Consider the following 52,423-nt stretch of genomic DNA (forward strand, 5'->3'; position numbering starts at 1 on the left):
CTTGTATACATGTCTGAAGTGCCTGGCTCATTGCTGGCACTATACAAATAAGGAATAATAATCATAGGTTATTCATGAACATGGGGTATTGAAGTTTGCTTAGCAAAAGCAAGCACGCACACCTAGTCCTCTTCCACATACACATTTAGACTCCAGAGTCCACTCCCCACAAGACTATATCAGTTTTACCATAGGTCATATTTGGATTGAACTTCTTAATTGTTTAGAAGACAAACAAAAGCGAGCCCACAAAAAGAGTAAGTAGACAAACCTAGCTTCAAATGATCCAGATGCAGTGTTTTTAAGGGTTCTTAGGTCCAGCCTGGAGGGTCATTCTTGAAATGCCACTCTTTGAGCATCTCTGGATTTTTTCTTCTGCTATTCCAGAACAATAAGCTTCTATGGTTTCCAGGCACACTTGTAGGCAAGGGTTAACATGAAACAGGAACAGGCAAGGGTAAAGAAGCAGTAAGATATGGCACTTGTAAGTGTGCTCTATTCATTTTAAAATGCTCTAACCCTTCTTTTTTGTGCACATATGTTTTAAGCTCTCTTGACTAGGTACCTATAATCTCATATGTTCGTAGAGCACCAAGCATATTTATAGGTCTATCATAGGCAAATGACTTACCTCTCACTGTCAGATGTGACCACTGCCTCACTTTCTCTTGTCTCCATGGGGTAGTTCCCCCTCTTGCTGTGTATAAATTAGCCCTCCTGCCAGACTAAAGAGTCCACATGAAACAAGAAGACAGTCCTTTACCTTCCCCAGCCCCAATTCTGTCTGTCAGATCCATACAATCTTCTTTGCTTGGTTGCAGGGGTCTAAAGTTATTTACCTTACCTAGACCACAATCCCATCTCTAGAGCCAGCATGATCTTTTCCCTTTGTTTGCATGGGTTCACACAACAAAGTCCTTCTTGCAGTCAGAGATATCACCAGCCCACCCCGAGTTACAGGAGACAGCCTTGTTCTTCCTCTACCACAAGTTCAAACCCTGGGGCTCTAGACTATGAAGCAGCTCTATACTCCAAATAAAAACCACCACTGCTTCCCTTCCCCCCACATAGCTCTCACATCTCTAGTCTCCTGCCTTCTATCAGTTTCCCTCCTAGGCTGTTCTCCACACTTATTCTTAGTCCCTGCTCACTTCCACTTCAAAGAGCCCCACCATCAGTTACTAATCTCTCCTCTTCATGATGGAAGGATGCTTATTTATATCCTACTTCCCCCTTCCCAGCAGCCTTCTCTTCCCATTGACACCTGGGAGCTATGAACGCTTGAATGCCTTGCTACTTGAACAGGGTTATACTGAGCCATAAGAAACACTATTATCATGAGCATTGGGGCCTACCAATTTTACCTCAGGCTACCACAGGGGCTAGTCTATAAGGCTCCTTATCTGCTTTTGCTACACAGAGGAACAAGTTAACTGCAGGTACTTTGCCACTGGGAGGGACTGAGCGAATAAAACCTGAAGCCTATATCACCGAAGGAAGTCTGAAAATCCAGGCTCATTCCATGTACTTCAATATTACCAACTCTCCTGATTTGACTGAGAGTCTTATGATAGTGGGTGTTTTGTTAAAAGCCTTAGTTCCTGGAGGCATGATATTTCATGAGAATGTCAGCTTTCATTTAAAAAAAAAGCAAGTTTCTTCATTGGTCCGTAGAAGAGCTTAAAACGGGAGCGGAGTTTAACCAAAGGCAAAGATAAAGGACCTACAAGACACTGATTTTTGTTTTTAATTTTTTAAAAAATCTCATGATTTTGGTGGTTTGGCTTAACTTTTGGACATTTGAGATTGGTAATACTAGTGTCTTCAGGGCTGAATTGCACTAGCTACAAAAAGTTTCCTAGCTACAAAAGTTTCCTAGCTACAAAAGCTGATCAGTGAGACAGTACACAATATAGGCCAAGTGCTACAGTGGACCACCCTGAACCAGCAAGGAACCTATCTATGCCGTGTGAACAAAAAGCTGGACAACAGTTGGAAAAATAGTAACTGTTGGAAAAACCTTGGGATGTATCTGCCACCTCCGTGCCAGGTGACAGTGCTGTGAAAGAAGTTCAGCATAGATCCATGACCCCCTGAAGTCTATTAATCATAGATCTAGAGTTCCATAAGGCCATCCAAGAACTGTGGTCCAACGGATGGTTAAACAGTTGTTCAGATGGGTAGGAGCACTGAAGAGAAAAAGTAATGCCAGAGAAGGCAGCAGGCAAATGTGTATGTATGGCCCCATTACTGTAGTATCTGACTGTCCCACCATCTAACACATTTGTCCTCACAACACCCCTGTGAGACAGGGAAGTGCTATTTTTCTCGTGGGGATCCACAGCAGAGAGATGAAGTGAACTGCCCAAGGTCACTCCCGAGGCCTGCAGAGCAAGGAACTGAACCCCTCTCTCTAAAGTCCTAGGCTGATGCCCTAACCATTAGACCATACTTGCTCTCACCCACACCCCTCTAAGCCTAGAGTAACACCATTGATTTAACATGCATCAGAAGAAGTGGGGTTTTTACCCACAAAAGCTTATGCCTAAATAAATCTGTTAGTCTTTAAGGTGCTACCGGACTCCTTGTTGTTACCATCGATTTAGGAAATACTGTTTCACTAGGAGGGTGGTGAAGCACTGGAATGGGTTACCTAAGGAGGTGGTGTAATCTCCATCCTTAGAGATTATTAAGGCCCGGCTTGACAATGCCTTGGCTGGGATGATTTAGTTGGTGTTGGTCCTGCTTTTAGCAGGGGGTTGGACTAGATGACCTCCTTAGGTCTCTTCCAACCCTAATATTCTATGATTCTATGATTCCCAATGTAACTGAGCAGAATTCTTGTCTCAGGGAAACCCAAGACAAAGCATGAGACAGGTCAAATGAGGGCATCCCTTATGGACAAAGAAAAGGGGTGGGAAAAAGGCCACAGACTTTCATATTCAAACAAAAAGCCCTGAACACACAAACCTGACTTCAGGTGAGCCAGATAAGGTTATCAGTGGATTAAGCCCTCAAACAAATAAAAACCAAAAGGCAAACAAAGTGATTTCACATTCTGTCAAGGCATCTAGGGCACACTACAGGACCCCATCATAGGAAATAGGGGGTGGGAAAAGATATCATAGCACCATTGTCTGGCTACAGAAGCTCAAGAAAAGCCCTGCAATAAACTGACTGCTCCCGGAAGTTCTACCAGTCCTCATAGAGAAGAAATAGACTGATTCAGACACATTCACAGGGCACATTCAGCCCCAGGTAAGAAAGCTTAACGCCATTGTAGTCAATAGAATTACACAAAGACTGAGCTGTCTTATGGAACTAATTTGAGTTTATTCTATAACTAAATTTCTTCTGCTGATTATTTTTTTTATTATTATTCATTACTACTAGCGACAGGAAAATGGCCAGAAGTCTTTTTGTTGGGTGTGCATTTTAGTGTTATCTGCCTTGGGCATGGGTCATATCAAATCAGCATATGACAAGCCTGAATGAGCTTGCAGGGCTTCTATTAGGTGGGAGGCAAGAAGTTCAGCAATGAGATCCATAAAAAGGCATGGAAAATAGGAAGACTCCTGAGCTAGGTTTGGATCATTTCACTGAACCCTTAATCCCAGCAATCCCCAGTTCCTTGCCTCCCACTACTCCTTCTGCTGTCTCTTTGCTACAGTTTACAGCAAGCTCACACCACCAGGAGGAAGTGCGTCTTATTCACAGCTAACTAATTTCCCCTCATAACAAAGGCAGGTCAAGAGCCTCTGCTTCTCCACCCTTCCAGGTCCAATCAGACACAATTCACAGGGCGACTGCCTTCCTTGACCTGGGTCTCACACATTGTAGTGCGTTAAGTAATAATGCAAGTCACTAGATTACTGCCATTTATTCATCCCCCCACTATACTGCAGAGAGGACAGATTAAAATTAGTTTCTGCACGTGTGCATGCATGCACACACTTTAGTTAGGTGTTAACATTGCATAAAACTTTTCATTTAAAATATAAAATGAAGTAAACTACAAAAATGCATGTTAACACTTCACATCAGGCACAGAGGTCAGGATGTTAATACATCCAATCAGCAGCCTTTAGAGCTGGTGTAGTCAATAGGCAGATCATGGGCCAAATCCAGACTGCCACACACTTTTGAAGGGACTGAAAAATCTTTTTATTTATGTATCATTATTATTGTATTATTTTCTCTGGAGTCTGGACCTTGACCGAGAAATTTAGACCTTGACAAAAAACAATTGATTACCCATTGTTTAGACTTTAGAAGCAGCTTTAAAGGAAGACTGTTGAGTACTCTTATCTCTGCATCGCATTACAAGGAATGTAATAAATCACTGACCATACCTTGAAAAAGTGTCAAATATAATTTTTAAGACAGAGCTGTCATTTTGCCATCCTGGGAACAGGAAATGCAGCCAGGGAATTGATTGCATGAAAGGAGGCAGCTTTCAAAATTGCTAGTTTCCTCCACATCTTTTGGTCAATTTAACAAAAGGCAAATCTCAAGCCCCCTTTTTTATATTCTGTAACTTTCTCCTGTTTTTCAACCACCATTCACTGTAGCTAACTACAGCATTGGCTCCAGGCCTTAGGCATACCAGGAAATATACATTCCTCCCAGCCTCCCAGCACTTGCATTTATATCTTTGTTAATGTTTTGAAAGATAGGATAAACAAACAGCACATGAAGTTCTCAAAGAACACTAAATTGGGAGGGGTGATTAACACCAAGAGTACAGAGAAACAACAGGAGGGATATACAGGCAAAAATAGAGAGAGTCAGCCTAGAAAAATGCAAACACACATCAGTGTAATAATTATTGAAGACAACACACAGTAGAAGGGTGACACCTGGAAAATAGTAAAGCGGAAAGTAAATCAGATAGCAAAGCAGGTTATTTTACAGCATAATATGGTAGCAAAATAAGGCAATGTAATTTTGGGCAGTACACATTAAGGCCTCACAGATCAGGGCTGTACTGACACTGCATATAGAATACTACAGTGTGAGACAGAAAGATGTTAATAAGTAGGAAAGAATTCAGAGAATGGGGTGTGTGTGTGTGTGTGTGTGGGGAAGTGGACTGGATTATTAATTAAAATAACTGAATATGTAGATCTTAGCTATATGGTGGAGGAGAGATGATAAAGTTGCCTTTTTTTGACCTGAGTAGCTAGTCACAATTCAGGGTTCTGCCTTCTGGGGATATTCCAGTTTTGAAGTAGAGATTGATGGAGTCTGATACTTTGATGAAATCTTGTTTATTTACAAGGAATGTACAAAGTCCTGCTTCTCTGAACACAGGAGGAAAAACCAAGAACAAAAGGAGCATTTTCTTAGTTTATAGCCCCAAGCCTCTTTAGCCAGATTTCTCACTAGCTTTTTTCCCGGGTTACATTGTGCTCACTGGTTACTGCTTGGTTTTCTTGCTTCTTGCCTCTGCCTGTCTCTTGGGCTGGCGCTGGTAGGGCTTGTTTTAGGAGTGGTCCCTTAACTGTCTCACAACTATCTTGAGAGAAAGGTACATTCACACATCAGTTTCAATGAGGTTTTCACTCAACCCACAATAAAATTTAACTCAGCTCCAAACACTAACTTTCTACAAGTATATCAACACCATGGAGGGAGAGGAATAGTTCAGGGCAGAACAAGGCACCTTTGTAATACAAATAATAACTAAATAAGTAAACAAACAACAAGGATTAGGAGTTCTAGAATGAACTTTGGCAACAAGAGACATATGTTGAGCATCAGGGAGAAGTTCCCTGCTTTATGCCATGGAATAGTCTCCTCAGGGAAGTAAGTGTGAGTTTAAGTCTTTTAAAGCTGGACTGAACATAGCACTTGAGCATGTATCATGGGAACAAACTGCATTAGCAGGGCGATGAGCTGAATGACATGCTAGGTCTTCCATCTCTAGTTGGTACAGTTCAGACATTAGACACTCAATATTTGCCAGCCTTTGGCAATTTCATGTACAAAAGTCTTTAAACTTGTTTAAAGTTTCTTTTCAAGTACATGGTGAGAGAGATAAATCCTAAGAGACATTTTAAAAATCTATAAACTCATCACCTGGAAATTAAACAGAGCCCATTATTTCTGTAACGTCTACAAAGAGCAATGGTTGTGCTTCAGCCACAGGAGTTCAGTAATAAGTACTACTCCCAGACCTGTATTAAAGATATGACACAGACAAAAGAGATTAGGTACTTTTGAATTTAACAAAATAGACACAGTAAAGTTCAACTCCATTTAAACGGTAAAAGAAAAATTTGCTAAACAGAAAAAGACAAGATTGAAAGGGAGAAGGTACATTAACATTGCTTAGTCACTCTTCTGACTACCAATGTCACCCCCCCCCCCCATGCTCTCAATGTCCCTTTTGACCTTTAATGTGCTTTGGTCAGTCTACTTTTTCCTCTAGTCTTCATATAAGAAAGGTGTGTATACTAGTGTGCTGTTTATAATCCCATACTAAGGGCCAGCTCAGATACCATGGTGATGGGAGTACTCTAAAAACCTAACTAGAACAGAAAGCTTAGTGAGATGCCTCATACAAGTAGTCAGTTTGGGAGCTAAAGAAGAAAGTAACAAAGCAACCTTTCTTTGCAGATTTTAAAAGTGGTGAAAGAATGGTCTTTGAATGATAGCTACAACTTGGTCTGTGGAAATAAAGGTTAAACTCTCTCATCACAACCCCATCCAGCCCAATTTGTTCCAATGTGTGTGGATTGGATTGCTTTACATCAAAAGCCAAATGCAACCTGTGTGTGTACATCTTACCACTATCTGCATGTTTATCCATCACCCTAATAGATGGATTGAGTTTTATTCAGATGCATGTGGTCATGTCACCCTCCAGTGGCTGCAGCCTGATGATACCTTTTTATTTCCTTTGTAAAGAGCTTTACTATATAAGAGCTAGGTATTATTATTATTACAAAGGAGTTAGGGCCTGATCCAACTCCCTCTGAAGTCAATGGACAGACACCTATTGATTTCAGTGGAAGCTTGGTCAGGCCCATGAGCACCAATATGTCTGCACAAATGCAAACATTTTACAGGATACTATTCATTATTTTTAAATCACGCCGTTGAGTATGTTCTGATCAGTTGGGAACACTATGTTGGTATGTCAGTGAACCTGCAATTTCAATTTTCCTATGTAGATCCTAAAGGCATGTCAGTAACCTGCAATTTCAATTTTCCTATGTAGATCCTAAAGGCTTTAAACAGGGGAACAACATTTTAAGAGAACAGGGGCAGTTTTTTCTTCTTGTACAAACAGAAAGGGAGTAAATCCCATCTTTTGTAGAATGGGAACTTTCTTATGGTTGTGCAAGTGATGCAGTGTCCAGCACTACAGTTCCATATAACCACATTCAGCTTATTGCTTAACCATGGATCAAATTGTTCCCGGTGTAACTCCGGTGAAGTTAATGGAGTTATGCTAGGATGGATTTTGATTCCTTGGGCCTAGCTGTAATGTTTGAAACAAACAATATCAGAGGTGTCATTCTGTTGCAAGAGGTCAGGGCAAGGTATTAGAACTGCTCCTTGAAAGTGTGAAACTAATGACTCTTTCCTTAATGAATTAGTTTTCCTCTATCATATAGTGGTACTGATTTGTTATTGTCAGGTTATTCATGAATGCTGAACTGCTGAGAATTAAATATTTGTTCTTTAAAGTGCTCACTGTTATTGAATATAATAGCACTAGTAAAATGCTGTAGCCCAAGGCAAAAGAGCAGTATCTTACTGAGGGAGTTTCTTCTCCTGCAAACTAACTAGTCATTCAGCAGCAAGATACTGTAATGGGTGGCTCAGAAGTGTTGAAACAAGTTATAACCCAGAACTACAATGGTCCCTTCTCTACCAAAGGTCATATATTTCCCTCTGCTACTTATAGGAGCTCTGGGTTGAGATTTTCAAAGCCAACTATGAAATCTGAACAGCCAATTCCCATTGAAGTTAATGGTAGTTGTATCTAAATCCCAGAGTCAGCTTTGAAAAATCTCAATCCTGATCTTTAAATATTACAGCTTGACTTAATATTCACAAATTCCTGGCTCCTTTTGGGGAATCTACATGGTGGGTTTTTTTTGTTTTTTAAAACCACATTTATCACAAACAGAAAACCATTGAGGGAGGATGAAATTGCTAATGGCAGAACTGGACTTTGTATGGAAAGCTGGCATATTCAAATTCACAGTATAATTCCCCACAAACTAGATAGAGCGGATGATTTAAATTCTAATTTTTAGTATACAGTAGCTTTCCACACACAATACTAGAAAGTTCTCCAGCTCATGCCGTTTGTGCCTGCAGAATGCTTAATCTCATTGCCACTGCCGACTGGACTTTGCCAACCGTGGAAGGCAGCAGTGTGGTCAGCAGAAAAAAACATCTTGCATCAACTCAGCATAATTCATCGTTAGGGGGCATTCCTCAGTCTCACAGGTGACATGTCAGAAACGGTAACTGGCCTCATCTCTGACTTGTTTCCCCACTCATTACTTCTGTCAGCACACAACACAGCAGACCCTGAGGGGCACAAACACAGTCAGAGTCTCTCACATAATAAACATTTATTTATAGATGTACAATTGTATAATTAATTCTAAATCAAGAAATACAGATTCTGTGAGTATCCTTTAGGATCTATGCTTTTTTGCACATAGCGCTTACCATCCATGGATATCTACTTGAGAAATCAAAAGGTTTGGTTGGATGGGCACTGGAGCAGGAGTGCCATTTTTACAAGATGTCAGCACCTTTTGCAAACATGAGTTGTCTCTCACATTTCCTCTCCAACATCTCTTAATGCTGGGTAGCTCTTGTGCCTCTGTAAACAGCATTTATTCCAAAATATTTTATTTCCACCATACCTCTCTCCAAAAATCTGGGGGATATCTTTTAAAACTTGAAATCAGATCAGATACACCATAGTCGTGGATAGTAAGGCTTGCAATGAACAGGAGGGCTCAGAACCTTTTTGCTACATAAATATCCAGTTAAAAAATAGAGCTGGTCAATTTCAAACAAAGAGAAATAAACCCATCTGGCCTTTCACTTTTCTCCCAGCCCTTTACCACCTTACTTGGCAGCCATTGCTATTTTGATAAATTCCACCATAAGGGAACTCTGAAAACTGTTCTTATAGGAAATGTCTTTAGGCAAAAATTAACAACAGGGTAGAGAAGAATCCAGTTTATGCCATTAATGGTAACTTAGCTCATTCAACTTTTGCCTCTCTCACTTCACGTGTCAAAGAGATACGCTGGGTTTAGAATAACCTTGAGCGCTATCCTGTTGCTCTAATCCAGGTCCTGCTTGCTAAAGCAAGTAAACCTAAGGCTTTTAGCAGCATAATTTCTTCTTCTAAAATGAATGATGGGCAAAACCATTGCTGTAAAATGGGTAAAATGTAGTGTGATCTACACTACACTGTCAGATAAGTCAAAGCCCAATTAAGTAACTGAAAATTAATCATCCCCCTTTCTGATCTCCCCACCAAAACTTCTTTCACAAGAATCAAAGACTCTGTTTTTTGGGATGTAAATACAGGTTGAAACATCGGAAGTGTTATGGCAAGGTAACAGCCATATTACAGTTAGCAGTCTGCTGGATGAGGAACTCTGAGTTCAGCAATGAGAAGAACAAAAGGATATAGCTCGTGGCAGGCCCTGTTTACAGAACTAATGCTGCACACTGATTACAAGGCAGAAATAAAGCAGACTCTGGAAAAAAAAGTTACACGCACACAAACCAAACTGAACACTGATGAGCTAAGACCATTTACGATAATCCTCTCCTTGCCGTACAAGAATCCAGCACTCAGTTGACTGCCACCAATTAAATTAATATAGCAAAAACAAATCAGAAGTCTGGTCAATTTTAAGAAATCTTCTTTCTATAGATTTTGAGATTCTTTTATAAAAAAAACTCAGTCACAAAATTATATTTTCCTCAACAACATAAAAAAAAATAAAATAAATGTAAAGTGTCATCAAATGACAACCTGAAATTGGATAGTTCTGCAGGGCTGGATGGCCCCCCAAAACAGGTTAGAGTTCACACTTTACAGTTTACTAAATTGGGCAGAAAACTAAATAATTTAATCCAATCCCTGCATAGTTTAAAAGTACAACATACATACAGCTATAAATTAATTCTAAATAGATAGATTCTTTTCTTATTAATTGGTTTTTAGTCCTAAAAAAATCTTCCAATTTCTCTCTCCGTTCGAAGTGACCAGTGCAATCATGGAAGGGTCTCCTTCTGCTTCATGGCTTGCTGCAGTTTGTTTTTTATATTCTACACTTGTTCTCATGGTTGCTGTATCCTAGGAGAGACTAGACTGTCGCACTCTAGTGGTGTTGGAAAGAAGGGGAGAAGACAGGCAGCTTTATTTCCTAACTGCTGCCTGCTGCATCTAATACTGGAGAGAGAGAGAGAGAGAGAGGAGAGAGGGCAGTTGTGCGTTGCTAATTCTCCAATTCCATTTTAATTTAAGGTTTGATTCTTTAAATATAAAGTCTGTCACCTTGGCTCAGTGCACTTCGCCAAAAGTCTTCAGGCATTTCAAGAGTCTGGGAATAAAAGTGGTAACTGTGTCAGTCTCCAATCCATGATAACCATTTAACAGAAAACACCTTCCCCACCCACCTCCCCAAATTACAGGTAACATGTCTAACTGAAAAATGCTAAAGTAGTTCTTTATTTTACAGCTACACTCTTCATTAGACCATGGATACACAGAGATATGCTGAGTTAGAGAGAGAGTGACAAAGTTAATTAAAATATTTCCATTTAATAAGAGGAAGAGTTATCAAAACAGGGTACAGGGCATATCAAAAAAAGAAAAATCCCAAATGCAAGACACACTCAAAAATGGCAGACACCTGAGCTCAGAACTGACTTTAAGGACCAAATTTTCAAATGTGCGCCACCTGTCGAAAAACAAAACAAAAAACCCAACCCTAGCCCTCCTAACTTACTTGGGTACACAACTTAGGTGACCAGATGTCTGACATACAAGATAACTAAGGTGTAATGGGTGTGCGTGCATCTGAAAATATGGTGCTAAGTGTCATTTTGTTCCCCAGTAACAAGCCCCTGCTTTTAATTAAATTTGTGAGAGATGGGGAAAGCCTGTGTGTTTTACATTCATCCTGTTAGTTGCTGATGGGTGAAGCCTCCTGCCTTTGCAAAAAATCAGACCTAATAATGACCGAGGGAAGAGACTCCACACCCTGGGCCAAATTTTAATTTATTTGCACACAGCGCTCCTGTGAGTAATCTAGTGCTACTTTCGTTTATGCCATTTGAACTGCCACCATACCACTCTGGTTCATCAGGTTTACCATGCTATTGTGCTGCGAAGACACCATGAGTCTCCAGCACTCTCAGCTGGCTTCTCCCTGACTCCCAGTTCAATGAAGTGAGTTACCTTTACAACCTGCTGCATAGAGTGAGAGTTTGGTTTGGTTTCACTGAGTGTCTAGGGAAGATGACAGCGGGACAAGAAACATCTATCTTACAGAAATCTCTTCCCTGTTATTGTATTTCTTCAAGTGCCATGGTACAATAAAATAGGGAATAGAGCAACAAAAACTGGCAATAGAAATGTGACTGCCAGTTGCCCAATCTGATAAATGCTTGATAAGGGGAACAACTTCTGACCAGCCAAAGCAAAAAGTGACACTGTCTCAAATGGATGCTTGACAAGAACTCAGCTGACTCACAAACATAGCTAGGCCTTTCACTTTGCTCCCAGAGAGCTGACACCAGCAATGCTAAGAAACAGATGTGAACTGGAAGAGCATTTGAGGTGCTGGCATGCAAATTAAACCAACCATCCCAGTGAAGGTGTATATGCTTGACAGGGGGTTATGCTTTTTCCTTGTTACACATGCACATTGAGAGGAGAGACACATGGAGATCTAGATCTCAATTAGACATTTAAATAAGTATGAAAATCATTGATGTGTCATGCTTCAGTGTCACAGGAAAATCACCAGCTCGTACTTAGACCTCCGCTGAGTGGTCTAGTAGTGACTATCCATGCATAGAGGCTTGAACTTCAGACAGTCTGCTACAGCTTGGGGTGCCCATCCTCTGTGCTCTTTGATACAGATCTGAATCTCCAAAGTAACGTGCTCGATAAAGCAAGCCTTCCTCTGAAAAGGAAAAATTCCAACATTAAAAACAATCATTCACCAAGATGTGAAGTGTGATGTCTCAACTCCTCAATATCCCATTGATTTCAATGGGAAAAGGATCTGTCCCCAAGTTCTTCAAGGCCAGATGAAGTACAGTGAGAGGATACGGAATACCTGATGTCCTTTGGAACAGAACAAAAGTGATCTTTGTCAGCAGGCCTTCAATGGCTCATCCTAAGGGAAGTTTTAGATATGTGCTGGGAACTGGAAGTAGCCCTAGTGTGAATTAAATGAGTAACATAAGGGGTAGCCTGGTAGTGTGGGAAAGAAGAAATATGGAGGATCAGAGTTTATCACTCTAGCTTGGTCCGTTGCATTGCTCTGCAGCAACAACTTTGGCTGACTCAGAATAGCAATGTCAGGGTGTCACATTCAGCACTTCTTGGTGAGAAAGATAATTCGCATGTTGTGGGGATCCAAGAAAGCTTTGGAATCTTTTTTATCCCATACAAACAACAATGCCAATGTATTTACACACAAATCCCAAACTGGGCATTAGTTCAAAGCAGCTGTAATCACCTATCATACAGGCATTTGAGAAAGGGGCCAATCGAGGGTGGAGTCAATAAAATGTTATCTTTGATGATAACTCTTTAGAGTTAAACAGTCATAAAAAAACCTTGAAAATGAAGAGGATTCCATTTTTCACTTTGTAGACTCTCTGATATGGCTTGTTAGACATAACGGGGCTGTAAAGATATACACTTTGTAAGCACTAAATCTCTTTATTCTAAAATGAAATGATAACCCCAGGGCAATAAGGAAACATCAGGAAACTCCTGAGATTCTCCTGGCCCTACCTTCCTGATCCATCAGGAAATCAGAGAATTCTGTTCATATCCCACTGACATGGCAAAGGAGCTCCACAGAATGGAGCTGCTACACTGATCATTTCTAGAATATTATTGTTTAAAAAAATTATACGGGACAGAGGTGACCGATTTGTCATCAAACCGTTGAAGACACAGGGCCGATGGGCTGCCTCAGGTCCTACACAGCAATGAAATTATGATTGAGCTATCGGAGATTTATGTATCTCAGTTCCTCTTTAAGGACTTTTTTCTAAAACAAATCAGACTTTTAAGAAAGTGTCCTCAAAAGGTTTCCATTCCTCCCACCATGCCACTCACTTTGTTGCTTTTCCTTCCAGCAGTTATTTCTAAGGTTTGCAATGTAATCGTCTTCCACGCTCCTCTCAACATTTTTCAGGTTTGTACCAGTGTACTCTTCTACAAAGTTCTCAGCTACATAGTAAGCTACTTTCAAGTGCTCCGTCACTCTCCTGTGTATGTGACCCACAGACCTAGTCCAGGGAGAAAAGCCAAAATAATAAATGTTATTCAAACACAGAGTAGAAATTTGTGGACAAGCAACAACTAATAAGCATTATTAATCTACTCAAAGGACATATCCCTCCTGTACACTTGCTGTTTTGGTAAGGAGAGTTTTATCTCTGGTGAAATGGACATAGTGGAACATTCTACCAGGTGGAAATAAAACCTACATACCCAACCAATCAATTCTTCCCTGAGCTACATGGGTGTGCTTCAGAACACTGGGGTATCTTGGGTGTTGACTGCCAGAGAACTCCATATATGTTTTAGAATTAAGTGCTCATTACAATCTTCAGCAGCTCCTCAGCAGCTAGTGTTTGAAATACTTTTTGCTACTTCCTTCCCAAACACACAGCCCTTCGCCTTCAGGATGTGCCCCAAAGATGCTGTGTGTGTCTGGTTATGAATCTCTGAAGCTGATGGATCTCGAGCTGAAGACTACGACAAACCAGTATTTCAGAAATATATTTGTACACAGCATGAAGTCAGAATGTAGGTCAAAGTAGAACAAAGACACTGCTGATAGCTAAGCTTGCTCAATAGGGCCGTCTGCTTGATGAATACAGACCCTCAGCTCCTCTCACTGCAGATTACTGTTAACCCCAAGAGTGACACGTTGCTCTACCTAGCAACATGCTGCAGTATCCACTATTGCTGCAGGAAAGGAGCTAGGTTCCCCTCTCCCCATACCCTCCTCCTCTCCAATTCCTTCCCTCTTTATTCAAGACAGAGCCAGGACAGAGAATACCTCCAAAAGGTATTTTCTTCTGATTCACTGACCAGACACTTCAGACAGTGCAGATGTACAAATACATCCCTCAGTAGGGTCACCCAGATATACTAAGCAAGGGCTTGTCTAAACATGAGATTGATCCTGATTAACTTAATGCGTTGGCACACTTATTTCAGAACAAGAGTGCCTTGTTCCTGTTTAGCTTAATGTAATTTGAAAAATGGGAAACCTAAGCATACCCTTCTTGCCACTCAAAACAGAGCCCTAGGTTCTTCACAAGCTTGAACCCCATCCCTGTGTGTTATGTCAAGAAAGGAGATGACATTTTGGGCACATGTGAAGAGAATCAAAGCATATATCATTTGACTGTAAAAACCAGAGGAGGAACATGACCTGAGGAGCCTATAACCGAGTTAGACAAGCAATACAATTCAGACACATGCCACCAGGCATTTCAGTCTCCTAACGTGGCTGTTCAAGGCCAAGAAGACAGCCGGGCATGAAGAACATCTCTTGAATCCCAGCTTCTTCTTTTTCTTCAGTCCCAACATAACCCGGAACTGGGCTACTAAATAACTAAACTATCTATATTTATCACTTAACTAAACTATCATGACAGCAAGAATGGAAAAAAACTGGATCTGAACGGACTGAAGTAGTTCACATCCATCTGGCACAGCAGTTGGAAGGAACTGAGGTGGTAGAGGGCACTGCACCTTCTCATATATCCTCAGAACATTCAGAGACACCGACAGCAGAGGTAGGAGGGGGTGCGTGAGTGCTCTAATGGCTGCTTCTTGGAGAAGGTTCTACTGTTAGGCACCATGAGGTGGCACAATATCCATAAGTGGGAATATGCACAGCCACTCAAAGAAGAAAAATGGGATTAAAGGGGTTTATTTTTGCTCATTGATAATGGGTGCTGGCAGATCTCCAAGTCACCCTTCTCAACAACTACAGGTGTTACATAATGTTATGGGGCATGTGAAAGCAAGAGGAACATTAGGAAAGGAAAGGCAACAAAACATACCAAAAAGTGAAAATAAAACACAAAGATCCCAACCACTAACATACCAATTCTTGTTTCCAATTGCTCCCCTTGGTCCCAGCCCACCCCCAAGCTAAATATATATGAGAGTTATGGGTACTAACGGCCTGTGGCTCAAACTGTAAGGTGGACTGGAGACCATCATCTGGCTGAGAGCTGAAACAATGATCAGGATGAGAATAGGCATCAGCTGGACAAACAACCCAAGGCCACCCTAAGGGGGAACAGAAATATACAATGGAATGTCATCAATAAGTTTACATGCATAAGACTATTTAGCATTTCACCCTCCCTTGCAAACCCAATCATACTGTGTCCTTGCTCCCACTGATGTGAGCGGGAAATGTGTTTTGCATTTTGCATTAGTCAAAGACGCAACAGGACTGACTGTTCAATGAGGTTTAAAAATAAAAATAAGAGTAAAGAGAACACTTCCAAAGCAGCTTGTGGGGATTTCGCTGCCCAGTGATTCCCTCCAACAGTGATGGCAGTCATGGGGTTAAATCCCTGAGCATTACTTTGAAAGCATACCTGAAAGTGCTGAAGCCATCCTACACATCCCAAACAACCATCACGTTTTTTGGGGGGTGGAAAAAAAAAAAGCCTCGAATGTGAGTTTGGAAGGACTCATGACATTGTTATATTTAAAGATTTCTAGGACAGTTGCTAATGTGTATTTCATATCCATGTCAGCCTGCAGAGACTAGTACCACAGCACTAGATAGATTCCTTAGAAAGTGCTCCTCCTTTACAATGATATGCAAGATGAGTTTGCCTCCCTTTCTGTCTCATCTCTTAAATTCCCTCCCCACTCTAGTGCAGAACATCTGGCCCCAAAGACCTAAGAAAAAACACCCAATACCATTTTTTAAAATATACTGTAGATCAGCCCAGAGATTAATGGTCTATACTGCTGCGAAAGAGATCTGGGTTAGCTCTATGGCCCCTCTGTCTCATTTCCCTAACCAGATGGGGCTGGGAGCATTGTAGAAGCAGTACATTTGGCCTCTGTGACAAAAGGAGGCACAGAAATGCTTCCTTTCACTATAAAAGTGTCTTCCTTGACTAATTAGAGAGAGGAACAGATTGGAAGTCCTGCCCTGTCCAGTGCTCAGTGGAAAGGTAGTGGCATGGTAATTTGAGATTCAGGAGCAAGAAATCTCAGAGTTCAGAGAGAGGTTGGGGACAGAAAAGAAAAATTGGTAGATGTTTAAATCTTTAAATTTTCTGTCTCTTGGTTTCATGAAGTCTGGAGGTCCCTTCTCTACCACTCTGGTTTTGTATTTTGTGAGAGTCCATGCGTTGAACAGGTCTGGTTCACAAAGTGTGCCTGAGACGATCTGGGTATAGGAAAGTCATTGAATAAGTCAGATGTTTTGACTAACCATCCCCCTCTAAGAAAATGATCACAACACCCCGGTTATTTTTCCGGCATTCTTAGATTATAACAGCTTCAAATGGGCCTGAAGTTAACACTGTGGTATCATGCAACAAGCAGCACATCCTGGGTAGCAAAATAAGGAGGAATGGGTGTAGATGTTATGAGGACTCACATATAAGGTGGGTAAACCCTCCACTATTCAGTTAATTTCTGCTCATTGTTTCAAGAGAAATCTGACTTTTGGAATTAAGTGTTTAGGTAAAAAAGAAACTTCAGTTCATGCTGCATTTGGCTGATGCTATAATTTTATTTCAATAGGACGCTATGCCAAAAAGAAAATGACATTTATTTTCCCACTGTGTAATCCAGTCTGATAAGCTGCATCTGCATATGTATGAAAGTCATGGGAATTCAACTGTAAGTAAGTTAAACAGGCAACTCTTCTAGAAAAAAAATAAACTCACTTGAGATTACAATAGAAAAGCACTCCACTTATCTAGGAAAATGGAAAACTAGGTGGCCAATTTCATACAATGGCTACAACAGCAACCTGTTTTTTGGGTTGCACACATTAAAGCCTTTTTACTTTCCCCTTGCTCTTGTCTCCACTTACATCACCCTGATGTTCTCGTCTGTCATGCCTCTGATGGTAGGTATATCGCATCCTGCCATTGCTGTATACATGAACATTACCTGTGGGCAACAGAAATCCATTAAAAAGAATCCAGAACACGGGGACTTTCCGACAGCTAGCCTGGCAGATGATGAGATCAGAAGAATTGTGCACACGCCACATCATCCTACCTGATTAAGAATGCAACACATGGGCAGATTAGGCATAGACATATCACAATTAAATTCAGAAATTTTCACCTAAGCCACCCTGTGATGTTGGTTGGAGTTTTAGCCAGGTGTCACCAAGTAATGACATTGCAGCATCACTCTAGAAAATAATAATGGAGGCATCTTTAAAAAGTGTATCTGACCAGGTGGGCTGTGAGGGTGAACGCCAACTCAGCAGGGATGATAAAAAGATTTTTTAAAGGAAGAATTTGGATTCACTGCCTGGTAAGCATTTAGGAAATGAGTGGTGAGCCCTAAAATGAACAATGTTACTACCAGAAAAGACTTAGTCCCAAGGTGGGAGAGTGCCAAGCAGACCTGCCTGAAGGGTAATTGGTGGATGGTCCATACTATTTGTGTAGCCAAACTGGACGACTTCAGGGTGGGTGGAGACATTGTGCAAGTCTCTTCAATACTGTGTAGTGTTGAATTTTAGATTATAGAACTAAGAAGTTTTTAATAAAATAATAATTTTGTCCTAGTTTCCTGATCAGAAAAAAACCTGCTCTCTTTTATAATTAAGTGTAGAGTTCCTACAGCTGTCATCTTTACTTAGCTGTAATTTTGAATAATAGGAATAACCTTACTATTAACCTGTTTATGAATTCACATGGTAATGGGGAAGAAGAAATTATAACCAACCCCAATAGTCATCTTTCTCAGTTGTCTCAGTGGTTTCTTCACTCAAACACCTAGTCCATTACAGCTAGCATAATGAATACTAGTAAAAGCCTTACCAATGCTTCTGCAAGTATTTAATGTTATTGTGCTATTCCTAGGTAATTCCTCTACTTAGGAGAGGGAATAACACAGTAACTTTACGTGCCTGTAAAAGGAAAACAGTAAATTTTTTAATGGTGACCACTAAAATGTGTACAAAGGAAATTAGGGAGACAACTTCTTGCCCTGATCAATTTATATAGACAAGATACAGATTTACTTTCAATCTGAACAAATTTAAATCATGTTCTACAGAAGTCCCTAAAAGTTCACTATGGTCAGATTTGGCTAGCGGGGGAGGCCATGACTACTCAACACCTCCTTGACATATATACAGAAATAAATATTTTTGATTGATTTTTCTGAAGGGAGAGATAGGAAAGTAGGGTGAAAGAACTGGAGACTGATACCTGCTACTTTTAGTGTCTTAGTTGTGCAGCACAGCAGATGTTGAAGACACAATGTGGGTAAGAGATCTCTTCTTGGTGTTTAGTGGCCTAGAAGTTAGTATATTTATTCTGATGAAGAGGGTTTTAATACTTCCTCAAAACAGGCTTGTAAAGCTAACGTAAAAAAGTGACTTAAAAATGTTCAAGACAAATTAAAAAAGGTGAATATGACCAGTATGCAAACATCCATTTGAGGGTCCTAAGAATTCCAGCTCTGATGACACTACCTGCTGGTTCAACAAGCTATTTGTCTTGTGGGTTGAGTTCTCAGAGCTCTAATTTTAACCATTTAGGAAACTGAGATGTTTACATCAGTAACGGACAGTCACTTGTGAAGGAGAACTCTCATGTACTTCAGCTGTTGAGAGGAACACAGCTTTCAGTATCACCACAGGCTGCCAAATAAACCATTACTGCATTATTGTTCTGTCACAAGAGTGGCAGCAAAGATAGCTGAATGGAATCACCCCTGCCCACAGAGAAGATTAAAACTTGACAGGCTTACTAGAAGGAAATCCACCACCAAAGAACATGTTGAAGAGATCCTCGGGTGAGATGTCTGCTTCGAATCCACGGTGGAAGTCTGTATGACTGTGTCCATGTCTTGAAGGGTTGAGTTTCTCATCTCCAAACTGGTCATATTGCTTCCGCTTCTCTGGGTTGCTCAATACTGCATATGCATTACCAATGGCTGAAATATTGGCAAAAAGGAAGCACAGTTAGCCTACTTCTCCTGGTAATACATTCCCCTCTTCTGAAGAAGTTTTGAACCTGCAAACTGACAGGTCCCATTACATAGATTCAATTGCCAACTACCCACCCTCTTTAAAAGGTTACTTAACATCCCTGATCATTAGAGGAATGCATCTCTCAGCTGGATGCAAATAGAAGAAGAGAACAAGGTCATTTGATGAAATGATTGAGACCTTGATTAACTCAAACCAGGATCAATACACACAGTGCTCCTTCGCTCAAATCCTGGGGTGACAGAGATATCCTTCCAGATGAATCAGAAACTCGAAATTCCTGGAAGGATACTGTCAAGGATACTGGCTCTACATTTTACTGAGTTTAAAAGTTGTTTTTTTACTTGAGACACAAGGTGGGTGAGGTAGTAATTTTTACTGGACCAACTACTGCTGGTGAAAGAGACAAGCTTTTGAGCGACACAGAGCTCCTCTTCAGGTCTCCCCTATCTACCTAGAAGTTTCTGTTCCTGACTCTGCTGAATACATTTTTTTTTTTAATGTGTAAGGATTAATTTTCAAATTAACTTCTTGAGCCATGCGAAAATATATACTGAAGCATGGCTTTACTTGGAAAATGTACTCTAAAAATGACATTATGCGATTCCAAGTTTATTGTCCAAAAACATAACTTCACAGAAGTCACAACATGGCTCAAATCACTGAAAGGCCAAAGCACATAAATAAAACATCTTAAAGAAATCCTGGGTAAAGGTTTTGTCCATGCAGGTTACAGGTCTCAGAAATTTCCACATGCCAGAGGGAAGGGGGACAATTAAGAGGAACAGCTTACACAGCATTGTGACAATGGAAAAGTACTGAAACTAAACCCTAGTCTCCTTTCGTCACGACTCCCTTCTTCCACTCTTGCCTCACTGTAACCAACCTGCAAGAATGCTTACTTGCAGCTTTACTGCTGCTAAATTTGCATTTGCTTCTACATTTGCATTTTCTTTTCTTTATACACCTCCATTTGTCAACTCCCTTATCTACCTACCCATCTACCTGAGAGTTTCTGTCCCTGACTCTCCAAGAGTCCATTTTCTCTCATCATCCTCAGCTACATAGTGTGATATGATAACTTATGAGTGAGGAGGATATATACAAGTTAATTGTACTGGAGTTGATGGAGGATTTTTCAATATAAGCCTTGCAAGGCTTTCTCCTTCAGACAGATTCATCTAACTCCTCCTTTCCTGTTGATGCACATGTAGCCAGAGCAGCAAGAGGGCTTATCTATATGGGAAAGTTATGCCAGTATAAGGTAAGGTGCAAGGAACATTGGCAGGCAATTCAAATGGAAGAATCTGAGGTCTAGGCTTTGTTTTCTGTATGCACTTTTATTGACATTAAAACTCAAGAGATATTAGCAGTCGCGTTCCCAATAAGTATTTGGCACTGTATTGCTGCTAGCTCACTCCAAACCAGAAGTTTAGCTAAAGTGGTCAGGTTTAAATTTTTTTCCCCAAAGTCTGCCAAATCTAGTGATAGGAACTCCAAGGGACAGTGTGGGCTATTGCAACACTGATTAAGACAAGGTCTCAAGGCAAAACATAGCACTTTATCAGATGTCACTGGGAAGATGAATGTTAAGGCATCAGCTAATACATCAATGTAAGAAAAAAAAACTAAAATTTGCACTACATATTTTCCCCTTCATCCTCTGGAACCAAACAGCTGGGCTTTAATGGGCATTATGAGAAAAGTGTTAACATCAGAGGCATAATGGAGTGGAGAATCAATGAGACATGGCTTTGAGGAGAGATAACCTGACAGTTGATAGCCCAGTAATGGAGGATAAAGTGCACCTTGCTTAATGCAGTTTTGACATGTAACTTGCGTCTAAGCCTTCAGTAAATATGATTATTTAAGATTACTGGTGAAGAAACCTGCCTTTTGCCACTGTTCAAGGATTGAAGAGTAAACTGTTGAAGAAGGATTTATGATAGCCACTATGTGGATGTCTGCATACACATGCAGATTTGACCTGAACCCAATGCATAAAAGGTCTCTCCCAGGTGGCTAGAGGCTCAGCCCACTATTTGCTAATGGCAATACACTTATCAGTCACAGACTTAAGAATTAATAGGCCTGAACAACCCCTGCCTCTGACTTTTGCTCCTCAATTTATGCCTATCTATTTTTTTAAAAAAAACATACCCTAATATCAAATAACATAGCAGTATACACTTGAAAATAGACTTTCCAACCCCCACCAGAACCTCATGTATTTCACTCACAAGCTAGCTAGTTGAAACTGGACATGATACTTTTTTCTCACCATTGCCCCTAGAAACTCATCCTAAACTCAGAATCAAGCTTGGTGGCTTTCTTCTTAGCCAACATCACCAGTATTAAACACTCTGCAGGTCAAATTATGCCTTCAGTGACACCTATACAATCCCACTGGCTTCACTCTGATTTGAACAGGTGCCACCAAGAACATATTTTGGCTTGCACAGTCTTTATTACTGGTGGTCATGAGTGAGAAGGATACCGAGGATGGAACTTGACTCTCAGGTCCCAATTCAAGGCAATGTTCTGGCACCTCTATGCAATTTTTGTGCTGTTAAAAGGACAGGAAAACAGCTGGAGGCCAACCCCAACCTCCCTGAAAATATTACCCTGGCAGGTGCGAGTTCCCTGGGTGGTACAGGGGAACAAGGGACGGTCAGAGTGCAGATGGCAATTCTGGGCTGCTGGACAGTCCTTTAGCAACTGCTGCAGCCCAGACACGAATTAGTAGCCTTTGGGGTTACTCTAGTTTACACTAGAGGCCAAAATGGCCCCCAGCAGCCTCAGAATCCTAAACGACCTTGGCCACACCCAGCTGTGCCTCTGGAATAGGAAAACTCAGGCCCTAAAAGGCTAGTCTACACTATAAGCGCTACATCAGTGCAGCTGTGCCACTGTAGCGTGTCTGGTGAAGACGCTTGATGCAGACAGGACAGAGCTCTCCCATTGGCATAACAAAACCACATCCAGAACCAGCAGTAGCTATGTTGGTAGGAGAAGCTCTCCTGCTGACATAGCACCGTCCACACTAGCGCTTAGGTCAGTGTAACGTACACTACTTGGGGGGTAGCTTATTCACATCCCTGAGCGACATAAGTGTTAGTGTGTACAAGCCCTAAGATAAGTTAGGAAGGTTGTCAGTTGGAAAAATCTTATTTTATTGGTAAACTATGTCATTTTGACATGGCATGAGTGAAACACCATGAACATAGAACCCCAGGAAACTTTTACTAGAGATGTTTTTCAGAGTAGACCTACACTTAAATTTAAGGCTTAATATTAGAGGGAATATTTTCTAGTAAATAGACTTTTAAGCCAGCGAGCCCACCTTTTCAAGCGTTTGTTTTATCAGGCTTGTCTAATTTGATATTATCAAGTATTTAATGTACACAAAAATAAACCTATTTTTCTTAGCACACTGCTTTTTTCTACAGACCTTAACATAATGAGCTAAACTCATTCCTCATGTAACGCTACTGATTTTTCCAAAGTGACACCAAGTATTTACCTGGGCCACAATCAATTGTTGAGTATTGATGTTCACTTTGCAAAATCCCCTGAAAGAAAATCGACAACGCAAGCTTTCTAGTTCTTTCTGCTCAGATAAAATTAAGATGCAACATTAACACAAAAGAAAATGTTAAGAATCATGGAAATTAGAGGTGAAAGTTCAGTAATTTAGCCTTTATCCCTAAAAATCAGGACTACACCCTATATTATGTTCTCTAGTGCTACATTTAAGTCTAGTTTTAAATATTCCAAGTGACAGGGCTTCTTTTGGTAAACTATTCCACAACCTAATAGATCTCATTACCAAGAAAATTTCCCTTTTCAGTGCCTACAATAGTTGACATAGGGTCTGAGAATCAGGATCTTTACATTTAGTTATGTTTTGTTTTAAGTTATTGGGGATAAAAAAAAAAAAAAAAATCTTGGCTGGCATTAGTTACATAATTGGTTCAGGTGCACAACTGAGTTTGTTATTTGGGGTTTATATATAGTAATTCCATTTATGATATTTTTGTTTAACTGCAATATTGATGTGTCTGCTGAGAAATCTGGAGTCTTATTAGAGGACTGCTTGGAAAGCTCATTGGGTGGGAGAATTTAAACTATGTAACTGGTTTCTCTGATGCCAGCTCAGAAGAGGGCAGTTTTCCGCCAGACACTTTTTTCCAACCTCCCCCCCACTTGTGATAAATTCAGTTAAACGGTGTGCCTTTTAGAGTTATACTAAGGCACTTTCTGATACCTGCAGTAATCAGAGACAAGGGTTACTGTCCCAACTGCTGACTCCTATGCTACATACCCTTATGAGTCTGTAACAGGTTGCTGGTCCTTAGGTGCAAGTGCACATCCCTGCCCTCCGTTCCAAGCCCTGGCCCTTTAAGACCGGGAAGGTTGAGGGGAGTTATTGTCTCCAGGAAGAATTCATGATGGAGAAGGGTCAGCTGACTAAGCATCATGTAACTGCTTGCTGAAAACTGTATAGGATTTCTTCTAGCTCAGTCTGCTGAACATGAAGGTTGAGGAAAGTTCCTTCCAGGAGGCCTAAGAGATAGCCAGGAAGGGCTACTTAGGGGGAAAGATGTGTCCTCTTGCTTTGCAGTTAGTTGGTGGAAAGTGGACCAGGCCTTTTTTCCCCAGTGTTTGTATTATTTTGAGCTTTGTTAATAAAATGAGCCCAGAGGAAAAGGACATGAACTCAGTTGTTTTGGGAGCTTTATTCTACTTCCCTGGCTGGCGAGTTTGTTCACTGGCTTACAGGGTCCCCTCTTTATTTTTGTTTAATACACACACAGAAATTAACAACCCATCAGACTTCATTTATCATTTTAGTATCTTTTAGCTGAGGTTGCACTTAGACTGTCACCCCAATACACGACCGTCAGCTTGTGAGGGAGTTGAGTTCAAGAAACAGGAAACACGTTTTTACCTTTGAATGCTTCTGTAGCACCTGGCGCGTGGTTCTTATCTGGGTGAAATTTCAGTGCTAGTTTCCGGTAAGCCTTTTTCAGGTCCTCGTCAGAGGCCTCTCTGTTCACTCCTAGAATTTCATAGTAATCTTTACATTGCTTTACCCTAGAAGTTAAGAGAAATTAGGTGACGGGGCAGTTAGTTTGAGGTAAGGAGGCTTCTTACCTTTGTATGCATCAACTTTTCAGCATCCCTACATCCCAGTTCTGGTTAATATTGTCCTCTGAACTTTGGTTTACTCAATTTTGATTCCTCGGTATGAACCAGTTTATTTCACATATCTGTTTGCCCTGTGCTTTTATTACCAGGTATCTACAGTCCTTAAAGAACAAATGACTCAACCCAGTAAAATGACTGTGCCCTCAAGTGGCCCAATGTCACCTTGCATTGGTGTGGATGCAATTTAAGAAAAGGTTTGACAGAACCAATAATCACCACACCATGCTTTGAAACTCAATAAATTCAGGTTCTAGGGGCTTGTTAAGGGAAGCTGAGTCCATGGTTTGAGAGCTCCCCCCAACAACAGGGACAGATAGCAAGAGTGATCCCTCAAACGCTGGGACAGGATCTGGGGAAAACAGTTCTCTCGGATTCAATTAATTCACAGACCAAACTGACTTTTGAAATAGTCTGTTGAAGATTTCCACAGGAAGGAAAAAAGCCTGTTCAGGGCATGCAGCCCTGTGTTACAGTGGTCTGGTTCATACTACTGTTGTTCAAGGTACATTAGCAGTTCCACAAGGAGTTCTCTTTTTCCCCCCAACCTATACACCAAAAATTCAGAGCTAAAATATGATATAGGTCACAGAATGGACTCTTAAAAAATGGATTAAGTAGTAAAAATATCCAGAAGCTAATCAGCTCAAGATGATGAGTGTTCTTGTGCAATTCAAACATACCATAGCTTTAAAAAGAGTTTAGCAACTGATTATGCCTAGTTAGGTCTATCTGCTCTTAGTATTTACAGGGTGCGGGATAAATGCCAGCTGAAAACCTGTTTTCAAACAGTATACTGCACATACCAGGTAAACTTGTTCCAGGCAATTTTAGCAGGAGTTTTACTAAGCATATCACAACATGAAAGTGTGATAGAATGGGAAACCACCACACAATACCACTATCAGGCTCTCATCAAGAGAGACTCAGGACTGGAATATCAGCAGGCACTACAGGTCAGGCCTGATGTGCACTGGCAGAATTTACTTAATATTAATTATCTGTATTAAGGTGCCTAGAAATTTGAGCCTCACTGTACTAGGCATACATATTGGCGGGGGGGGGGGGGGGGAACCTTATGCACAGGACATCCAATTCCAGCCAGGGCTATTAAATCCCTCTAACACTTTTATGTTATAAGCCCATTAACAACTCTCCAATTACCCAAAATTCTCAGATAATTCAAAGTCAGTCATTACAGCAGCACACATCACACACAGTTTCTCCAGGTATTCAAAAATCTGTGTTTCTGCATGTTTTAAATGTCTTTGAAACACTCTGGAGAACAGACTGATACCATGCAATAAAACCAAACACCATTGGGGTAGATCATTAACGTCACCGGACAACAAACTATTCTGTCCTATGAAAAATGAAGCAGTGACTGCCTACCTCTTAACTGCATCCACCTGATCTTGGGTGTAACCTTTGCTAGTTTCCCCACCTGCCTCCCCATTGGCTGATGGGAAGTCTCCACTCATTTTCCTAAAGTGGGCATTTGTGGACTCTCTGGATTTGGACTGGCCATTGGCTGATTGTTCATTCTTGGTGAGGGATTCGATCAGCACTAAAATTAAAAACAATTGAAAAAGAGAAAAGTTTAGAGATCATCCAAATCACAGAAGCTGCATTGCCCCTTTACCCACTGAGAAAGAGGGAGCCCACTTCATCTCTGTCACAACCATAAGGATCCTCCATTTGTTCTTCCCCCTTCATCAGAGATGCCATCTTTTCAGCCCAGGAATGCCAGTGTTCCCACTGCTTCTCAACCAAAAATAGGGGGGCACTGCTTACTGATTCCAGATACTACTACTTCAGCACGGGCAAAGCACACATCCTCCACAGCAATCCCAGGCCCTACCAACCTGGGACAGAAGAGTCTGGAAGTCACACCAGGGTCCCCAAATTACTAGACATTTGTTTTCTCATTTTCACGTTTTCCTGCCTTTCTTTTAGGAACAAATATTTCCCAGTTTGTATTCCATCTTCATGGAATGAATAACCTTTAGAGAATGGTACCCTTGGAACAAGTTCACCTCCATCCATTTAACTCATCTAACCTCCTGACTTTCAGTCCCACAACGCTCGATAAGTTACAATACCACATTGCTACCTACGAGGTTTAGAAAACAATCCCATGGGATAGTCACAAATTTGTTAAAAGGGGGAAACAAATAAAGCTTCCTTCTAATTTTCCTCTGTTCTAGAGACACTGTAATGATTCAAATACAGTATGTGCTGAATAACTTCCTTTGAGCACAGACAGCCACAGTACACAGCAACGGTGGTGGGGTTGTGACTATAAAGTCTAACAACATCAGATCCAGAGCACTTTGGTTTAGGGTACTGTGTCTCATTTATTTGCAGGAAAGCTATGAGATATAGAGAGGTTTTTCAAATTCACATTTTAAGTGGGATGTGCAAGTATTTTCTGTATATTGCTCTAAGGCTCTTCTGCTTTAAAACCTCTCCTTCCATCCTCAGGACTCCATGCTATGGCTACCACCTTTCAGACTGGGGCATGGCAGACATAATAATTTAGACCACAGCCCAACAATGCAGCTCCGTAATTGGCCAGAGCAGGAAGCTGAAGATCATTGTGCTCTGCAGACATAAAACCACCACCCAAATTCACTTTTTCATCTAATTTTGCAACGTTCACCTTTTTGCAAAGTATCTTTTTACTAAATTTCAGACAACTCTTCAAATCTGTAGTTTCCGTATTTCATAAGGCTTGTCCCTACTGTATAAAAAGTATACACACTTAATAAAACTAGAAATGGAAAATAGTATTTACAGACATATCAGTAACTTGAAGAGGTTGCAATCCTTTATCCAGAATCTGTACCAGAGAAGGACATTCCATCTATTGCAGTGCCCAAGAGTCTACTTGAATGCACATTTAAGACCTTCTACCACAGGGATATTGCTTTCTTTATGTAACAGCAAACAACATATGCAAGCCAGCAGCTGAACCAAGATATCATATCTGCTACACAGAGTTTATGTTTGGGCAAGAAGAAACAGATCAATAATCCTACAACCAATAAAGAGAATCATCACAGAATGAAGGATAAAAAAGCAAAGAACACTGAAGGCTAAGTACCTTGCTGAATTGCCTGTTGAGATTCTGAACCTTAAAATATTTCTTCTTTCAGAAAATGTTGTTAAATAGATCTGGCTGTTACAAAACTCCCCATAGATTGTAGTTTACAGGCTGCCTCTCTCGACCTTATAGGTGACACCAGATAGGCTGCCTCGTTCTTTTTCACATTTCCCATACCAGTTAAATGCAGAAAATCTCAATTAGATTAGACAGTCCCCCTCTCTACAAAAGCAGGAGTGTTTCTTATATTACATTTTCAGATATGTTGTTCAGTTTAGTTTTTAAAGTCCCAAGCAAGAGGGCTACCAAAATGTATTTTGTGAAAACTATTCTAGTCTAATACACCTCATTGAATATCTGGAGAAATTTCTTCACAGTCTAAATTCTCTCTCAACTTCATCTCACTATTCTTATACCTAGAATTCTACTTGATATTAAATTTATCTTCCTCCTTAGTATTTACACTACTCAAATATTTGTAGATCTATGGTCCTCTGCTACTCCTTAGCTAAACTATACCTATTTAGCTCTTTAAATATTGTCTCAAAAGGCAATCCCTCCATCCCCCTTATTTTTTGTTGTTGTTCTCTGAATTCCCTTTAATTTGTCAATATATTTCCAGTAATGTGGGTTCCAAAGCTGAATGTTAAATTCCAGGCTCAGCTGCAGCAGAGTCACATGCTGGGACTACTACTTCTCTGCTTCATGATATGGCTCCTTTCCATATGCATCCCAAAAATCACAATGGCCTTTTATGCAGCCATAGCACATTGCAAACTCGTGTCAAACTTGCTGTCCATTATTATCCCTGTAGTTCGGTCAGCATTACTTCCCAGCTTTCTCCCTCCCCATTAGCATGTGTGTTTAGATTACTTTTCCTCAGACGTATTAGCTTGCATTTTTCCAAATTAAGTTGTTTTAGCAAAGGCAACTAACAGTTGTAAAACTACCATAAGCCACTGACACTTTGTCTATGCCAGGGCTTCCATCATGGGTGGTGTTTTTTTGTAAAATTCCCTATTGTAGACATTAATTTATATAGTGATAGCACATAGAGAACCAAGTCAGAATCTGAGCTATATAAGAGCTAGGTAGTGTTATTATTGTGCTAGGCAGTGTACACACATGGTCTACACAAATGACTTTTTGATCTTTGCTAGCACTGATTTCACTAACAGAGTTGTAAGTGAGATTTTTAGGAATCAGATTAACCATACGAAGTCTAAATTAACATCATGTAATTACAAAGACTTCAAGATTTCTCCCCAGCAGCATATTACTAGGCATGTCACAGAATGTAAAGAAATAGAGCTTACACTCAGATATGGGCTGTGGGAAGGTGAGAGACAGAATAATAGAATGGTTGGGGTTATGGTAGGAACTTTTAAGCGGCACATTAAAAAAAAAAAAATTAATGGACCCCTCTTTCCTTGCATCCTAGGACTCTAATCTGCCCATTTCCACTGACCCATCCATTATTCCACATTAAATAAGTCTTCTGTCTATTCTGCCCTACCCAAGCCAGATATTTAGGCCTGAGTATGACTGCTCCAGGTGCAGGTAAGGATGCCCACACATGATGAGCAAACTGGTATCTATTCACCCTTCGGCATCTGTTTTCCTGATCAGCACCATAGCAAAACTCTTCAAGAAAGCCAAGGCATCTCTGAGGGTGATCCATTCTTGCTGGAACAGAGCTTCTCAGTTTCTAGGACGAGTTTTTCCACAAAAAGATTACACTTTTTCCTGGGTAATTAGATAAGAAAGGTTAAACACCAACCTTAAGGCAAAAATCACATCTGAAACAGAACAAGCCTATTCATCATGTCTGCAGTTGTGGGAGGAAACCAGACAGGACCAGAGAGAGGCATACAAACAGCCTAGAGCTCCCCACTGGGAAAGAGTTCCCAAAACAAATGATCCCCCCAAGATTTTCCCCTCCCCCGCAAAAAAAAGTTGAGAAATCAAAGCCAATTTTGGTTCTGTCTAAAAAATTTAGAGCAGGAATTCACACAAGTGACAATAAATATATACCAATAAAATAATTTCTTTCCTCTTTTCTTTTTTCTTTTTTTTTTTTTTTTAACTATTCACTTCCTGGTCACTTTTGATAAATGTCAAAGGCATGTGTTTACTCTTTATTTCTAAAGCTTACACAGACACACATCTGGGATGCTGCATAGTTCAAAATAGTTAAACAAACCCAGTTCATAGAATCATAGAATATCAGGGTTGAAAGGGACCTCAGGCGGTCATCTAGTCCAACCCCCTGCTCAGAAAAAAAAAAAAAAACACAAAAAAGCAGGACCAATCCCCAAATAAATCAGTTCAATGGGCCAGATAGTCACTTGCAAAATAAAGCAGGTGAGAAGGAAGAGCTGTTTAAAAACAAAACAAATTAAACCCAACAATGTAGAAATGAGATGAATAGACTTTGCAGAGAATCCTAAAGATAGCTACAGAGGAACGGACTCTGGTGCATATGCTCAATGAGGGAATTCTGTAGCTTGGGTCTGTAAACCAAGGAAGTTCTACTTGCAACACAGCTAATGGAATCTCAGGATAATAATAAAGGCAATTATGTCTATTGCAACTTCCCCAGAGAGACATTAGGGGACAGACCATCACTTGTATATAGCACCCTCAGGCCTAGATCACAGAGGACTTTATGGAATCTTAGCAGTGCAGACTAGGAAGGGCAAGTAGCGTGAGACTGTTTTCTCCCACCTACCCAGGCTTCATCACCTTATTCCTGATATCATAATGCAGAATGCATCATCAGTCATCTTCATGACCACAATATCATAAACACAGGGAGATGACCTCACAGCCAGAAGAGATGCCAGGAGAAAGAAAGCAATGGGAGTTGGGAAAGTTAGTTGCAAAATACAGAGCTGAGTAATGTCATTTATCCCACCTTCTCCCTGCATGCAAATCCCTCTCCATAACTCTCAAAGCCCACCCTGGCCACTGAAATAACAGGCATGTTACTAATAACTTGCTCCCAGTGAATGATAAAGTGCACTTCCATAGCACCTTCCAAGCGCTCTATAAACAGTAAGTCCCGTGTAACCTCTGTGAAGTGTATTATCCTGGTTTTACAGATCGGGAAGCTGGAGCAGAGAAAAAAACATCTTGTTCAGTGCCATTCACTGTGAGTCACTGAAAGGGCCAGAAATAGAACCCAGTAATTCTCATTCCTGACTCTAACCATTACATAACACTCTCTCTTAAGTAGTCTATGCCATCTTCAGGCATGTCTATACTACAGACATTACAGAGCCATAGTGTAGATGCTTCCTACATCAACAGATAGGATTTTTCCCATTGACGTAGGTAATCTACCTCCCCGAGCAGCGGTAGGTAGGTCAGCTGAAGACATGGTGTAGACATGACTAGACCAGGGATCAGTTTGGTTTAACCACAGCACTCTGGGGTGTCAATTTTTCACACATCTGAGTGACAAGGCTGGTTTGATATACATTTTAAGAGTAGATTAGGGTTCAGTCTCCCTCATCAATTAAAGAGCATCCTCAGCCTTAGGATAGGGTGTAAAGCAGGTGTGAAATGTGGCCACACTCGGCTGTCAAAGGCACAAGGACTCCTCTCGGGGAAAAATACGTAGGCTCTGTCTGCTGCTGGGTTTCAGTACTTCTAGGTACATGTCTACCCAGCTCAGGTAGACATACACTCACTAGCTCTGCTTGAGCTAGCACACTGCCAAGTGGCTATGGTAGCAGGAGCTAGCTGCCCAAGTACAACCCCATCTGAGGTCCTTGATATGTATTCAGGCAGCTGTGGCTGCACTGCTATTTTTAGTGCACTGGCTCAAGTGCATATGTCTACCTGAGCTGCGAATCACACCTCGCAGCTCTGGTGGAAAACAAGTACGGAACCAGACGGGGCAGGTAGAATTTTTGTTTTAGTGTGTGTTAAACCTAAGAATTTATTCCAAGCATCTACCCTGATTGGGTGAAAGGTCTGGTAATGCAGGAATTGGATTCCAGTTTACCCATGTATGCTGATTATGATGGAGGCAGCTGTACTAAAAGTTTTCCTCCTCCACCCTACCAAAGATTTCAACATGAACTTGTTCCGTCATACTCCGGATGTAATCATGCCTCTAATTTGGGTGAGGAGCAGGGGATACTTTATCAAACCTTTCATTTAACACTCTGCTTCTGTCCTAGTCATCTACTTTCGGGGGGGGGGGGGAGGGGGCTGAAAATGAGCTCCCTGAAGACCACAAAACCTCTAAATTGTGTGTGTTTGAGGGGGAGAGGGGGACCGACTAGATATTGCAATGAAACACTGGCAGGACAGATGGATTTTTAAAAGATTGGGGTATTTTGTTCTGAGTTGCTTAAAAAAAAATAAAATAAAACCAGACAAAACTTACAACCTGGTTACACTACCTCCATCAAAAAAAAAAAGCATTGTTTACAAGTTTATTATGTTTCATTGGCATGACAAACTATGCAAGCGTTACTTAGGTCTTGTCTACATGGGGAAGTCACAGCAAAGTTCATAAGAAATAGCTAGGGTGTGAATTCAAAGCACAATAGCTGTTCAGTACTAGCTCCCTGTGTGGACACTCTTATTCTGCACTAAGAATGTCTTCTTGTGGATTTGGTTAATCCAATTCCAAAGTATGTACACAAGGAGCTAGTCTGCAATAGCTGTTCAGCAATAGTTTTTCTGCACTAGTTATTCCGGGCTTTTTCCCTATGTAAAAAGCTGTAAAAGTAGAAGGGACAAGATCCCCCGGGTAACTGTCAGTGATAGATAGCATCTACTTGGGACAGAACTTCACAGTGTCTGGTGTTTTTATTTCCAGTAATTATTTAACACTACTGCCTATTCCTGAAACAGTGGAGAACAGTCCATTCCTGAGTGAAGCTTCTATGAAACATGATGCCATTTCTGCTCTTTCTTTCCCTTCTTTCACAGTTTTTCTCTCAGCACTTTTCAGGAAGAGTTTCATTATTCATTATTTAAATCCTCAGTTCTCAAGTGAGAGCTTGATGGGAAGCAATTCTAGGCCCTATATATTGCCAAATAACACGCCACCAGTGCTACACCCTCAAAACCTACAACTTCATGTCCACATGTAATCTGCCTAACATCACAATATTTAAGACAATAATTTTCCAAGCACAATTTCACTCAGAAGCTTATCAAGTGTCTGTCTTCATACTTCACCAAACTGAATTAATTAGACTTTTTCAGCAGAAATATTGTCTTTTCACTGTTAAGAAAGGGACGAAGCTTAAGCACGTAACATTTTTTACAATAAAGTCTATTATATTGAGCAAAGATGCTCATCCTAAAGAAGTCTGAATCATCTCAACAGGAGTTGACCTTTACACATAGGAAGGACTCTTCCCTATTTCTCTATTATACCTCATTATGTGAAACATCACCTCGTTCTAGACTCAAACTTCTGCACACCCAAATCTGGTGTTATTTCACTGTCCAGCTTTAAAAGTTTACACATTTTGTAGGTCCATAGTAAACCCACATTTTCAGAACACTTTACATAGAGGAAAGGACCCTAATAGAATGCCTTGTTTCCTCCTTCACTTCTGATTGAGAAGTTCAGTTTTGGTCTGTCACACCTTTGGCAGTTAGAGGACATCATCACCCCAAAAGTGTGCAGCAAAATAATACGTACAGGATTGGGAAACATGTACTGACATAGGATGAGCTGCCCCATGCCTGGGTGCAAAGGCCTAGGGCAACACAGACAGGGCTAGGACAGCAGCTTTCCCCCCGACCCCATTAGCCAGGCTGGCCTTTTCCCCGGCAGGCTGGGGTGGGAGGAGCTGCGAGGGTTTAGGGGCACTTCCAGAGGGAGGGGCAGCGATGGGGACCTGTCTGTTGACGGGTGAGATGGGTCTGCAGGATGGTTGGGGGGAGGGGGAGAGCTAGGGGGGTGGAGGAAGTTGAGCAGGTGGGGGCTCCCTAGGGGCAGGGGAGCGACGGGGTCTCTGGGGGCGGGTCAGGCAGACGGGGGGGGGTTCTGCCGGGGGGCTGTGTCTCGCTGGGAGGGGGGCTATTGCCCCCCCAGCCTGACGACGCGGTGCCCTCTGGGAGCTGTAGTCCTTCAAGCCCCAGTAGTGTGGGGTTCCGCCTCCTGTCCCAGCGCAGAGGGTCTCGCTTCCGCCCCAGCTCCCCCATGACTCCCCGCGGTCACAACCTAGCTTTACCCACGGGAGGGCCTCACACTGGAACCCCCACCACCCTTCCTGCCGGGCCAGCGAGGACTCCATGTCCCATGAGTCCCAGCGCGGCGGGGCTCAGTGCGCAGGCGCAGTGCAGGTGAGAGGTCAGTAGCGCCGCCGTTCGCGCCGCAGGCCCTGGCTCCCCCGCGCCCCGGACCCCGCTCACCGCGGACTCGCTGGGAGGGGTAGAGGCGCTGGGCCTTCTCCAGGAAGCGGAGCGCCTTGTCGGGCTGGCTGGCCTTGATGGCGGCCACGGCGATGGCAATACAGCGCTCCGCCTCGTCCCTGTTGGACTCCATGGCGGCGGCAGTGGCCGAGACGGGAGGAGGGGCCGGCGCGCGGCGATGGCGTCACCCACCGAGTGCGTGCAGCAGCCCCCTGCCGGAAGTTCTAAGAGCGACCGGAGACCTACGTCCTCAGAGCTACCGTGTGGGAAGGAGTAGCGGCTGAGTTACCGTATTGGCCGGTATATCAGCGCAGACTCTTAAGCTAGGTCATCCCATAGGCGCTACTGAAGAGACGCATTGTCTCCAATGACAGGTTTCAGAGTAGCAGCCGTGTTAGTCTGTATTCGCAAAAAGAAAAGGAGTACTTGTGGCACCTTAGAGACTAACCAGTTTATTGAGCTGTAGCTCACAAAAGCTTATGCTCAAATAAATTGGTTAGTCTCTAAGGTGCCACAAGTACTCCTTTTCTTTTGTTGTCTCCAATGTCTAGCGAAGGGCTAGGAGTCAGGAGGCTGCAGGGCCTGAGCCGCCCTGTGCGTTGCAATGGGACCCTACCCATATCCTTGCCCTGCCTTATGCCTTGGGTCCCCCTGGCCGCAGAGGAACAGAAAAGTAATGAACATTCTTGGCAAAACTTATTTCTGGTTTTGTCAAAATTTAATTCTCATCAACACATTGGGGCAGCGCTAACCCTGCTGCTGCCCTCACTGTTCAGGGGCCATGCCCTGAGTGCTATTTTGTTATTAATGCTGGGGGCGAGAGACACACACACTCGCGCCCCCCCCCCCCCAATACGTTATTGTCATGAAGACCCTGCTGTCGCTGACATGCTGTACTTTGCATTGCTGTGTAATATCAGCATCTGATGAAGTGGGTTCTAGCCCATGAAAGCTTATGCCCAAATAAATTTGTTAGTCTCTAAGGTGCCACAAGGACTCCTCATTGTTTTTGCTGATACAGACTAACATGGCTACCACTCTGAAACCTGTGTAATATCAGTCACTGTCCTCTCTCTCCAGAGCTCTGCAGAGACTGGGCTAAGACCCGCACAATGCGTCACTGATAGAGCAAGGCTCAGAACCTAACCATCCTGACTCCCGGGGCCAGGGCTTATGGCTGAACAGCTCCCACCATTGCACTTCTAACAATGCCTGTTAATCAGACTAAATGCAATCATATTTTTCTAAAAATAAGTGTTTTGCTCTTCTTCTTATCCTTCACTGAGATAAGAACACTGTAGAAAAGCTTCTGTAGAAGCCCATCAACTGTTTTCTGCTGTCCCTTAAAATCTTGTGTAGCAGGCTGTAAACACCGTTCTAGCGATTCTCCATTCATAGTCCTGACTTCCCTCTCAACTGCCCATCCTTTTATATAAGCGCAGATTTACTGATGTGTTATCAGACACTAATAAAATTACCTGTTCTAATAGCTAATCTACTAAGACTGTCTGCTGTGCCAGATCCTTTCCCCTTATTTGAAATTTAGGTTCCTCAAACATACGCTTAATTTAAATCAATGGGACTATTCACATGCATAAAGTTAAGCATGGGCACTAGCACTTGCAGGAGCAGGGCCTTATAAGAAATTCTCTTTTTTGTTTTGCTGTATGCCATTACCCTACATTCCTACAAATTTAGGACTTCAAGTTAACCTAACATTTAGCATCATATTATTCCCACTAAAATGTATTGAAGCATGAAGATAAGAAAAATATTTGTGCCAGCTGCAGGTGAGACATGTCAGCATTGGCAGCCAGGTCACATTAGGAGAAAGAAAACTCTGATTTCGAGCCAAAGGTGTCAGATATGTTCATATGTCCATGCCAAGTGTTCCCGAGAGGGCGAGGGCATTCCCTGCAGGTGATGTACAATAGCCTTGCCTGACTGTTGTACTTGGGCCAGGGCTGCTACAGTTAAAGGGGTGAATAAGTTGAGAAGTGTGTGTTGGAATGTAAGAACACTAACTGGAAGAAGTCTGAAGCTAGGCAAGGACTTAAAGAGACGAGTAAATGTGGCATGGGTATAAGAGACCAAATGGAAAGGTTGCACAGCCATGATACTGGTGGAAGGTTACAAAATCTACAACTTATGGAGTTCAACTTCTCCAGATGGTGTTGGAGTTATTCTGGATGAAACCATGCCAAGCCATGTGGTAGAAGTTACCAGAAGGTTGGACCAACTGATGGGGGTTAAATTGCGTTGGCAAGAGGTAACTATCTACATAGTAAATAGGTATGCATTACAGTTAGGAGAGGATCAAAAGGTAAGAGTTTTTTTAATTAGTTGTTTTGCCTTATTGGAAACATACCCTTCAACAAGGAGACAATTATTGGAGCAGATTGAAATGCACAAGTTTAACTGTGAAGACTGGATCTGAAACAGTCCATGGAGGGTATGGCATTGGAACCAGAAACTCCAAGGGGGAAGTGGTCCTACAGACTTGTCTAGTACTGGACTTTGTGATTGCAAACTCACACGTTCAGACGAAGGGAAGCCTTCTCAAGTCCCAAATTGATTTATTTTTTAATAAGAGGAAGAGAGAGATCATGAATAATCAGCTGTAAGGTAATACCTGGCAAGTGCCTTGTAAGACAGCACAGACTTCTCCTTATGAACTTCAGAATGCAGAGACCTCAGAAGCAGCAGAACCTCTGGACACTGGTGGAAAATCTTTAAACAAGCAGTAATGCACAGACTTTGTGATTACACAGGGATGTGTAGAGACTGGCTAGTTCAAAATAAAGTCAACTTTGCTGGAAACGGCACATGAAGTCGTCAAAGTGATGAAACCATTGCTGAACAGGATAAGAAGGGAGGCTTGGGGCTTGAATCCTGAAGTTAAAGAATTTGTTGAGCAAAATAAAAGGTAACCTTAAAAAAAAGAGGGGGCAGGTAAATGGCTTCAGCAGTGATAAGATGGAGACATGGAGGCAAAAAAAGAGGCCAAAAGATGCGTTGTGACAGCTAAAAGTATGGCCTGTGTCAAGCTGTATAACTGAGTAGGAGGATATAAGGGAGAGGAGACCATCTATAGCAGGGGTCGGCAACCTTTCAGAAGTGGTGTGCTGAGTCTTCATTTATACACTCTAATTTAAGGCTTCGCGTGCCAGTAATACATTTTAACGTTTTTTAGAAGGTCTCTCTATAAGTCTATATATTAATTATATAACCAAACTACTGTTATATGTAAACTGTTAAATGTAAAGTAAACAAGGTTTTCAAAGTGTTTCAGAAGCTTTATTTAAAATTAAATTAAAATGCAGATCTTATCAGTTTGCCTTATCTGATCCTTGCCCTTGTTTTTCCTTGCTGAGTTTTCCAGCGTCTGGCACGTATTTGGATACTTTAAGCTGCACACAGGCTTCTGAGTGATCAGTTGTTAACCGGCTCTGAGAGGGACAGAGGACAGATTTCATGTGTGAAAATACCTGTTCACACAGGTCTGTAGATCCAAATGCTGAAAGCATTGCAAATGCAATTTTCTTCAAACAGTTAAATTTCACTGGCAGGGACGTCCAGCAGGTCAGAATAGAGGCCCCATGATCTCTCTCGGTAGCTTCAAGTGCATTCCGCAGATCCACAAACTTTGATGTCCACAATTCTGAGCTTTTTAACTGAATGAGTTGCATTTCAAAATCTTCAGCACCCATCCACTGAAATACAGACACATCCAAGTTGCTTTTGTTGACATTTTCAGGTTTAATTAGAAAAGAAAGCACTGGGCCAAATCGCTGGAAACCTTGAAATATGTCAGAAAATTCTGATTCCAGTTCTTGCATGTACTTTTCAATCTCATCGACGTTGACAGTGCAACATGTTGATAGCTCTTTTATGAGTTGGAAGTAGCGGAAAGTAGAAGTTTGAATATCCCTGAAAAAAACTGCTAGTTTTACAACAAATGCGTTCCAGGCTTCATAAAGATCCAGAACTGTTTGCCCTGTACCCTGGAGACAGAGGTTGAGTTTGTTTAGGTGAGTGGTGATATCATTTAGAAACATGAGCTTACACAGCCATTTGTCATCATCCAGTTCAGGGTAGTTTTGTCTTTTTTCCGACAAAAAGGCCTTGATTGCATCAAAACAGTTTACAAAGTGCACCAAAACCTTGCCACGACTTAGCCACCGAATGTTGCTGTGAAGTGGGATGTCGTTATAAGCACTGTCCATCTCTTCTAGCAGTGCTTGAAACTATCTGTGAGTCAAAGCAGATCGAGCAACAAGGAAATTTACAATTCGCACCACTGTATTCATCACATTATTAAGCTCTGAATTAGAAATTTTAGCACACAGGTTTTCTTGATGGATGATACAGTGAAATTTGGCTGTTGGGGGGCCAGTTTGATCTTCAAGTAACTTTACAAATCCCTTGTTTTCCGACCACGGCAGGAGCACCATCTGTTGTCACACAAAATATTTTTCTGATGTCAACTCCTCGTTCTTCAAAATGGTTTACAAAATTTTCCACTATATCTTCCCCTTTTGTTGTGCCATGCAGGGGTTTTAGGCAACAAAGTTCCTCCTGGATTTCATCGGAAGCACAATATCTTGCAACAACTGCCAAACGTGGAACATCGTTTATATCCACGCTCTCATCAACTGCAACACTAAACACTGCTGTGTCTTTCAATGCAGTCGTCTGCTTTTCCTTAATGTTTTCTGCCATTTCACTTATGCATCTCTCAACTGTTCTGGCAGAGATGGGCAGTTCTTTTATTCTAGATATGATTGTATCTTTATTTGGCAAATCATTGAACAAAAACTCCAAACTGCAGAGAAAAACTTTTTATATATTCCCCATCTGTAAATGGCTTTCCGTTTTTTGCAATGCACTGTGCAATCTTGTAACTTCCTTCTGTAGCTTGATTTTTACTTACACTTAAGCTTTTAAAAACACTGCTTTGCTTCTCATATCCTGCTCCTGCCTTTTTGATCTATTCAGTCTTGTCTGCTTAGTCAAGAAGGGTTTTCTCATGCTTCGTTTCAAAATGTCGTCGAACGCTTGATGTACGACAAACAACACTTTCGTAACAGAAAGCACAAACAGCACGGTCCTTCTTTTCAATAAATCCAAATGCATCTGTCCAAGCAGGCTGAAATGATCGGACATCTAGCTTCGCTTTCTTAGGAGCTGCCATTTTGTCAAGTGTTCCCTTCAACTCTCAGTGGGAAAAAAAATGGTGATACAAGGCAGGCACGAGGTCAAAACACAGTATGGTCTGATATAAGCAATTTTAAGATGGGGGTGCTGAGCTGCACCCTCTCTTGCCTTGTGTGCAACTCGTGGGCCACAGCAGGGAGGCTGCAGAGCACTGATCCAAGGCTAGGAGCAGAGCCCAGGGTGGCTTGCTGGGACTTCAGGCTGGAAAGCAGGCTGAGCAAGGCTGGAGATCCAGACCCCTGCTGGCAGGAGGTCAGTGGCTGGAACCCCACATTGGCAGCTGAGGTGAGTGGAGCTGGCCGCTGGTACCCCAGACCAGCAGCAGGCTGAGCAGGGCCGGAGACCTGGACCCTCTCTGGGAGGGGGCCTGAACTCCAACCGGAAGCAAGGTGAGTGGGGCTGCAGCTGGGGACCCCTGCTGGCAAGGGGCCAGCAGCCGGAACCCCCAGAGCTGCGACTGAGCAGCTCAGCTCATCCCTGCTCTGGGGTTCCAGCCCCCGGCTCCTGCCAGCTGGGATCTCAGCCCGCTGCCAGCCTGGGGTTTCTTCACCCAGGCCAGCAATGGGCACTGAGTGGGACCTGCGGGGGACCCCGGCTGGCAGGAGCAGGTGGCGGAAACCCCAGAGCGGCAAGAGGGAAAATTATGAGGAATGTGAATGAATATGCTTACATTAGAAATGAATATGGTCTATTGCAAAGAAAAGGTGAATCAATCAAAGTTTATAGTAATTATTTTGAAAGAGTGATGAATGAGTAGAATGCAAGGGCAGAATTAAGAACATGTATGCCAAAGCTGGGTGTGATAGATTACGTGCAGGAGGAAGAGGTTGTAGCAGATGTACTTAGGAAAATGAAAAGAAAGCACCTGGCCAGATGAAGTACTCGTGGATGCGTTGAAGTCTTTGAGAAGGGAAGGCATCAAGTATCTAACAAGTTTTTTCACTTATATTCTTAAGAAAGGGAAAATGCTAGATGAAAGGTATAAAAGCTTTGTGGTGTCTATTTTTAAACATAAACAAAATATTACACTGTGTGATTGTTGCCCAATTAAGTTGACATCACATGATGAAAGTATGGGAAAAGTTCATTGAAAAACATCCGTGTGGAATAGGTGTGGAATAGGGCAGGGAAGGGGAATGTGGGAGTGAGGGGAGGGGAATGGAGAAGAAAAGGGGAATCGTGGGGGGAAGCAGGAGCCCAGCATGTGGCGTCCCCTCAGCAACAGCTAGGGCTCCCCTGTTAAGCAGGCCCATTGAACCCTCACCCTGACAAGCCCTACCTCCCTACACCCAGAGCTCTCTGCTGAGTACCAACCACCTTCATCTGGATCCTCTGCAAAGTCCCATCGCCCCTGCACCCAGAACCCCCCAATGAGCCCTTGTGCATCCACTGAGCCACCCGTATCCAGACTGCTCCACACAGAAACCTCTCACCCCACACCCGGATCCCCCCACAGTAAGCTCCTCCGCTCTTGGATCCTGCCGGGCTGAGCCTGCCCACCCACACTGGTTCACCTGGTGCAGAAGGGCAGGACCCCAGGGTGTTTCTGGGACAGGCCCAGTCCTTGCACTGTGTCAGGGTCAGGTACAGCCTCACTGCCGAGTCCCTGTACAGGGGGAGGTGCGGGCTTCAGGGTGATCTCCCACCTCAATGCAAACTGTGGCCTGTGCTCCCCACTGCCATGCTGGAGCCACATTTATTTATTGACAAATAAAATTTGCAGAATTTTAAAATATTGTGCGCATAATTTTTATTTTTTTGGTGCAGAATTCCCTCGGGAGTACAGAATGCAGCTTTTGGCAGTCACTCTCATGTATTCCCTCTTAGAGACTTTGCTTACCCATTGGCTCTTTATTTAAGGGCAGGTTTGTTGATTCCCTTTGCAGTATATTAAGCCTGTTAGCTACTCAAGTATTGACTGTTGACCCCTGACCTGATCTTGGAGGCTCTATACTTTTGAGTAAAATATAATCTATCTGCTAAGCGTACTTATAGAAATAATAAGGGAAGTTATTGAAGCAGTAACAGCAATCAGAAGAACCAAAATATATGTATTAAAAATAGGCTTGGGTTTAAGCATAAAGGCCTTAGAGTGAGGCCCAGTAGAAGTTGGCAGTTGGCATAAGCTATCATGAGTATTATGTACTCATCTGAAGGCTATGAAAAGGTAGGTGTTTGACCTAAAGTTATATCATTTAGCAATATATATCTCGTGATTGTTTAGTAATGCATCTTGTGATAAACAGGTAAACCACAAACGAACATATGGTAGTATATTATGGGCTTTTTGCAATACGAGCTAATCACATGGACATATCAGAACTATTTGGAAAGGGACTGATACAAATGAGTGGGTTAACTGTTGGAAATGTAATTATGGTCAACCGGAATACTATATGGAGAGTTAGAACCCTAAAATTGGTCTCCTGCAATACCAAATATGAACAGGGGTGAGACTTAATCAGATACAGTCCCAGAGGTATGTGGGTGGAATGGAAAAAGTTTCCAAAAAGTATAGAAAGGTTGTCAGACCCATCCCTAGTTGGGACAGTGGGATGATAACATACAGCAGCCGGTCCAGCACCTTCCTCTTGTGGCATGCTGCACTGACTGTTTTTCCCTGCTTGCGTCAAATGGTCTCCATAAGGTTGTAAGTATGTACAATGTAAAAATGTAAGTATGAACAATGCAGGAAACCTCTCTACTGTTCTTATCTTATTATTTATATTTTTTCCTAATACAGTAGTCTGTATTAACTAAAACTCAAAGTTTCTGTGTGTGCTTCACCACTCTGATCTTCTTAATTAACTCTAAGTAGCTGCCTAAATAAAGAACCTGTTATGTGTGATAGGTGCACTTTGCACTCTCGACTAATCCCTGGCTACACAGCCTACTCTGGTTATTTCTAGGGGAAACCAGAGTAGGAGGCGTGTGATGGGGCCCCACACTAGCAGCAATGGAGTCGATGGATGACGCAGAGAAGCTCCACACTGGTGACAAGAGGCTTAAGGAGATAGACTAGGTAGGCCAAAGGTGCTAGCATAACCCAGTTACAGTTCAACATTTAACAGAGTTAAACAAGGTTTGGCATACGGAGACCTTAGCCTGCTGAGTACTATGGCAAACACACCATAAGAAATACCTTTAACCTTTTATTAAAGATACAGGAAAGAAAAACAATTAAAGCATTTGAAATGTAAAGTATTAAGTAAGGCTTTTATTTTAACAACATTGCATATTCCCTTTCCCTTTAGCTGGAGAGAGTTTTAGAAGGAAAACCTCCCTTGTTTGACAGTCTCTTAGATGGTATCAAAGATGGTAATAACCGTCCTTTTGGGTAAAAGAGAAGAAGTTAGTTGGTATGAGCTGGAACTGTTGCTGCTGCTGTTAAAGTCTGATCCCTTTTCATTCCAGGTGGTGGTTGGGATTTAGCTGGAGCTGGTGCAGATGGCAGTGTCATTTGGATCCTTCTCTCTGACCTGATTCGGTCAGGACATCTCTCAGGATCAGGATGATGAGGGCGCAAGGTCCCAGGAGTTGGTGTGGGTGGCAGATATGATATTGAAGCTTGCTTCAGTAGCCTCTTTCTGTTATTCCTCTCCATCTCTTTTTTTAAGAACCCATAAAAGGGAATGATGGGGTGGAATAGCCAGTCACCTCATTATTTTGTCCACCAATTAGTCCTAATATCTGACACACCAATTTTAGGTAATTAATTTCCGGTTCCATGACTTCTGTTTTTACCAAGAATGATTTCAACATTGTCCTTGGAATATATCGATACAGCTTTTTGTCTGGACTAATTTAGTGTCTCTGTCTGGTTCTCTTGTACAGGGTGACCAGGTGTCCGGTTTTCAACCAGAACATCTGGTCGAAAAGGGACCCTGGTGGCTCTGGTCAGCACCGCCAAGCGGGCCATTAAAAGTCCAGTTGGCAGTGCTGTGGAGCTAAGACAGGCTAGTCCCTACCTATCCTGGCTCCACGCTGTGCTCTGGAAAAGGCCAGCAAGTCCAGTTCCTAGGCAGGGGGGCTACGGGGCTCCGCGCACTGCCCCCGCCCTGAACACCGGCTCCAGACTCCCATTGGCTGGGAACTATGGCCAATGGGAGCTGTAGGGCCACCTGCTGTGCCTCTGCCTAGGAGCCGGACCTGCTGGCCGCTTCTGGGGTGCAGCGTGGAGTCAGGACAGGCAGGAAGCCTGCCTTAGCTCCCGCGCTGTGCTGCTGACCGGGAGCCGCTGGAGGTAAGCCCACACCCTAACCCCCTGCCTCAGCCCTGAGCCCCCCAAAATTTAGAGCCTCCTCCTGCACCCCAAACCCCTCATCCCCGGCCCCATCCCAGAGCCTGCACCCCTAGAAGGAGCCCTCACCCCCCTGCACCCCAACCCCCTGCCCCAGCCCAGAAACCCCTCCCACACCCTGAACCCCTCTGCTCCACCCCCCAGCTTGGAGCCCCTACCTGCATCCCAAACCCCTCATCTCTGGCCCCACCCTAGAGCTCGCACCCCCAGCTGGAGCCCTCACCCCCTCCCGCACCCCAACCCTCAGCCCAGAGCCCCCTCCTGCACCCTGAACCCGTCATTTCTGGCCCCACCCCAGAGCCTGCAGCCCCAGTTAGAGCCCTCACCCACTCCTGCACCCCAGCCTACTGTAGTGAGCAGGGGCCAGGACCTTGGGGAAGGGGCAGGGCCAGGGTGTTCAGTTTTGTGTGATTAGAAAGTTGGCAACCCTACTCTTGTACCTGTTGATAACATTTCTTTATTGAAATTAACTTGACCGACCTTCCATGATAAATTCCAAAGTGGGTAACAGCTATAGACCAATTGTCACAACAGATCTTGTGGTACCAACTGATTCTGTCCTGCTATAGCTGCAGCCAGTGTCAGGTATGCAGAGGGGGAAATAAAAGAAGGCCTAGCCCAGTTCAGCGCTGACCAGGAAGGAAGACAGAATTCTGCCTCTCTTGGTGGGAGAGAAGCCTGAGGGCAGCCCTGAGATGGAGCGTGCAGATCAACCTTTCTGGACGGGATGACTAGACCTTGAGAAGGGAATTGGCAGAAGCACAAATTGTTTGGAAAACCAGGCCTGAATAGAAGGGCAGTGCCCAACAAAGTTTATGGGACAACCCTGTTTTTGACTCATTTGTTTTGTTCCTGATTGCCTGAGAACCTTACTGCCCTGAAAGGGGTAGGACTGAATGGTGCTTTGGCCAGAAGGCCCAAACCACCACTACACAAGCCATCTTAGGGACAGAGACATGCCAGTGGAGACCTGCAGCTGGGTGAGTTGTTCCCAAAAGGGCCCCAAGGGAGTGCCGCCACCCTGGCAACACGGATTTCTTCTCATTTCCAGCTCTCAGGCTAGTGTAACTCCATTGATTTCAGTTGAGTTGTTTGGATATGGGTAACTGGCTCAAAGGAGTTTCTATACTCCTTTTTTTACGGTTAGAGAATTAAATGGGTAATTATAGTTCATGGGTACTTGTAATTCAGAAGTTAAATCATTATTCATCTTGGAGAAGTTCCCCATTTTTCTCTTCTACATTCAGTGAAGTCCTTCAAAGGGAATCACTGCTTTAAAAGTCTCTTGCAGATACTGAAAGTCTCTCTCTGCGGGTGGAGGGAGGGAGGGAAGTGAGAGCCCACTGTACTGGACCTTGTCCAATCTGCTGGATTTTGGTTCAACAGTTATTGTTGCTGCTCTTCAGACAGGAGGGGATGAGAAGTTAGAAAAGAAAGAGAAACTTCTGTCACCCAGATGTTTGCTTCATTCCCATGCTGCAGACAGGATATTGAATTGTACAGACAGCTGCAGTTTAGAATCTAGATTCCAGCTCACGTCTCTGGTGTAGGATGACATCCCCTCCCATCAGTTCTCCTTGACTCATGGTCAAGGGTGCTTAGGCTCTCAGCCTGTTGTGCTAATTATGGCAATTATATCATAGAATTAAATTAATTTCAAAGCTGATCAAGCTTGGAATGTATTAGACAAAAGAAAAAAGGGGTAGGAAACAGGAAAAAAAAAGGTATGGTGAAGTGACAAGCAAGGACGGGGATGTAGTAGGAATCTTAAATCTTATTATCTATTCCTGGGGGAATTCTGTGCCATTTCCTGCGCATAATTAGTGAGCTGCACATACTTTTAAATTTTTGCGCAGAAAAAAGCTTCTGCTGAAATAATGTTGCAGTTTCACCTTTTGCCTACCGGAAGGTGCTGTGGCAATAGAACACAACAGCAGCTCTTGGCCAGCGGGGAAAGAGAAAGAGCCCGCAGAACCTTCTTCACAGTGGGCCAGGTCAGGAGACAGGGGCTATGGGGAGACAGACAGCATGGGGTGCTGGGGGGTCAGACAGGAACTCATAAGGGCTAGTGGGAGAGGACAGACTAGGGCAGGGACTGAATAGGAGTGGAGGCACAGGGCCACACAGGGGAGGAAGGTGCAGGGACACATAGGGACAGGGAGTGTATGGGTGGGGGCACAGAGACACATGGGGACAGGGGGAGGGGTACAGGGACACATAGGGATGGAGGAGTTGCTGGGGGGCACAGAGACACGGGGATGGGGAAGGGGGTACAGAGCCAGATGGGGAGGGGTGCAGGGCCACATGGGGATGGGGGGAGTGGGTGTCTGAGTGGGGGGGTGAATCTTTTTTGTTGCCTGTATTGTTACAGACATACTTGGTATTTTGAAATAAATTACCAAAATAATTGAAATGGATATGATTATACTGTGTTGTTTTGACAAATAAAATATGCAGAATTTTAAAATACTGCGCAGAATGTTTAATTTTATGGTGCCGAATTTTTTAATTTTTTGGAGCAGAATTCCCCCAGGAGTATATTATCCTAGGAGTTGCTTAGAATCCAATAAATCTGATGGTTTGTGGCCTGGACATATCAGAGAATTTCTCCCAGAATTGTCCCACAGGAAAAGTGGGTCTCTTCAGTAAGAGCCTGAATCTGAGGATCTTGAGGCCCCCTTCATTGTGCCTACATATTTATCTCAGAAGAATGTCCAGCATGGTCATCCTTCACTGTCTCATCAACATGTACAATCAAGACCACATCTAGTGCTCCCCAACAGTTCCCTATCTATCCTGGAATTTCTGATCTGTGGCAACTTGTGACCTGATCAGAGTTCCTGGAGGTCACTTTTTAGGCTAAACAGAAATTCAGTCATTTCTTTTGAATCCATTTTGTGCTTATTTTTGGCAACAATTTTACGACATGTTTGCAGATTGAGAGGGCCCTTTGCTGCCTTTTTTGGCCACTTTGGCTCAGCAAAACTCCTTAAAATCCAGCAGATCTAAAATCCCCAAGATACAGGTTTCCACACAAGAGTTATTCCTGACTTACCTTGATATAAGTGAGAAGATTCAGGCCTTCATCACCTACCAGAACTCATCTCTATCACTGGATCAGTTATCAGTAGTCAACATCTCAGTGTTGGCTTGAGAGTAAGTTTTGATCCATTCAGAAATATCAGGAACTGGCATGTTGTCTAGAAATAGACCCAGATAATTAGCAATTGTTGCAAGGCAAACACAGAATCCCTAATTCACATTCTGGCAGGTCACCAAAGGAAGAACTGATTTTGAGATATTTGTTGTGAAATATGGTTGGATTTGTAATGTTTAACTCTGTACATATATTTGGTTAATAACTTAGAATCAATTTTTTTTGTTATAACTAAGTTTTGCAATTCACTTTCAGTGATGCTGTGTGTTTTAATGTGTTATCCCCCCCATCAATTATTGTTGCAGTTGTCAATATTTTTTTAAATACACAAATTATTACTATCTCATTCACTTCACATAAGCCACTGCAGGTGATGCTCCCTGTGAATGAAATTCATCTTTGTGCCAAGGGCTTAAGTGGAAGTTGGGTGATGCATAGGCCTTGGGCTGGCCTTCTGCACAGTGGGGCATTTCACCCTGTATGAATGAGACCTACTAATTCAGTCAGGTGCCTTCTTTGGTGCTTTGCGTTTAAATCTGTAAAAGATTTTGATCTGCAAGATAAGCGTGGTTAACTAGCAGGAGAGTGGGATGAACTTGTGTGTGTATTTGTTCTAATGCTCTTGTATGAGATAGGAGAGCTACTACAAGAGCCTTGCAAACATCTATTCATTCTGGGCAAGTAACTCAGTGAGTCAGTAAAATGTTATTTTCATTAACTTCATAATCATGGTAAAAGGCAAGTGTGCAGATTTGATTCCTGGGAGTTGCCAAATTTTCATGATGACTATGTAATGCTGATATAGAGTTTTCTCTCCTGGATGAACTAGTCAGGCTACTGCTTTAGTTCACGGCATAGAGTTGGTGCACATCTTGAGTTCAGATTGTATTGATAATTGTTCAAAATGCTTAAGAGGTCTGGAATTTGTGTGAGTAATGAGTAAGCGAGTAATGATTGGGTAATTCTAAGGTCAGATTAAATTACCTAGACACTGAAGATTGTTGACATTATGAACACTGACTATGTTGGGAGATTTCAAGGGCATGGGTAGGGTTGCCAGAGAAGAATAGTTTTGTGAAACATAAAGTGGATGCAGCAATATCGCTGAAAACCAGGTGGGGAACAACTCAGCCTCCTACCTCCACCCCTCTGGGAGACAGTGTTGCAGAGATGGATAGTGCTCCTCCAGTCATACTGGGCAGGCAGTCACTTGCAGCCTTCCAGTACCACTTCATAGTCAGCCGCAGCAGGTCACTTCCAAGAGCACAGCAAAGTAAGAGGAAATTGTTGACAGAGGCAGGAGCACTTAGCAGCAGATTTTAAGCACTGATGGATCCATAATGTCTATCATCTGTAATTAGAAAGTAATGACTGCACCTGGCACCTTGGCAGTGCAAACCCAGCTCCTAATGCCCTTTACCAAGGGCTTTGTTAGAAGGGCATCTCTAGCACAAAGCCAATTTTTATTGCCTACTAACGTTCCATATGTGGCAAGGGTTCTACTCATCTGCCCTCTTTAAAGCATTGACCTCTAGAGCAGGTGACTCGAAGATGCAGAGCTAGCACGTTATATAATGATAGTAATATGCAAAATGTTAATGCCTTCCTACCCAATCCACACTCCAACAGTGTTTCTTCACAGTACCACTGGTCTTTTGGAATGTCAGCAATCTGGCAGTGAAGAATTTGGGCCACAAATAGGACTGAAGTTGCATTCTCCCAGATATGTGAGGCAACAAAGAACTGGTTAAATGTTCTTGGTGCCTCTTTACAACAAATAGAAAATCATGAGATGGTAGCAGCATAAATCAGGCCATCTTCTCCTGGGGTCTGTAGTGTTGGAATGTGCAGTGCCACAGGAATTTTATTTTCCTCTCAGATCAGTTATTCTTTTATTAGTGAGATTATTTGAACTCCTCATTAGTTTAACAGTTTTCTTCCTCGCAGGTCACTATATTGGTAGATGTACTCCACACAAATGTCTCCCTTTCCTACTCTGACCTGTGCAATTCATAGGGTGACCCTTTGTTGTAATGAGCAGTTATTCTGAAATACAAGTCATCCTGGCCCTCAGTCTGGTGACTCTGGAAAAGAGGTAACTGACAGAAGACAGGGTCAAAGGAGAAGAGCTTTTATGATTCAGTTCTGGTTTTACTACAGTGCTAGTATACAGCAGTTAAAAGTAATGGGAGTAGGTGAAAGGAATCCAAAGCACAGAAAGAGAGGGGGTCCTCCCTCTTCCTTCTAAACTCAAAACCAGCGTTCTGTGTACACAGACAGACGCACACACTCTCTTTCCCTCATTATAGGCAGGGCTGGTAGCACTGCCTGTTAATGCCACTCAACACTTCCCATAAGACCCTGTGTTCAGTTGCTTACAAAACTCTGCTAGACATGAACTGTCTAGGCTGAAGTTTTCCATACTGGATGTCGGCTGTAGGCTAATTTTTTTCTGGAAAATTTCAGCCATTTCAAAAAACAAGGATGGGGGAAAAAAGGTGGTTTTGCCCAGAGTTAAGCGATCTTTCTTCTGAAAAGCCCTAGCATCCCTATACTTTGAAGCAGAGACTTGAAATTTGGCTGTGGGACGGAGTGGCCTTTGTATCAGGGATGTGCCTTTCACCATCCATGTGAAAATCCACCTAAATTAGGCCAAATTATAAGCCTTTGAAAAATTGCAGTTTGCATATATGCTCAGTATGGACTACTTAGCTTTTTAACAACTAAATTCCCCAAAGACTTTGTCCCCACTGAGCATGCTCCATGCCCGCACAGTTTCTAGAGCTGACCAAATTGTGGATGCTCCCCACAGTGCATCTGAGCATGCTCCCTGTTCTGACAGTTCCTACCTGTAACTGGGCTGTGCATTCTCCAGCCCAGGACTATGGGGCAAAGCTGGACTTTCCTTGTAGTTGCTGTTCCCAGCTGCTGCAGGCCAGGGTAGGACCAGGCACTATAACAGAGCAGGAAGTCTGTCTTTCCTAGGTTATGTCTATATTGCAATTAAAAACCCATAGCTGGCCTGTGCCAGCTGACTGGAGCTCGGGCTAAGGGGCTGTTTAATTGTTTTGTAGATGTTTGAGCTTGAGTTGGAGCCTGGGCTCTAGGACCCTGCAAGGTGGGAGGGTCCCAGCCTTGGGTTTTTAATTGCAGTGTAGACATACCCTCAGTGACAACCTCTCCTCCCACCTCACAGGGCCCAGGCAGTATGGAGGAGGAAGCTGTCTGATCTGAATGCAGAAGGGACAAAAGCCAAACAAGGGAAAGGGAAAGGAGTAGATTAGGAGAAGAAGTTGGAAACTGGGACTGGAGTTGCAGGGGTTGGGGAGAGAGAAACAGACTGGGAGATTGAGTGGGAGAGGGAAGGCTGCAACTGGGAAACGGGGAGAGGGAGGCTGAGACTTCGAGCTGGTGAGAGAAATGGGAGTGGGGGGAAGAATAGAGCCTGTTGGTTGAGCAGGTTAGAAATGAAATCAGATGAGGAGCTGTGGGGCGAGACGGGGACTAGGAATCAGTGTGGGAAGGAATGGGAGCAGGGGAGACAGATCTGATGAGCTAGGTTCAGGGTGAAAATGGGGACTGGCTGGGCAAAGAGACTGGGAGAAGGACCCAGGGAGTGGAGAGACTGGGACAAGGAGCTGGGGAGCAGATGGGGAGAGACAGACTGGATGAGGAGCCTAGGGAGGGAGACAGATTGGATTAGGATCCAGGAGTGGGGAACTGGGATAGGCGAGGCAAAGAGACAGGGGATGAGGAATTGGGATGGGAGAAGAGAGTCTGGCTGGGCAAGGAAATTGACTACCCCCACTGCAAATTAGATCAATAGTCATACAGGAAATTCTAACAACTCAATATACAATAATGGCTCCTCACTGACCAAATCACATACAGCGTTGATAAAATTATGGCATCCCATTATACTTAAATAGCAGTCCTATGTCCAGCACAGTCTCATCCTCCTCTAGTGCTGGTCCATCTAGAAGGTGACATCCTATTATTGCTGTCTGTTACTCTGTTAGCTCAAGTGGTAGGGGTCTGTACAGTGGATCTTGAGGTTCTACCCCTGCTGATGACACATGTGAGTGTCAATATGATAGAATTTCTGTTTTTTCAGTTTGCTTTTTTAAAAATATAGGAAATTATATAGAAAATCTGTATTAAAAGAACATTATTAAGGTTGCAAGTTAAACACTCAAAAGTTAGGAAATGCCAGAATTAAGGTTGCTTGTGCCACCTGAATTCAGCCCCCTTATGCATATGAATTATGATATTGTCTTCAATTAAATGATCACATACTTTTATTTTCACTGGACCCCTGCCTCATTCAGGGTACAGGCTGGGCCTCCTCGGTTGATGAATCAGGGCTGTGTACTGAAAAGGCTGTCATTGGACCTGTTGTATGGAATTGATCTCAAAGGCCCAAAGGGTTAAAAATGTTCATAGATTCTTTTACTGTCCAACATTAAACAGTGATAGGTAGGTTTGGGGTTATTTTAAGGACAGGCCTTTGTTTTACTTGGTTACTTGGCAAACACTCAAAAGCATTTAGTCAAATTAAAAGTTTATTGATTAAATACAAGAAAGAACAAGAAATTAAATCAGGCATTTATAATGAAATTGGTTGAGTGATTATACAAAACAACCAGTCAAAATTTTTAAAGCCTTTCTATTTTTGGAGGCAAAACATCAGACTCATTTTCAGAACTTTTCTTTGATGAAAGGGAAAGGATTAATTTTACTCCCAGTCCTGATATGTAGAGAGCTGTTACTTATCCTTGTCTTAAATAGACACATACAAGGTGGAAGAGAGCCAGGATAGAAAAGATGGGTGAAACATGGCTTTGGTTGAGGATTTTGGAACCATTGGTTAGTTACGAGTGGATGCTTTTGGCTGGCAAGTCAGCGATGACATCTGCTGCTTTGATCCCGGTTTACGATCTGGTCAGGGACACCATTCTTCTTAGACAAGGCAGGCATGGCTGAATACAGCATAGTTGACTTCAGGATTCAGGGAAAAGCCAAGGGAGTGAATGGATAGAAGGAAAGAAAAGGGAGGGGCAGAAAATAACACAAGTGATGGGACAATGATGCAGGATCTTCGGTGGCTCTGCAGTGCTGACAATTACTTATTCCCACTGACGGACTGTGGATTGTTTGCCACTGTGATAACTTTTATACTTTGATAACTTTTATATAAAGTTATACTGTGATAACTTTCAGTGCTCACGGGTGAAAACAAAATTCCTTGAGCAAGGTTAAGGCCTTCCTCTCAGGAAGAAAGTCCTTTAGATGAATTGAGATGAATTGTGGTGCTGGCTGTTCAGGGATTGAGCTGGGATGCAAGGTGGGACAGGAGATGAGAGGCAGAGCTGAACTGAACTATCTGAACAGGTCTCTTTAAGAAACCTAAGAAGGGGAGAAATGGATGTCAGAGGTGGCGTGCGGGGGGGGGGCATGTGGGGTCACATGCCCCCCCAGATTGTGTGGCTGGGCCCCCTCCCTGCTGGGCAACTGAGCCAGTGAGCTGCAAGGTGGCGAGGAAGAGACAGGAGAAACAG

General features: G+C 42.7%; 1 protein-coding gene across 2 annotated transcripts; it reads right to left on the reverse strand.

Annotated features, from left to right (window-relative positions):
* Nucleotides 1-8,643: 8,643 nt before the first annotated feature.
* Nucleotides 8,644-34,411, reverse strand: DNAJB12 (DnaJ heat shock protein family (Hsp40) member B12). Of its 2 annotated transcripts, XR_012640314.1 has the most exons (10): nt 34,192-34,411; nt 26,088-26,262; nt 24,439-24,584; nt 19,247-19,432; nt 17,343-17,422; nt 15,453-15,562; nt 13,364-13,536; nt 12,040-12,191; nt 10,556-10,601; nt 8,644-10,450 (listed from the first exon to the last, which is right to left on the reverse strand). XR_012640314.1 is itself a non-coding variant. In XM_074958970.1 (9 exons), exons 1-8 carry the CDS (start codon nt 34,322-34,324, stop codon nt 12,070-12,072), a joined length of 1,125 nt encoding a protein of 374 aa, XP_074815071.1. In that variant the 5' UTR covers nt 34,325-34,411; the 3' UTR covers nt 8,644-10,601; nt 12,040-12,069. The 2 variants fall into 2 exon arrangements, 1 of the variants encoding a protein (XP_074815071.1); XM_074958970.1 differs by having other exon boundaries at nt 8,644-10,601.
* Nucleotides 34,412-52,423: the final 18,012 nt, after the last annotated feature.

The sequence above is a fragment of the Natator depressus genome, chromosome 7 (genome assembly GCF_965152275.1).
Source record: "Natator depressus isolate rNatDep1 chromosome 7, rNatDep2.hap1, whole genome shotgun sequence".
NCBI classification, from domain to species: Eukaryota; Metazoa; Chordata; order Testudines; family Cheloniidae; genus Natator; species Natator depressus.

What these genes read in the sequence shown, in the direction of transcription:
- DNAJB12 (XM_074958970.1), bottom strand. Translation starts at nt 34,324, where the DNA reads ATGGAGTCCAACAGGGACGAGGCGGAGCGCTGTATTGCCATCGCCGTG. An exon ending in CAGGTGGATGCAGTTAAGAG is followed by an intron (nt 24,585 to 26,087) that starts GTAGGCAGTCAC and finishes CTTAACTTCTAG; the next exon opens with GGTAAAGCAATGTAAAGATT. An exon ending in TACAGTTTGAGCCACAGGCC is followed by an intron (nt 13,537 to 15,452) that starts GTTAGTACCCAT and finishes TCCCTGGACTAG; the next exon opens with GTCTGTGGGTCACATACACA.